Source organism: Silene latifolia, chromosome X, assembly GCF_048544455.1.
Source record: "Silene latifolia isolate original U9 population chromosome X, ASM4854445v1, whole genome shotgun sequence".
Lineage (NCBI taxonomy): Eukaryota > Viridiplantae > Streptophyta > Magnoliopsida > Caryophyllales > Caryophyllaceae > Silene > Silene latifolia.
In genome coordinates this window covers 26,010,547-26,082,635 of record NC_133537.1, presented here as the reverse complement: position 1 = coordinate 26,082,635, position 72,089 = coordinate 26,010,547, and the positions used below count along the sequence as shown (strand labels likewise).

Here is a 72,089-nt window from a genome sequence, read left to right as displayed (position 1 = left end):
ATTTTAGTGACGAAAATCGCTGACACAGAGTCCTGACGGACTGTCCATCACGAAATGGAAATACTGATGGATTTTCCGTTAGTACGGCCTATTACTGACGGATTTTCGCCGTCAGTATCCCGCGTTTTCGTAGTAGTGCCACTTACCAATGAGCCTTAACAAGACCTTCTACAATAAGTAAGGGCGTTACCATCTCGGTTGCCCGAGGTAAGTATATCAAATAAATAATAACAAAACGTTTTATTATATGTTTCTTACAGGTTATACACATAACAAAAGATTACAACTCTGAAACAGCTGAAGGACTACTAAGCATAAGTTACAGCGGCCACAAGCTAGACAACGTGATGACTCGATTCCCCCTTCACGCCCCGCAATCAATATATCAACCAGCACCTGCTATACCAACTGCTCACCATCCCCGAATGGATCACCATAGTTTTGAAACACAACAGGGTCAGTCAACTGTATAACCAAGATAAGAATACACGATACAAACAATGCAACCAATTCAATTACAATATCAATCTCCCACTCCATTAACAATCAATAACTGACTACACACTGAAATGTGTAGCCCTGCCAAATTACCCATTGCAACAGGTAATCCTCACTGCCAGCGAAGGACCGCAGCCATGCCCACCTAAGCCCCGCTCATCGCAACGAGCGCATAACCCAGGTCCATTAATGTGCACATTCCCTTGTGACGGGAACCACAAGGAGCGAATCAAGGGCGTAAAGCCATTCCCGATGATGACTCCACTTAGCCGAGGACGCACCTCGAGAACCACAACAAACCAAACAACCAAACCAAATCATCCAAAATATCACGATTACAACAATAATAGTAATCATGCCAATACATCAACCATCATCATCTTATATCCAATTAATCAGACAACTGAGTATCGAAAATCCTACCTTTTCGCTATTTCATGAGAGTGCGTCCATCATACAAGCTAAGCAAGACTCCACATCGAATCCTACAAGTAGCAACCGAATCCTATCAGTAAGCTATTCAAGATCTACTGAAAGATGACAACTAATCACAAACTTACCTTGAGACGCTGACCGATGCCGACGACGGCGACAACCCGACTCGATGACTTCATGCATTGCCCAACTCCCTTCCCGGATTAGTGTTCAAGGCCACCCTAGATGTATAGAGTGAGATGAGAGAAGAGAGAGAGAGAGAGAGAGAGAGAGAGAGAGAGAGAGAGAGAGAGAGAGAGATAAATTAGGTTTAGGAAATGAGAAAAGGAACTGTCGAAAATGATTTTCGTTTGAGACTCCTCGTTTTATAATAATGCGCTGACTGAAGAGGTACTCGGTCGAGTATGGACATACTCGGCCGAGTACGCCCCACTCGGTCGAGTATCTTAACTACTCGGTCGAGTGGCCCCGGCTAGGTCGAGTAACGAGTTACATTAGTAAACTAATCTCTCCCCTCTCCCTTGTTAATGCTCTCCCTTGGTCAAAAGTTCCATCAACGGGTCCCTAATAGGGCGGGTATTATAGTTTCCACCTAAGCCCCGCTCATCGCAACGAGCACCCACATCATTAATGTGCATATCCCCCTTGTGATGTGAGCCACAAGAGGCGAACATGGGATTGGAACCATCTCCCGAAAATGGTCCCATCTCAATAATACCAATCTTAATATAAATAACCAATATCAATCCAATTCAACATGTTAATCAATCAATCAATTACCGCAATCTTAAATTCATTACACAATCGACTGAGTAGGAAAACCCTACCTTATTAGCAAATCTGAAATCACAAACCACAGCGGAAGTTAGAATTGTTCCTCTACGAACTCGTCACCTAAAAATAGTCACAAAAATACTTTATCACAATCATACCAATTAACCCTTTTTCCCCAATTAGTCAATTAGGGCAAACCCTAAAGGACAACATAGACTAATTAACAAAGTACTAGTGACTTACCAACGAAAACGATATGGAAAAGACGGATTGAAGACTCACGATCAATCAATTAGCCTTTGGAGTTATGATATATGACTTATTTACACCTTATTTCCCTCTTTCTTTTACGCATTCCGGCTCATAACGAGTCGGTTTCGTGTGCCTTTCCTTGCATTTGTGCCCGATCCCCGTACTTGTCATTTTGTGTATCCTTTTTTAGGAACCGAGTCGAGTATGAAGGAATTGGGGCAAGAAAGGCATTCTAATGCCTTTACATGAAGAAAAGGGAGATGAAGGATTATGAGGACAATCCTCTGCCGGCAGGCCGGCAGCCGGCCCACCGGCAGGGGATGTTGCTATGAGGAGAAAAAGGAGGAAACAAGCTGAGGAGATGTTCTCTGCGCGGCGGCGAGCTGGCAACCCCACCTACAGGAACACAAGTCCATACTTAGAAAATTTCAAGAAGTTTTTTGGCCAAAGTTCAAGCAACGCTTGCTGCACAGCCTGAGGTGGCCGTGAAATGGTCAACCGGCAGAGGGTACCTGACATGAAGAAATGGAAGAAAATCTCAAGAAGAGGAATTCTCTGCCGGCAGGCCGGCCCACCGGCAGGGGATTACGCAACCTTCATTTTTTCTCAGTTTTTGAAAGAACGCGCTGCCGGCATAGGAGGCCGGCAGCCGGCCCACCGGCACAGGGACACGCAGCACGACTTTTGGGCTTTTTCATTCTTTCCTCCCTTAATCAATGATAGCCTATAAATACCCCCTTCTTAAACCCGTTTGCACACAACCCTAGATCTGAGAAACATTCCATATTTATTGTAATACCTCCTTAATCAAGTTCTAATCTTTCAATAATTATTATTAATATTTAGCAAGAATTAGTTAGTTCTAGTAATAGTCAATTGTTTACACTTGTTTGTTGAAGTTTGTATTGGGGATTTTGAAGGGTTTTCCTTCTTATTAATCAATCAAGCATTCATCTTTCCTTTTGTTGGTATAATTCCTCTCCTTTATTTTACTTGTTTATCATTTGTTTACATTTTCCTTGTCTTTTGATATTGCTATAACATTCATCATGTCTCCTCCTTGTGTTGTTTGCTTTTCTTCTCTATTTAGCATAATTTCCCTTAACATGAGTGAGTAGATTCCTTCTAGGGTTTAGGGGGAGTCTTTATGGAATTTATGGGCATGATTCTTTGAATATTTTGGTCTTTGGTGAATTGCTTATCCTTCCTATTCATGCATTCAAGGTGTTTGTTGATTTGCTCAAGTGAAAGCTTTTGCCTTTCTTTCATTATTGCTTAATTCTCCCTTGAATGAAAGTTTGTGGGGGTCTTGATGTTTGTTTAGGAGAGGTGTGATACTAAATGAGAATTAGTAGCCACCTTTAAGATAGCCAAGACATTGGTTCTACATCTTAGGTTAATCTCTCACCATTGACCCTTTTTGATCTTCATGTTTGCCCCTAAACCATATTGATAACCCCGAAAGCCCTAGCTTTTAATTAACCGTATTCATTATCATCAACTTGTTTGTCCTTTGCTCTAGTGATTAAAACCAAAACCCCTTCTTTTAATTTTGATTAAACTTGACTCTTAATCGAACTTTGTAGCAACCCCCGCCGTCCTTGAGTTCGACCCCGACTAAATACTACGCTTTTTCGGGTTTTACAAATAGTTTTGGTGTAGGAAGTAGACGACAAATTTCCTATTATCAAATGGCGCCGTTGCCGGGGATGGCGTTAGGTTATGCTTAGTTTTATTTAGAGTCTTTGCTTTAATCTTGTCTCAATTGTTAGTTTGTTTTAGTAGTTGATTGTTGTTTGTAGAGTGTGTGTGATTTTTGCCTTTCCCTAGTGTGTAAAAACACTAGGAGACTTACGATTTGTTAAGTGTATGCCTAGAAGGAATCACCAAGCTCTTCTATTCAACTCCGACCCCGAAAGGCTTTTTAGAACCTTGAGGACTAGGACTCTTGAAAGAGTAAGGAATAATTCCACACAAGCAAACATTGATCAACCAAACTCACACATCCCACAAAATTTTGATACAACAACTACGATTCAACCAAATACCACAATTGAGACTTTAGTAGAGAACCCCTTTCATAACTTCCTTAATTACAATAGTCCACCTCAAACACCACCACATCAAGAACCAAACCACCCACCACAAATGGCTCTTAGAGATCACAACCGGCCTAACCATAATGATTCATGTAATCCCATCAATTTTGGCACCTTGGCCCCAAACAACTTTGAAATGCATCCCGCCCAAGTCGGGTTAGTTGAGAAGGACTTGTTTGGAGGTCATATTGAGGAGGATGCCCATGCTCATCTCCGGAAGTTTAAGAGGAAAGTTTCAATGATGAAGAAGAATGGGGTGTCCGAAGACACCTTGAGAATGATGTTGTTTCCGTTTTCATTGACGGGCAAAGCGGACCGGTGGTTGAACATCCACCCACCGGATACTTTCACTACTTGGGATGACTTAGCCCAAGCATTTATGGCCAAGTACTACCCTTCCTCAAAGACCGCGATGCTCCGCAACGAGATCCATACGTTCCAACAAGAGGATGGGGAGTCCTTAGGTGAGGCTTGGGACCGTTATCAAGATTTGATAGCAAGTTGCCCCCATCATGGAATACCGGAATGGTACATTACTCAAACATTCTTCCAAACTTTACTACCAAGAACTAAGGAGATGGTAAATGCCTCCGCAGGGGGAGGTTTTGACCACTTGAGTGATGAAGAGGGCACGGCATTGATCAAGAAAATGGTAGACTCGGAGGCAAACTATGGTTCTAGAGGGAACATGCTACGAAGGAACGGGAAATTTCCTAAGGAAAATGCCTCCAACTCCGAGACAAATGCCAAGCTCGACTTGCTCACAAAGCAATTTGAGAAGTTTTCAAAGAATCAAGTGAACCAAGCCGCGACCTCATATGGGCCGCCCATGGAAGAAGTTGCTCAAGTCGCGAGTTGTGAACTTTGTGGAGGAAGTGGTCATACACATGACTTGTGTGGCAACAATTACAATGGTGCCTATGAAGAAAATGCTCAAGAGGTGAACGCTTTTCAAAGCTACAACAACAATCCTAGACCACCAAGGCCTCCTTACAACAACCCAAACACCTACAATCCAAATACCAATTTCTACCACCCCGGGTTAAGGAACCACCCCAACTTTAGTTACAAAAGCACCAATGTTCAAAACCCCCAACATCTCCAACCACAAACCCAAACCAATCCACCCGGTTTTGCTCAACCAAGGGGAATTCTCCCAAACCCAAGAAATAATTTTGGACATCAAAACCAATGGTCAAGCAACAATCTACCCCAAAACTATGGCAACCAACAACAAGGGCACCAAGAGTTTGGTGGAAACCAAAGCAACCAAGGGTTTTACCAAGGGAATCAAGTAAATCAAGCAAATCAAGGATTTGGGCAAGGGTATGTTCAAGGGTCTCACGAACAAGGTCAAGGATCAAACTTCAACAACTATGGTCCGAGAGATAACTTCCAAGTGGAGCAAAACAACAACCAAGGTCCCAATGCTAGATATGACTATGGGTTCCCTTTACCCATAGCCAACCAACCTCATCAAGAACCCCAAGGTGAGCTCTCTCAAGTGGAGCTTTTGAAGATGATTAAGAACATGCAACTTCAACATAGCCAAGAGATAGCTAATTTTGCAAAAGCTACTCAACAAGAACAAGCAAACTTGAGAGCTACATTTCTTAAGGACATGAGGGAAATGGAATCTAGGATGGCTTCTCATGCTATGGCTAACCCTCAAAGGCCGCCCGGTGGTTTGTTGGCTCAAGGACAAAGCTCCAAAGATGCCTCAAATAGCCACCATGCTCATGCGGTAGTGCTAAGGAGTGGTTTAAAGCTTGAGGACCCTTACAAAGACCTTGAGTTGGAAGTTGATGAAGATCCCAAGGGGAATGAGGTAGAAATGGATGATGAAGAGGAAAGCTCACCCATTGAGGCTTCGGGTAAAGCTAATGAAGACAAGAAAGGAAAGAAAGCTTGTGAAGATTTGACTAGAAGAGGAATTCAAGTGGACAAGGATGTTGATGGATATGTGGAAGACCTCCCTTATGAGGAGGAAGCTATTGAAGAAATACCTTTGCAACATTCTAAAAAGGTAACAAAAAGTTCGGCTCCTCCAAAGGTATCTTCCAATTCCCAACTTGTTTCTAAAATTCCTTACCCTTCAAGAGCCATAAAGAGTAGGGAAAACCTCAAGTATGCCAAATTTTGTGATATGCTTGAGAAACTTGAGGTTACCCTACCCTTTACAGAGGTGATAATGAACATGCCAACCTACTCAAAATTTTTAAAAGACATTTTGACAAGGAAAAGAGTCTTGGGTGACCAAGAAATAGTGGCTATGGAAGAAGCATGTAGTGCTCATATCCTTAACAAGTTGCCCACTAAACTTGGTGACCCGGGAAGCTTTTCCATTCCTTGTGTAGTTGGCGGTGTTCCTATCTCAAGAGCTCTTTGTGACTTGGGAGCAAGTATTAGTGTTATTCCTTTGAAGGTTGCAAAAAGGATTGGCATTCAAAACTTGGCTCCCACTACCATGACTCTCCAATTAGCGGATAGGTCCGTCAAACGCCCTATGGGGGTGCTTGAGGACGTGCCCGTCAAGGTTGGAAAGTTTTTGATTCCCACCGATTTTGTTGTCCTTGATATTCCGGAGGATAGCCACACTCCCATCATCCTAGGTAGGCCATTTTTGGCTACCGGAGGAGTACTCATTGATGTGAAGAATGGGCGGCTAACCTTCCAAATTGAGGGCAACAAAATCGAATTTAACTTGCCAAATTTGATGAAAGGTCCAAGTGTAGAAAGATTGAGCACAATCGAGGTAATTGATGAAGTAGTGCACGAAGTAGCCCGTGAAGAGGCGGAGATGGAAGAGGTTTTTCAAATCTCTTTGCATGATGAGGCAATGAAAGAGGATCACGAAGTTGATGAGGAACTATTAAAGAAAGTGGAGGGCTTTCTCCCTCCAAAGGTACAACTCAAACCCTTGCCTCCCTCACTCAAATATGCTTTCCTTGATGAGGGAGAGGCCTATCCGGTGATCGTTAATGCTAACCTAAGTGAGTCCCAAGAAAAGAAGCTTTTGGAAATCTTGAAAACTCATAGAGGAGCACTTGGGTATAGCATTGATGACATCAAAGGTTTAAGTCCGAGTTTGTGCATGCATAGAATAGTTTTGGAAGAGGGGAGTCAACCCAAGGTTGACGGTCTTAGGAGGATTAACCCAAAGATGGCCGAGGTGGTGAAAAATGAAGTGTTGAAACTCCTAGAGGCCGGTATTATATACCAAATTACCGATAGCAAATGGGTTAGTCCGGTCCACGTGGTACCCAAAAAGGGGGGGATACAAATGGTTGAACAAGAGGATGGCACCACCCTACCCACTAGACCCGTGACCGGGTGGCGAATGTGTATTGACTACCGCAAGCTCAATGCCGCCACCCTCAAAGACCACTTCCCAATTCCCTTCATTGACCAAATGCTAGAAAGGCTCGCGGGCCATGCATATTATTGCTTCTTAGACGGTTATTCCGGGTTTTTCCAAATTCCCATCCACCCGGATGACCAAGAGAAGACGACCTTCACTTGTCCAATAGGGGTCTATGCCTACCGTAGGATGCCATTCGGGCTTTGTAATGCGCCCGGCACCTTTCAAAGGTGCATGATGGCAATATTTTCCGATTTCCTTGAAAAAAGCATGGAAGTCTTCATGGACGACTTTAGTGTCCATGGAGACTCGTTTGAGCTTGGTCTCGAGAACTTGGCTTGTGTGTTGAAACGGTGTGAGGAGCATAACCTCGTCCTTAATTGGGAAAAGTGCCATTTCATGGTTGAGGAAGGGGTTGTCCTCGGTCACATCGTTTCAAGGAGGGGTATTGAGGTCGATGGGGCCAAAGTTGCGGTCATAGAAAACTTGTCACCCCCTTCCAATGTTAAGGGAGTGAGAAGTTTTCTAGGCCATGCCGGGTTTTATCGGCGTTTTATCAAGGATTTTTCAAAAATAGCAAAGCCCCTAACCTCATTACTCCTTAAGGATTCCCCCTTTGTGTTTGATGATTCTTGCCTTGAAGCTTTTAATAGGTTGAAGAGAGCATTGGTCACGGCGCCGATAATCCGGTCTCCGGATTGGAATCTTCCCTTTGAGATAATGTGTGATGCTTCGGACTTCGCGGTTGGTGCGGTACTTGGGCAAGTTGTGGATAAGAAGCATCATGTGATATATTACACAAGCAAGACTCTTGATCAAACTCAATGTGGATATGCTACTACCGAAAAGGAAATATTGGCAATTGTTCATGCCGTGGAGAAATTTCGGCAATACCTTGTTGGGTCTAAGGTGGTGGTTTACTCCGATCACACCGCCTTGCGACAATTGATGGTGAAGAAAGATGCAAAGCCCCGACTCTTGAGATGGGTCCTTCTTCTTCAAGAATTTGATTTAGAGATTAAGGATAAGGCCGGTTCAAAAAATGTTGTAGCCGACCACTTATCTAGATTGACCGTTGAAGACCATGGCATACAAGACAAGAGTGGACCCATCAATGAGTGGTTGCGGGATGATGGACTCATGGAAGTTACCGCCAAAACCCCTTGGTTTGCGGATCTTGCAAACTACATTGTGAGTGGTTTCCTACCGGATGAAATGGAACCAAGAGAAAGGCGGAAGTTGAGAAATGATGCTAGGAGATACTTTTGGAATGATCCCCACTTGTTCCGCAAGTGTGGGGATGGAATGTTCCGGAGATGTGTTTCAAGAGAGGAGGGCTTGGAGATTGTTGACCGAGTTCACAATTCCGCCTATGGAGGACACTTGGCCACCTCTAGAACAATTGCCAAGATCCTCCAAGGTGGGTTTTATTGGCCCTCCATGTTCAAAGACATTCACTACTTGGTTAAATCTTGTGATGCTTGCCAAAGGGTTGGGAACATTGGGAAGAGAAGTGAGATGCCCTTGACTAACATATTGGAGATTGAGCTTTTTGATTGTTGGGGCATAGACTTCATGGGACCCTTTCCCAACTCTTGTGGAAATGAATACATCTTGGTTGCGGTGGACTATGTATCCAAATGGATTGAAGCGGTTGCCTCCCCGGCCAATGATAGCAAGGTTGTGATGAAGCTTTTCAAAGGCACGATTTTTCCAAGGTTCGGAACCCCAAGAGTAGTCATAAGTGATGGCGGGTCTCATTTCCGCAAAAGTACCTTCAAAGCTCTACTTGAATCACATGGAGTGCGGCACAAAACCGCACTTGCCTACCACCCTCAAACTAGTGGGCAAGTGGAGGTTTCTAACCGCCAAATTAAAGCCATTTTGGAGAAAGTCACCAACAAGAGCCGAAAAGATTGGTCCCAAAAGCTCCCGGATGTCTTATGGGCATTGAGAACCGCCTTCAAGACACCCCTTGGCACCACCCCGTATAAGCTTGTGTACGGGAAAGCTTGCCATTTGCCGGCGGAGTTGGAGCACAAAGCTTGGTGGGCTCTTAAAGAGATGAATTTTGACTTCGATGCCGCCGGAGAAGTGCGCTTTCTCCAAATGAATGAGCTTGAGGAATTGAGATTGGAGGCTTATGAGAGCTCCAAAATCTACAAAGACCAAACGAAGAAATGGCATGATGCCAAGATCATGAAGAAAGAGGTAAGTGTTGGAGACCTTGTTCTCCTTTTTAACTCCAAAATCAAGGTGTTTCCGGGCAAGCTCAAATCACGATGGTCCGGACCCTTTAAAGTGATGAAAGTATTTCCTTATGGTGCTTTCGAGCTATGGAGTGAAGAAGGGGGAACTTTTAGGGTCAATGGGCAAAGAATCAAGCGATACTATGACGGTGATAGCAAAGGTCCTATTGAAGTGCTCTATCTCGGGGAACCCCTCCCCGAGGAGAGGGAAAGTTGAAATTCTCGAAAGTGAATTGGTTTGGTGGTGTTCCACAAGAACCACCATTTGTAAATAGCATGCATGTAGATAAAGTTTGAGATAGTTTGGATTGGACATTCTTGACGAAGTTGAATTTGGGGGTGGGACCCCTAGCCTCGCCCGAGATCCCGACACGAGTCGTCGGTTTGAAAGTTGAAAACTCGAAAAATGGGCAAGGATAGGACTTGGAAGTTTATTGTTGAGCATTGGAGGAAAAACAAGTTGAAATTGAAGTGATGTAACCCTCTGCTGTAGGTGGACCGGCAGCAGCCGTGCCCTCCACCGGTAGCGCGTTGAAATTTTTTGATAAAAATTTGAAGAAATTAAGTTGAAGAGAATCCCCTGCCGGCAGGCCGGCAGCCGGCCCACCGGCAGGGAGATCCATACTTGTTGAAAATGTTGAAAAGTTGAAGGAGGAGAATCCTCTACCGGCAGGCCGGCAGCCGGCCCACCGGTAGAGAATCGCATGCTGTGCCAAAAATGAAGGAAGCATTGAGAGGAGGATTCCCTACCGGCGGGGGCAAGCCCACCGGTAGAGGATCTCTTACATTGGTGAAAGTTGGGAAATTGAAGAAGAAGGAATCCCCTGCCGGCAGGCCGGCAGCCGGCTCACCGGTAGGGGAATCACTGAGCATCAAAAAGGGAGTATAGGGGAATTCTCTGCCGGTGGACCGGCAGCCGGTGCCCTCCACCGGCAGCGCGTTGAATTTATTCTGAAGAAGATCGAATCCCCTACCGGCAGGCCGGCTGCCGGTCGACCAGCCGGCAGGGGAACTCTTTTGACGCACAAAACAAACCCGACGTCCCCTTTTTCCCATTATAATCTTCATCCCCTTCTTCAATTTTCCCCCTTTTCTCCCTCTTACCTCACTCCATTACCATCAAACTCACCCAAATCACCATCAATCAACCTCCTCCTCACTTCAATCTCCTTCATTCCTTCCCTTCTTCCCCTTTTACCCTTCCTTTCTTCATCAAGAATGGCTAACAAGCGGACTCGGTCAGAAATGGCGGAAGCTCAACGGCTTTTGGTCGAGGCGGCGGCGAGTGACACTAACCCGGATCCCGACTTCCCGGATGTTGAGTTCGTCACACAAGAGCAAAAAGGTAAATTTATCTTGTTCAAAAATCGCCCCTTAACCCCGACTAAATTCATTTGTAGACCGGCCATGAGAAATATGGGATTAGACAACGAAACCTTTGAATTGTTTAAGGGTGTTGGTATGAAAGGCTTGTATGATTTGCATGAGGAAACTTATCCCCGCCTCACATGGGAATTCCTTAGTAGTTTCCGTCTTGATAAGCACCGACAAACCCGTATGGTCGAGCAAATACACTTCCGGTTGATGAACCGTGATCATTCCTTGTCCCTAGGAAGGCTTTGCCGAATTTTCGGCCTTAACAACCCCCCAAAATTCAAGGCACCCGAGACCGCTCACTTTTCTCGGGTGTGGAAAGCCATTTCGGGCTTAGATGACCAAACCGGCGTGAAAAGGCCGGAAATTGCGTGCCACAATGCCCCCATTCGCATTTGGCATCGATTTGTGGGAGGTTCTATTTTTGCGACTCATGAGCCATGGGTTTTTCGGGTTACCGAATTGGAGATTTTGGGGTCTTACTTACTCACCACCCCGGCCCCCTATGAAATCAATGTGGGTCACCATTTGGCCCTCCACTTGCAATCACTTTCTTAATCACCGGGGCAAAAAGTCCCTCTTCATGTGGGTGGGATAATAACCCGAATTGCTAAGAACCTTGACCGCCCGGTGAACTTGAACAACATGAGGTGGATCCGGGGGGAGACCTACATCACCAAGCAATGGTTAACGAAAAACCTAGAGTGGATCAAGGTCAATCCTTTTGATGGAATCGAGTATTGGCAAGTTCAAAAGAAGAATTCCGTCCCAATTCCCAATGCCTCCAAATTCAAAATCAAGCCCGGTGAGGAGTCCTACCTCCTTGAGATTGAGGAAGAGCCCGATGAGACCCGACCTCCCCCGACCAACCCCATCACCTATGGTCGTGACAACCGGAGGGAAACTCCATCCTCCCTCCACTACTCCATGCCCTCATTCCGCCCACCTTCCACCTTCCAACCTCATCCTTGGGAGGGTAATTTTGGTGAAGGATCCTCAAGCAACATCCCTCCTCCCCCGCCTCCTATGCATGCCGATTTGGTCACCTTCATGAGTGACATGCGGTTGGGTTTGGAAACCGCCGCTCGTGAGAGGCGGGGCATTGAACAAAGGTTGGATCGGATATACTATGACACCTCCGTGGGTAAATTTCCGATTTATGATGATTATATGAGGAGGAACTACGAGCACCCCCAACATCTCCACCCCTCCTACTACCTTGAGCCGGATGGTGGTTACCACAAGGATGCGCGGTTTGTCTACGCCGACATCAATATCCGGCCGCATTACTTTGCCGCCCCGGTTTTTCCCCCTCCCGCTTCTCAAGAGGAGGGGCATGATGCTCAATGGTTCGGGGGTACACCCTCCATTTTCTCCAACCCCGAGGTTGGGAGTGCCTCCGGGACGGCCTCCGGCGGCTTCATTGCGACCGGCGGGGATTTCGGCGATTCCACCGCCCTCATGAACACCGACGACTTCCTTAGAGAGTCCGCGTTTGGAGCGGTGGACGGAGATGACAATGATGATGATAATGATAATAATGATGATGATGATGACGGGGACCTTGAGTCTTAGGCGGCCTCGCGTTGGCCTACCTTTCCTCCCTTTTCAATCCAAAGCCTTCGGCATGCTCCCCATATTCAATCCAAATGACAAGTATGTACCCCAACAATCCAAACTTCTCATTCATATTTAAATTTTGTATGCATTTAGTTAGAAATTCATATAATTGCATTCATATAGGATTGCATTAGATTTCAATTTGTAATATATTGTCACATTTAGTAATTGCATTCACTTAGGATAACTTGCATTGTCATTTAAATTTTGCATATAGAATAGAGCATGCATTGCATTTTCAAAACAAAAACCAACTAAAAAATTGAAAAATGACTAAAATCACCAAAAACATGTTATTTTCTTTCACTCAATTGCCCTCCCATGTAAATGAATAAGTGTGGGGAGGGCCTAAAAAAAAAAAGAAAAAACATGCATTTTAATTTCCAAAAATCAAAAATACCAAAAACATGTTATTTTTATTTTCAAAAATTAAAAAAAAAACCACCAAAAATATGTTGTTTATTTTTTTTTATTTTTCCTATTCTCTCCCTATACTTTGTTCCATTGAGGACAATGTAAATTTCAAGTGTGGGGAGGGAAATATCCACTTTGTGAATATTTGTTTGCACCTTTAAATTTGATAAAAATTCAAAAAATGCCTAAAAATTGAAAAATTTCAAAAATCACCAAAAATATTGCATTGTATATATATGTTTGTCTAACAAGTGGCGCAGGCACATACGGGACATTTGAGGCATTAGGAGACTAGAAGACCGCTCGGTTTAATCTTTCCTATCTCTTTCTCCTTTACTATTCTTTTCCTTTATATTGTTGGATATATGGAGGAGGATGGGCTATGTTGATGAGGATGTTCCATTTTGGAACTTGGTGTGTGTTGCTTACGTGCTGCTAGGTTTAGACAATTGTTGCATGTTTATTTATGTTGCTAGTACTTAGAAATGCATTTCGTATCTTGTGAATATGTGTTTGTTGCTTTATTTACCCTTTGCATCAAGTTTGTACATAAATGTGGTCTAGGAAGGGAGCATGATACCTCAATGATGATATCGTCTTGGCCACGTCTTTCCCCTCCTATTGGCTTGCACCTTGTGACATCCTCGTTATATACGGGAAATGAGGCTAGACCGGAGAGTTTTGACCACCTTGTGAGACCATAGACCGTAGACTAGGCCTAGATTTCGACCTAGCTACTCAAATGTGAGGATTAGAGCCTCCTAGGGTCGGTGCATTCTTACCCGACCCCCACTTAGGATTGTGAGTAGGCTCCTTACGTGGCATGTCACATCACGACGCACAAGCATGGCGTCCTTTCCTTTTAGACCATGAGATGTTCATTTATATGCATATTTTGAAACAACAAGTTGCATTTCGATTTTTGAGCCTCACATTGCCAAATAAGCCTAATTTTTCGACCCTTTAGACTAGGACCGATTTTGTTCACCCCTTTGAGCCTTGACCGTTCATTTGATACCTACGATACTAACTACAACCCAAAAACAACCGACCTTGATCAAGAAAGTTGTCTATGAGTTTTGGTAGTATGAAGAAAGGGATTTGAATCTTGGTTTAGTGGATGTGCACAATCCACTTGAGTCGGAATGATGGCTTAGTTTGGTTTGCTTTGAATGAAGAGGTTTTGAAAAAGAAAAAAAAAAAGAGAAAAGAAAAAAAAGAAAAAAAAAATGTAATGAAAAAGAAAAAAAATGCGTTGCACTTATACTTTGTTTGTTGAGAAAAAGCCGAGCAACACTCCTTATGCATCATTAAAGGGGTAGAAAAAGGTGTTGCAAAATAAAGGGGAAATGATGTTTTTCCAAATGAGTCGGATTTTCAAATTTTTGTGTGATTTAGGCAACTAATATCATGTTCTTTTTGATTCATTCATTTGTTGTGATAAGTTGGGAAGAAAGGGAAATTTTGACAACTACTTGATCTTAAACTCCAAATGATCCATAACGGTGCTTGCACCAACCCTGTTTCGACCCATCGCCTAACCCCATTACAACCCTTGTTTCTTTTATGCATATTTTCCTTTTTTGCATCTCATTAATGGTCTTGTAGGAGAAGATTCCATGTTAGATTGCGGGCATGTCTCACGAGTCGAGTAGATGAGTGATTTTGGTTACTTTTTGCACAAAAATCACCCGTTCCAAAAACAAAATGAGAGATTAGTGAAAACCGTGAGGAAGTCGGTAGTCTTGGTCCCCTTAGTCATGGGTCAATTTGGTTGAATCTTGAGTGTGTCATGTGATTCTCGAAGGTTAGGCTTTGTTTCCCCCTTTCTCGCCTTTGAATTTGTTTCCTAGGCATTTGGTTGTCAAATTGCGGATGCTTGAGCCACCATTAGGGCATTGACACCCCGCCGAGACTTTGAGACGGTATCTCCCGACCAAAACCTTTAATCGTTCAAAGTAAAACGGCCGCTTAGATGAGGAAAGCGGTTTGATTTTTGTGATGCATCATATATGTTGACTTGTGCTTAATTGAATGTTTGCATCAAAAATTTTGTAGCAAGACCCAACTTGCCTTGCAATAGGGCACTCTTCCCTCATGAGTGTCAAATTGTGAGTTGAAGGGGCGTTGAGTGCGCTAATACTCGATCGGCTTAAGTAGTAGTTTAGTTGAGTGATGCTTATATTGTGCACTCACTCTCCATGTCCATTTTAGTAGGGACTTGTGCATTGATTTTGGACTTACTCGAGGACGAGTAAGGTTTAAGTGTGGGGAGGTTGATATATGACTTATTTACACCTTATTTCCCTCTTTCTTTTACGCATTCCGGCTCATAACGAGTCGGTTTCGTGTGCCTTTCCTTGCATTTATGCCCGATCCCCGTACTTGTCATTTTGTGTATCCTTTTGTAGGAACCGAGTCGAGTATGGAGGAATTGGGGCAAGAAAGGCACTCTAATGCCTTTACATGAAGAAAAGGGAGATGAAGGATTATGAGGACAATCCTCTGCGCGGGAAAGCCGAACCGCCCACCGGCAGGGGATGTTGCTATGAGGAGAAAAAGGAGGAAACAAGCTGAGGAGATGTTCTATGCCGGCAGGCCGGCAGCTGGCCCACCGGCAGGGAACACAAGTCCATACTTAGAAAATTTCTGAAGAAGTTTTTTGGCCAAAGTTCAAGCAACGCTACGCCTGCATGGTAGGCCGGAGCCGGTCAACCGGCAGAGGGTACCTGACATGAAGAAATGGAAGAAAATCTCAAGAAGAGGAATTCTCTGCCGGCAGGCCGGCAGCCGGCCCACCGGCAGAGGATTACGCAACCTTCATTTTTTCTCAGTTTTTGAAAGAACGCGCTGCCGGCATAGGAGGCCGGCAGCCGGCCCACCGGCACAGGGACACGCAGCACGACTTTTGGGCTTTTTCATTCTTTCCTCCCTTAATCAATGATAGCCTATAAATACCCCCTCCTTAAACCCTTTTGCACACAACCCTAGATCTAAGAAACATTCCATATTTATTGTAATACCTCCTTAATCAAGTTCTAATCTTTCAATAATTATTATTAATATTTAGCAAGAATTAGTTAGTTCTAGTAATAGTCAATTGTTTACACTTGTTTGTTGAAGTTTGTATTGGGGATTTTGAAGGGTTTTCCTTCTTATTAATCAATCAAGCATTCATCTTTCCTTTTGTTGGTATAATTCCTCTCCTTTCTTTTACTTGTTTATCATTTGTTTACATTTTCCTTGTCTTTTGATATTGCTATAACATTCATCATGTCTCCTCCTTGTGTTGTTTGCTTTTCTTCTCTATTTAGCATAATTTCCCTTAACATGAGTGAGTAGATTCCTTCTAGGGTTTAGGGGGAGTCTTTATGGAATTTATGGGCATGATTCTTTGAATATTTTGGTCTTTGGTGAATTGCTTATCCTTCCTATTCATGCACTCAAGGTGTTTGTTGATTTGCTCAAGTGAAAGCTTTTGCCTTTCTTTCATTATTGCTTAATTCTCCCTTGAATGAAAGTTTGTGGGGGTCTTGATGTTTGTTTAGGAGAGGTGTGATACTAAATGAGAATTAGTAGCCACCTTTAAGATAGCCAAGACATTGGTTCTACATCTTAGGTTAATCTCTCACCATTGACCCTTTTTGATCTTCATGTTTGCCCCTAAACCATATTGATAACCCCGAAAGCCCTAGCTTTTAATTAACCGTATTCATTATCATCAACTTGTTTGTCCTTTGCTCTAGTGATTAAAACCAAAACCCCTTCTTTTAATTTTGATTAAACTTGACTCTTAATCGAACTTTGTAGCAACCCCCGCCGTCCTTGAGTTAGACCCCGACTAAATACTACGCTTTTTCGGGTTTTACAAATAGTTTTGGTGTAGGAAGTAGACGACAAATTTCCTATTATCAAGTTATTAGGGTGATTAGAGAGGTGATAAGCGTTGTTAGGTTTTGTAAAAGTGATTTGTAAACAAATAACTTGTAATTTATTATCTCTAGTCACCTTAATCAAAACCGCGGAAATTAATCCTGCCAGACCGGGTACTCGGCCGAGTAACTCACTACTCGGCCGAGTGCTCCCGGGCAGTAGCCTGACTAGAAGTCACACGACCACTTACTCGGTCGAGTTCCACTTACTCGACCGAGTGACTGAGAACCAGAAATCTGTGGTATTACATTGTTATTGTGCGACAATTTGATTTAAATTGTGTTGTTTGGGAAGGGAAGCACAAGGGAAAATTTGATTTAATGAAATTTAAATTTTATAATTGTATGCTAAATAACAAGTCTTATTAGTTTTTAGTCTAAGATCGGACTGGGCTAAAAAATTTGTTTTCGATCTTGGTCCTGGTATGTTCACTATAGGTCTTATGTCTCGAAGGTTAGGCCCAGTGCTGTGGTAAATGTTGAGGAGTATACTTGTTTCGGGACTTTTAATATTTATCTTAAGGCAACTATGGTAATTATTGCGGTACTCCGACTGTAACACTCCCTTCTTACCCGGACAAGGCAATCGCGAGATGTTACCATCTCGGTTTCCTGAGTAAGTGAACCGGAACTACAATTAAGTAAAATTTTAAATAAATAACATGTTTAATGAAATACATAACGAATAAATAAATACAAGTCAAAACTTCTACAACCATGCTAAGGAAATCTACATCTACTATCTTGTGAAACTCGACTCGACTCCAAAGTCCGTGCTTGGCCCGCGTCCCACTCAATACGACAACTAAACCTGTACTCAAACTCCTCCCCCCCATATAACCGGAAATATCACATGGTTCATCACAGGCCACCCCAACTAAAGCAGGCGACAGCTACACACAATCAACACACGTCAGTTTCAATAATACAAATGCTCAAGACACGATAGATGTATATAAATATGTAACACATTAATGAAGTACACAAGACACCACTCTCCATCCACCGCAACTCCAAAACCACCTCACCGTACTAGGAACACGTCCACGATACCAACAACCCGGTGACGACACCGTCTGTAACACCCCCATATACCAAGGTGCCTTACCAAGGACCACCCTAGCATATAAAGGTGCTACCATCTCAGTTACCCAAGGTAAGTATATCAATAGTGACCATCAAAGAACAATTATTAAAGTATAAAGTTTAACATATTACAAGTCTCCAAAAACCAAACCAAAGTATAATAAAATGTAAACATCTACAGCAAACTCGTGACAGCGGAAGCTAAGACTCTAGATGATGACACTCTCATCCTTGATCCCGCAGCTAGCATAAGCTCATCACCTGTCAATATCTACTCACCATCCCCGAATGATCACCGCAGTTTTATTTAACATAACGGGGTCAGTTCACTGAATAATCAAGATAAGGAATCACAAAAACAACGAATAAAATCCAATCCAATTGCAATACCATCCTCCAAACTCCATTCGTAACCAGTAACTGACTACACATCGAAGTGTATAGTCCTGCCGGGTTTCCATCGCAACAGGAGACTCACACCGCCAGTGGGGGGACCGCAGCCTTGTCCACCTAAGCCCCGCTCATCGCAACGAGCGAATAACCCATGTCCATTAATGTGCACATCCCCCTTGTGACGGAACTGAAAGACCATAACCCCAAATTAGACCTCTCTAATTAGGTTATCAAAATTTCTTTATTTTAGAAATCTTTGGATCTATGCATTATGCATGTAATATATGAGCATTAAAATATAAAAGAAGAGGAAAAATAATTTCCTTACATTGAGTATGGTAATATGGGCACAACTAAGATCACCATCTTAGTTGTTCTTGAGCTATTCAATATATGGCAAGATCCTCCATAAATCCAAGCTTCCAAAGAGAAAGCCTCCTCTCAAATTGCACCCAAGAACTTACCCAAAACCTTACAAATATTAACTAGATATATAGTAAGATTACCCTTGAAAAACATACTAACACTTAGTAAAAAATATTAGATTTATGATACTAACACTTAGTATTTTATTTCTAATTTTAGGGGATTTTTAGAGAGAGGAACACTATTTTCCACATGCAAAAGTTGAGTGGAAAAAATGAACAACACAAGATGAGCGTTAATAGAGGGACGGCGGTTGGATGGGGAGAGAAGGAGTGTTTTTATTTTGCTTTTTTATACACCCAATAAACATGAGTATGGGTTAGAACAAAATGGAATTGGGAAGACCAAATCTTGAAAAGAGAAAAAGCATGCATGAGTAAAACAAGGTTCTCTCTTTTTTTCTTCTATTTGACCGTGTAACATGGTCCTTATAAGGGTCCATTTCGATTTTACAATTTATCTCACAAATCGATATAAATCTTCCGTCTTAAGCATCTTTTATGATAAAAACGTTTCCCAATTATTTCCGTCTTAAAAACACTCCGTAAATATGTATGTACATCTACACAAATATTTACGTACTAATACTAATCACATTAGTCAATTAGTACTAATTTAACAATTAACTGCTTAATCATTAATTCCCGTCTCAAATAATTTATTATTTAATTATCGCATAACTAAATAATAATTTCCGCGCCTCAAGTTCACAACTCGATATCTCTCTAAATTATTATAATCGACTAACTATTTAGTCAATTTATCAAGGGACTAATTAAACTTTATCACATACAATTAATTAGCTTTCGTGTTGGGGCTCGTTCCTTTAAATGTGACTGAAAGGGATCAGCTAAACACCGCCGTCTCACGATAGTAACGTCAAATCCTAGTTGGCCAACCGTTACCGATATACGTTGATCAGCTGACTAGTATTGCCAATGAATATCCAATGCATATTCCTTAATGAGATTTAATTGTGATCACGCACTATTGTGAAGGACAACTACTCCAACATGAACCATAAGGGGCGAATCAAGGGCGTGAAGCCATTCCCGATGATGACTACACTCAGCCGAAGGCGCACCTCGAGAACCATAGACAGACAAACAACCAGGCCAAACATCCAAGAATGATAATTTCAATAACAATACTAATCATGTCAGTATATCAATCAACATCGTCTTAAATCAATTAAACAAGCAACTGAGTAGGGAAACTCTACCTTATAATAAATCCGAAATCACAAGCAAACAGCGGAAGATAGAACTGTTCCTCTACGAATCCTTCGCCTAGCATAAACACAAGCATACCCTATGTCACAATCATACCAACAACCCCCCTTTTCTCCCCAAACTAACAATTAGGGCAAAACCCTAAAAGACAACATACTAACTGGTTACAAAGCACTAGAGACTTACCAACGAAATCGGCACAAAAGACGGAGATGTAGACTAACGATCGATCAAATAGCCTTTGGAGTGATTAGGGTGATTAGAGAGATGATGAACGTCGTTAGGTTTTGTAAAAGTGATTTGTAAACTGTTAAAATGTAATTTTAATCTCTAATCACCTTAATCGAAACCGCGGAAATTAATCCCGTCAGACCGGATACTCGGTCGAGTACTTGGGGTGCTCGACCGAGTACAACCTACTCGGCCGAGTGTTCCCGGACAGTAGCCTGATCAGATAACACACGACACCCTACTCGGTCGAGTTCCCCCTATTCGGCCGAGTAGACTAGACTCATAAAATCGTGGTATTACAGTCTTCCCTCCTTAAAACGAACTTTGTCCCTGAAGTTCGTACCATACCTAAACTAACAACTACCCAAAGGTACCAACAACACTAGCTATGACCAACAAAACAACCCCACTATAGATCAAAGATACTAACAACATAACCATCTCGACCTCAAACTAACTCAAAACATGCATGCGACCATCTCTTAATCCGGTCCAAAATCTCATAAGGACCAATGAAATTTTGACTCAACTTCCCTCACTTACCAAACCTCATCACTCCTCGAATAGGTGACACTTTCAAGAGAACCTTGTCACCTACCGCAAACTCAATGTCTCTATGATGCAAGTCCGCGTAACTCTTTTACCTATCTTGAGCTGCTTTCATCTTCTGGGGAATCAAGTGTACTTGCTCAATCATGTCTTGCACCATCTGTGGCCCCAAAACCACAGCCTCAGCAAAATCATCCCAACACAGCGGACTCCTGCACTTCCTGCCATAAAAAGCCTCAAAGGGTGCCATTCTAATGTTAGAGTGATAGCTGTTATTGTATGAAAACTCGATCAAGTCCAGCTTATCCTCCCAACTTCCACCAAATTCCATAGCGCAAGCTCGTAACATGTCCTCTAGAGTTTTGATAGTCCTTTTATTCTGACCATCTGTCACAGGATGAAATGTTGTAATCATCTTTAAGGTAGTTCCCACCAATTCCTGCAACTCTTGCCAAAACCGTTATATGAACCTCGCATCTCGATCCGACACTATATCCTTTGGCACCCCATGTAACCAAACCACATGCTTCATGTACTCCAAAGCTAGCTGAATCTTAGTCCAAATATCTTTCATTGGAATAAAGTGAGTTGACTTTGTTAAACGGTCGACGATAACCCAAATCATATTGTTACTTTGCTGAGTCCTTGGTAACCCCACTATAAAGTCCATAGAGATCGACTCCCATTTCCATTCCGGCACCTCAAGTGACTGAATCTTACCTTGTGGTCTCCATTGTTCTCCCTTTACTCTTTGTCAAGTTAAACACCTAGCCACAAACTCGACAACATCTTTCTTCATATTAGGCTACCAAAACGTCTTCTTTAAATCCGTATAAAGCTTGTCACCACCCGGATGTACGAAATAAGGAGTGCAATGTGCCTCCGTCATGATCAACTTTTTCAAGTCCACATCACTAGGTACACCATCTCCCATCAAAAGGAAAACTCTCATATATGTGGATAGAAAACCTCAAAACTGTGCCACTCTCAACCCTTGACTTCCACTCTTGAATCTTGGGATCAAGTTCTTGTTTCCTCTTTATGTCATCATACAAGTCAGGTTCGATAGTCAAGTCACCGATGGCATCACTCTTTCGAATCATATGGACCCATATCTTAGTCATCTCATCCCCCAGCCTTATCAAAGACATGGTAGTGCATAAGGAATGCACTCTCTTCCTGCTCAAGGCATCCGCTACCACATTAGCCTTCCCCTCATGATAGATGATCTCCATATCGTAGTCTTCAATCAACTCCATCCATTGCCTCTGACGCATGTTCAACTCTTTCTGCGTATAGATGTACTTCAAGCTCTTATGATCCGAAAACACTTTAAAGGTCGCCCCATAGAGATACTGCCCCCAATTCCAAATCGAGACTAGGATATTTCTCCTCGTACGGTTTTAGTTGCCTCGAAGCATAAGCGGTTACTTTCCCATTCTGCATCAGGACACAACCTAACCCATTCTTTGAAGCATCAGTATATACCTCCAAGTTCTCACTTCCCTCAGGTAGAGCTAGAACGAGAGCTGTGGTTAAACACTCCTTCAAAGTTTGGAACGCCGTTTCAAAACTCTCATCCCAACGAAATCTGGTCTCTTTCCTCATCAAAGCTGTCATTGGCCTAGCAATCTTAGAGAAATCTTTCACAAACCTCCTGTAGTGGCCAACTAAACCCAAGAAACTCTGAATCTTAGCAACATTCTTCGGTGCTTCCTAGTTTGACACTGCCTCGATCTTGCTAGGATCAACAGACACTCCATCTCTCGAGATCACATGGCCCAGAAAAGCTAATTTTTCTAACCAAAACTTGCACTTAGATAGCTTAGCATACAACTGATTATCTCGCAAAGTCTGCAGTACTAACCTTAAGTGCTCCTCGTGCTCCTCCTTAGTCTTAGAGTAGATCAAGATGTCATCAATGAAGACGACCACAAACCTATCTAAGAACGGGCTGAAGATTCGGTTCATAAGATCCATGAATACCACTGGTGCATTAGTCAACCCAAAAGGCATCACCACATACTCATAGTGACCAAACCGCGACCGAAAAGCTGTCTTTGGAATATCCCCATCTTCTATACTCAACGGGTGATAACCCGACCTCAAATCAATCTTAGAAAATACTCCTGCACCACTCAGCTGATAAAAAAGATCATCAATCCTTGGCAAAGGATACCTGTTCTTCACGGTGACATGGTTTAACTTAATATGGTCGATATAGGCCTCATACTCCCGTCTTTATTTTTCACAAACAAAACTGGTGCACCCCAAGGTGATACGCTAGGCTGAATGTACCCCTTGTCTAGCAACTCATTCAGTTGCTTCTTCAACTCTTCCAACTCTTTAGGTCTCATCTGGTACGGTGCTTTAGATATAGGTCATGTCCCCGGTTTGAGTTCAACACTAAAGTCGATGTCTCTCTTAGGAGGTAACCCCGGTATCTCATCTGGAAAAATATCACCAAACTCCCAAACCACTGGTATGCCAGATGTTGATGGCTCCTCTACTCACATATCCCTCACATAACAAAGGATTAAAGGACACTTCTTCCACAAACATGACTTTAAAGTCATTACTGCAATCAACTTCATCTTAGGCTTTACTACGAAACCCCTATATAACACTTTGACTCCCTTAGGCCCTTTTAAAGACACTCTCTTTTGTCAAAAATCTATCTTAGCCTCATACTTGGTCAACCAGTCCATCCGAACTATCACCTCAAACCCATCCATATGAAACTTTAACAGGTTGACCGGTAAGTCTACTTGCCCAACCATCATGGACACCCCTCTATATAACTTAGAACATGACACTGACTCTCCCAAAGGAATAAACACGTTATCTTTTACCGACTCATATTCTCCCAAACTCATAGCTAAGGCATGACTCCTAGACACAAAAGAGTGGGTTGCCCCTTAATCAAACAGAACAAAAGACGGCGTGTTATGAACAAGGAAAGTACCAGTAACAACATGAGCATCATCCTCAGCTTCCTGCTTGCCCATCATAAAAAGCTTCCCGCTATTCTTCTGGCCTCCTCCCTGGACCGTAGTTGCTGATGTGGTAGGCTTGGCAGCCGAGTTCTACGTCACACTGTTGTTTGGACGCTGGTAGGACCCTCCATTATTGCGGTTGTAGCCGCCATTGTTGTTACTTTGACCTCCTTGGTTGTTCCACGACCCAGTTGGCCTATTACTAGCCAAACTCTAACTTGGAGCATGTGAAAAGTTCCCTTGGTATGACCTCGGAAAACCCCCTCCTCCTCTTGCAGCACTCGTACACTCATACAACCATACCTCTTGTGACCCGTACCACCGCCGTTGAAACATGTAAGATTGGAGTTATCACTAGTACTCCGGCAGCCTCCTCTTCCCCAAGTTCGAGATCCCCCTCCATAGTTAGAGCCTCCAGAAAAGGTCTTAGCTTGATTATAGTTGCTCCTCTTGTGGCCCGACTGATTGTTATCCTCACTCTCAGCCTTCCTCTTTTCAACACCTTTTTCCTTAGTCTCCTTAGCCAAGTCCACTAGTCTCTCAGCGTGTCTCGCCCTTGCATAAACCTCTTTCAGATCCGTGAGTACGCCAGCTGGTAGCCTATCCATGATCCTCGGTGCTAACCTATTCTCAAAACGAAGAGCCAACCTCCGTTGACTTAGTTGCATATCCTCCGCGTAACGCGATAGCTCGATGAACCGGTGATAGTACTCGGTGACAGTCATACTATAATCCATATAAAAGGAATTAAACTCGGCTCTCAACTTATGGCGAATGTGCTCCAGCACAAAGTGATCTCTCATGGCACTCTTGAATCCCACCCATGGGATAACATTCTGACCTAATTTCATGTAGTAAGCACGTGCCTCTTCCCTCTTATCCTGCCACCAAACTCCGGCCTCACCCCTTAGATAGAACGCAGCCTGCTCTACCATCATCCCTTCCTAACACTTAACTACCTCTAACACACTCTCCATGGCCATCTCCCGATGCCAATTATCAAGCAGCTTTGGCTCACCAGTGCCCTCATAAGTAGTGGGATTGAAGCGAGAAATGGTGGTGCTCAGCCGGGATGCATCCACCGATTTCTCTTCCCCTTTCCCCACGTTCTTGAGTGCCTTCATGAGCGCGTCTTGCTGCTCAATCATTCTGGAAACCTCATCCAGAGTCATCCCTGATGCCTGAATGTACGCGGCTGATCTCTTTGGCGGCATTTTGAGCTGATATAACCAAGGTAAACGTAAGCACATAGCCTACGACTCAAAATAAACAAAACACCCGCCAAAGAAGTACTCGGCCGAGTACCTGGAAGTACTCAGTCGAGTACGGACTACTCGGTCAAGTACTGAGACTACTCGGCCGAGTATCCTACTCCAGTAGATGACGTCCAAAACACATAAAGCTTACTCGACCGAGTACACAAAGAACTCGGTCGTGTACGCCCCCCACTCGGTCGAGTGCCCCTCTTACTCGGGCGAGTGGTCATGACCAGTAGCTACTATTTAAAATCTACGTACCCTCACTCGATCGAGTGCCTGGCTACTCGACAGAGTATCCCCTACTCGGTCGAGTACCCGCCCTGCTCGGCCGAATCATGCCAAACGATCTACCCTTCAACTTAAAACGCATGTATTCATACATGTATTACTTCGTAAACATGTTATATCAACCAAAAGCCAAGTAATAACATTCTACATGCTTCATATCAGCCACAATACTCTCTATTATGCAGCCATATACTTTCAATTCGTCCAACAAGCTCCCAAGAACATATATAACCCACGTAACAACTCCTAAGACACTCTATAGTGACCGGCTCAGAGTTGTAAGGGCCAAGATGCGGCTTTAGGACGTCTCCAAAGCATTTTTAGTAGCTCCATAGGTTCATTTTAATTAGACACCCTATGTTAATTTTGTTCATTGGTTTTAGGTTCCAAAATCGCCGCTCTGATACCACTTTGTAACACCCCCATATACCAAGGTGTCTTACCAAGGACCACCCTAGCATATAAATGTGCTACCATCTCGGTTACCCGAGGTAAGTATATCAATAGTGACCATCAAGGAACAATTATTAAAGTATAATGTTTAGCTTATTACAAGTCTCCAAAAACCAAACCAAGGTATAATAAAATGTAAACATCTACAATTGAAAACTATCTAAAAACTCGTGACAGCGGAAGCTAAGACTCTAGGTGATGACACTCATATCCTTGATTCCGCAGCTAGCATAAGCTCATTACCTGTCAATATCTACTCACCATCCCCGAATGGATCACCACAGTTTTATAAAACATAAACGGGGTCAGTTCACTGAATAATCAAAATAAAGAATCACAAAAACAACCAATCCAATCCAATCCAATTGCAGTACCATCCTCCAAACTCCATTCGTAACCAGTAACTGACTACACACATAAGTATGTAGCCCTGTCAGGTTCCCATCACAACAGGAGACCCACATCGCCAGTAGGGGACCACAGCCTTGCCCGCCTAAGCCACGCTCATTGCAACGAGCGAATAACCCATGTCTATTAATTTGCACATCACCCTTGTGACGGGAACCACAAGGGGCGAATCAAGGGCATGAAACCATTCCCGATGATGACTCCACTCAACCAAGGTTGCACCTCGAGAACCATAGACAAACAAACAACCAACCCAAACATCCAAGAATGACAATTTCAATTTCAATACTAATCATGCCAGTACATCAATCAACATCATTTTAAATCAATTAAACATGCAACGGAGTAGGGAAACCCTACCTTATAATGTATCCGAAATCACAAGCAAACACTGGAAGCTAGAACTGTTCCTCTACGAATCCTTCACCTAGCATAAACACAATCATACCCTATGTCACAATCATACCAAAAACCCCCCTTTCCCCCCCAAACTAACAATTAGGGCAAAACCCTAAAAGACAACATACTAACTGATTACAAAGCACTAGAGACTTACCAACGAAATCGGCACAAAAGACGGAGATGTAGACTCACGATCGATCAAATAGCCTTTGGAGTGATTAGGGTGATTAGAGAGATGGTGAAGGTTGTTAGGTTTTTTAAAAGTGATTTGTAAACGGTTAAAATGTAATTTATAATCTCTAATCTAATTAATCAAAACCGTGGAAATTAATCCTGTCAGACCAGATACTCGGTCAAGTACATGGGGTACTTGGCTGAGTACGACCTACTCGGCCGAGTATCTCACTACTCGGCCGAGTGTTCTGGGCAGTAGCCTCACCAGAAAACACACGACACCCTACTCGACCGAGTTTCCTGATGAGTCATAATTATATACATATTTATGCCTCCCCTTAATTACTTTTGATATGGTTTTTGTGCTAGTTTATATCATTTATATGCCTTTTATGTTAGAATGTCGATACTTCCGCTTTTTTATGTTTAATGCAGGAATCATGCATTTGAGGAGCAAAGGAATGAAATGGACATCGCGGAGTAGGCATGAAGGAATACACAAAGCATGACACGGGAATTCATGAGAATAAAGGAAGAGCTTCTTATTACTAGTGCCTACTTTAAAGAGCTATATCTCGAGTTCTACAACTGATATCCAAGTGATTCTAACTGGAGGTGAAAGCTTATCTTCTTAGCTTTCCAACGCCATGAAAATCGCTTGTTTCCGACAAGTAACGAAGAAATGGCGGTCGTTTGAAGTTCAGTGCGCGAAGTAGGAACTTAGGTTTCTCGATCAACTGCGGCCAGGCTCGATCACGGAACTTGTGTACTCGATCAACTGCAGCCAGGCTCAATCGAGGAACCAACCTAATCAATTAAGCTAATTAAAATATGCAATGTCGAGAGTTGGGGTTCCTGAACTTTGGTGCCTCGATCAACTAGGGCTGGGCTCGATCGAGGAACTTGGTGACTCGATCGAGTATATTGGGGCTTGATCGAGGAACCACTTGGTTCTAGAATATTCCGCAATTTTCCTTAAGTCGGTTATGTTTTGCTATAAATACCAAAACTCGTACCCTAGTTTATTTACGCTTTTATTTTCCGTAGTTTCGTATAGCTACCTTAGAAAAACTCTCTCAAATACTTAGTTTAGTTTAATTATTGTTCTTATTTCCGGATTTAGCTATTTACGGTATTGTTCTTAATCTTTCCTCGTTAATTATTAATTCAGTTCATGCTATTATTTCTTTGTTCTTATTTGTTGCCTTTGATTATGTCTTCATCAATTATTGTTGTTATTGTTATCATCGTGAGTAGCTAAGTTTATCATCTCGGGTGAAAGGGGATCTAGGTTGTTAGAAAAGGGGTTATTATGAATTGATTGTTAAATCGTTTTCTATTGTTGTTTAATTATTGTTTTACATCTAATTAATTGATTACTGATCAGAATTGATTAATTTAGTCTTGCATAAACTAGGATTTTCACCGATCGGGTTAAGATTAATATAGGCCACGATAATAGAATAAAGATAATTTAATGATAGCGATAGCATGTTAAATTAGATCTAAAAGAAATATTGAATCGGCTGATCATATGACTTTCAACAATATAAATTGCTCAATCAATGAATTAAATCTTATCCTTTGATGACGACCTAGTGAACCCGATCTCTAGATTCTCTTAATATTATTGTTATCCATCTTTATTTAATTTGCTATTAGTTGTTAGAAATCAAACCAATCAAAACCCCATAACTTGTTACCTTTAAGACGGATTTAAATATAAACAAACTAGATAATCACCGCCTCCCTGTAGATTTGACCCTGACTTACCGCTAGCTATTTTTTTAGTAGTAGTATAGGATTTATTTTGATTAAGGCCTAACGACTGAAAACAATCTTATCAAATTTGGCGCCGTTGTCGGGGAGGCAACAATTTTTCTGTTTTTTTTTTTTGTTATTTTTGTCTTTTGTCTCAGGGAGCATCAGTTCCTTGAGACAGTTTTATCTTTTCTTGTTGTTTTCATGTATGCCCAGGTCTAACAGGTTAGAGATTATACCTTTTGATCCCGAGCCAGAAAAGCCTTTTCGCTACAGACGAAAATTTCAAAGAGAATTAAGTCAAGTGGAAGACTTGAGTACACTTGACTACGAGCGGTATACTTTTGCAGACGATTCATCCTTAGAAGAGGATACACTTATTTCTGCAGCTGTGACTTCTAAAACACCAAAGATGCATACATAAGCAAGTCACTTCGAACCCACGATTGCTTCCATTCCAAAAGGCTTCAACCTCCCTACTACTGATAAAGGAACTTTTGAGATCAAGCCTTCTTACATAAGTTTGGTAGAGAGGAATATGTTTGGAGGAAAGGCTGGAGAGAACCCCGCAAGGCACATGGAGAAGTTTGTCACTTATTGTTGCTCTATTCCTTTAACAGCTGGAGTAACTCAAGATCAGGTGAAACAAACTCTCTTCTCTTTCTCTTTGAGAGATTATGCAGCTAAGTGGTTGAGGGACTTAGACATGAAGACCGACGCAGTTACTAATTGGACTTCTCTAACTCTTGCATTCTACAAGAGGTATTTTCCACCACAAAAAACTAATGCATTGAGAAGTTAGATTACAATTTTAAGCAAGGTCCTACTGAGGATTTTAATGAAGCTTGGATATGGTTCAAGAGACTAGTACGGTCCGTTCCTCACCATGGATTTGAGATTTGGTTCCTTTGCAACCAGTTTTACAATGGGTTGTATAATGATCATAGAGCCTTGCTTGATTCAGCTACTAATGGGAGATTCCAAGATAATACTAATGACGGTAATGCTTGAAAGTTGATTGATCAAATAGCTACTCATACAGCCGAGTATGGTAACCCCAGAGGAAGTAAGAGAGGAAGTGGGTCATAAAGTGCGGTCGCTGAACAGTTGGAGGCCATACTTGCTCAAATAGCAGAATTAAAGACTACTCAGTCTTTGAGAAAGCAAGAAACAGTTCATATGGTTCAACAAGAAGTGTCCTGCGAGAGATGCAGGATAGACGGCCATACTGCGGCCAAGTGTATGAGTACCATTGAGCAAGTGCATGCCTTCCAATCTTTAAAACAAGGTACTCCATATATATTCTAACTTCTTCCCAGAAATGAGTCAGAATGCCTATGCTTAAGCTCCTCAACAAAATACTTATGTTATTCCTCCAAATCGTGGTAACCAACCACAAGGAGGTTATCAAAGGCCAAATCAAGGAGGTTTTCAACAAATACAACCTCCTCCTCAAGCTCCAAGTAGTGAAGTGTCGGAGTTAAAAGCTCTCTTACATCAAACTTTGATGATGTAACAAAAGCAAATGGCTCAAATCTACGAACTCATGGCTCACAACAAGATGTTGGATACTCAAGTTGCTCAAATGGCGGCTCAAAATCCATCAAAACAGTGTGACATAATTATGTTGGTAAACTACTTAAATTCTGTTGAACCATTATGTTGGTAAACTACTTAAATTCCGAGGTCTATAGAGCTTCCTAGGCCAGGAACATCAATAAACTGGTCTCATTGTCAATTAGGCTTGAGTGTGGTTTCTCCTTGTGGAATATGTAATATCAAACTGCATAAGTGTGATATTGATTTCTTGATACTTTTATTGCTTTAATATGATTAAATACATGTGGATAGGCGGTTCTTACCATTCAAATAAGCCACACATTATCCTTTTTTAGCACATTTGAACCCTTGTAGCCATTTCATATCCTAATATCATAAGCTACAATCCAAGAATTTGCCTACCTTTTTGGGACAGTCGCAGTTGCTTGTTTATCATATCTATTTTGCTATAATGGTTGGGTTGGGACTTATTATTGTCATGTGGGTATAGCAAAGTACTTTTAGCAATTGTGTTGCATCCTTGTGTTGGAAAAAGAAAAATATGAAGTAAAAGAAAAAGAAAAAGAGAAAAAAGAGAGAGAGAAAAAATCGAGAAAAAAGAATTGAAAAAGAGAAAGAAAAGCAAAAAAAAAATGATTGCTTCATTTGGTTTTGTCAACGATCAAGAAGTTGGTTATTGGAGTCTAATGCATATTTGGAGAGTGCTTCATTTGCTCTCATGTGTTATAAAGTTAAGATCATTTCTCTAAGTTGGGTTCATTTATTATCAAAGATTTGGTTTTTGTTTTGGTTTAGCGCTGCGACTACCGTCTTAGCTCCACATATCCATAACGTGTTTTGGCACAAACCATTTCTATCCCTTTAACCCATTTAACACCCTTATTGTCCTTGGTACATGTACTTTTGTCTACATATGGTGATTGCATATTAGTTGGGGAAATCTCTATCACATTAGATTGCATGCATGCTTCATAAGTCGAGTGAGTGTTTCTACTTCTTTATATTCTTCACTTATAACTCATCCTTACATACTTATGAGTGCGTGAGTGAATCCGCGAGAATCCGACTCATTTGTCTTGCAAGATCAAAAGGTATTTGGCATTTGTCTATAGTATGGTGACTTGAGACTTGAGCTGCGTTTCCTATTTCCCGTACCTTTGAATTTGTTTTATTGGTACACTTTGGGCATTGCTTTGTTACAAATATGTTTAGCTTGGGATTTGTATGAATTAAACATTAGTTCTGAGTTGTTTATTTGCCATTTGTATGTTTGTCTTATGTAATGTGTGATGCTTTGCTTGAGGACAAGCAAAGAGATGGTTTGGGGGAGTTTCATGAGTCATAATTATATACATATTTATGCCTCCCCTTAATTACTTTTGATACGGTTTTCGTGCTAGTTTATATCATTTACATGCCTTTTATGTTAGAATGTCGATACTTCCGTTTTTTTATCTTTAATGCAGGAATGATACATTTGAGGAGAAAAGGAATGAAATGGGCATCGCGGAGTAGGCATGAAGGAATACACAAAGCATGGCACGGGAATTCATGAGAATAAAGGAAGAGCTTCTTATTATTAGTGCCTACTTTGAAGAGCCATATCTCGAGTTCTACAACTGATATCCAAGTGATACTTCTGCTTTTTTATCTTTATCTTCTTAGCTTTCCAACGCCGTGAAAATTGCTTGTTTCCGACAAGTACCGAAGAAATGGCGTCCGTTTGAAGTTTAGTGCGCGAAGCAGGAACTTAGGTTCCTTGATCAAGTGCAGCCAGGCTCGATCAAGGAACTTGTGTACTCGATCAACTGCAGCCAGGCTCGATCGAGGAACCAACCTAATCAATTAAGCTAATTAAAATATGTAATGTCGAGAGTTGGGGTTCCTGAACTTTGGTGCCTCGATCAACTAAGGTTGGGCTTGATCGAGGAACTTGTTACCTTTAAGACGGATTTAAATATAAACAAACTAGATAATCACCGCCTCCCTGTGGATTCGACCCTGACTTACCGCTAGCTATTTTGTTAGTATAGGATTTATTTTGATTAAGGCCTAACGACTGAAAACAACCTTATCATTCCCCCCTATTCGGTCGAGTAAACTAGACTCATAAAACCGTGGTATTACACCGTCCATCAAACAGCCGGACCGCAGCCCGTAAAATAGGTATTCAGAACATGTCCTTGGTACCGAGCTCGGGCGCTAGCCAGACCCCTATCAGGCATCATGACACCACAGGATCCCTTCCATACTCAAGTCATAAACGTGTACGTTCCTCTTAGGATGAGAAACCCAAGAGGCGACCCAAACGTAATACGGTTTTCCAAACCGCCTTACGTCTCCTCAACAACCGCATATCACACCACCACATCTCCGCCATCAATCTCAAACATCCCCAACAATCACGAATATGCAATATACAATACAATATGCCATTATGTGAGTCATCGTAAGACACTCCCAAATATGTCCTGAATAACGTTTCCTCAAATACTCCGACTCTGTAAGTCACTATATCTCAATATCATGCTATAATGCATTTCCGACAATAACACGAGACTCACAATAATCCCAAATATCATGATATGATGCAACACTATCTCTATCATGGAAGCAATGACAATGGACATATAAACAAGCATATATATTATCAAAATCGAGTAGGAAAATCCTACCTTTTAGCATACTCTATAAGCAACTCGAAACAAGCAAGATCCTTCATAAAACTGTCACATCCTACACAAATAACATAATAACTATCACAACACATCATATCCTCTTTTATAATATAAAACCCCTTATTATAGCCATTTCATTAATCATAATACTACTAATAATTACTAATTAACAACTCCCATAAAAACCCCCAAATTCTAGGGGTTGAGTCAACATAAAAATGAAAGAAAAAGGATAAGCAATTACTTACGAATGTAAAGAAATGAGAAAGTGTGGAGCTTGACACAAGGTCTTCCATGAATAAGGTTGTTGGGGGATGTTTAGAGGATTTGGGTGGTTAGAAAGTGTAGGAGGTGTCTGAGGGTTTCAAAAATGAAAAAAAAAGCTGAAGATAGAGCATATAAAGGAAGGCCAAACACACGAGCCTACACGCGAGTTTTTGGGTCTGGAGACGTACACTCAGTCGAGTGTACAAAGACACTCGGTCGACTGCACCAACCACTCGACTGAGTGACACACAAGCAGGGACTGGGTTTAAGCCCATAGGGCACTCGATCACATGGCTCGGTCGAGTACTCTGTGGAGTAAAACGGTGTGGTGGTTCATAATCAGCCCAAAACCGGCCTCAAATGGATAACAAAAATAGCAACGAAAGCAACAAAACTCAAGACCGTTACAAATGACTTAAAAGCAAGATAAAAAGAGACCTAAAATCGAGCTAAGGATAGGACAGTCCCGTAAATCGCTTGGCTTGTCCTTGCCTTAGCATGAGCAAACGAGAAAGGGAGGAAGAACCACGACCAAAAACAAGCCCTCTAACAAACGACATAAAGCATTATAGATTCTGGATTATTAGAAGAAACAAATTAAAAAAACGTCGTCTTACCAATAAACCTGCTCATTCTCCCATCACAAATCCCCATAGGAATAACCGGAGCTTCTGTTCTACTAGCAACCATCACATCAGCTTCTCCACGACGAATGTGATTTGCAACAGCATAAAAGTAGTAATTTGAGGTGGCACAAGTAGTCGAGATAGAATAGTTTGGACCCATTAAACCAAGGTCAATGGCAAGCAAGTCAGAAGCCATGTCTGTAATAGAATACAAAATGAAAAAAAGGAGAAATTCTCCTGTGTCCTTTGTCAATCAAAGCTTCAACAACATCAAAGTAGGCCGTCATCCCACCCATCCCAATTCCCACAAGCACTCCTGTTCTTTTTATGTCCACCTGCAAGTTTGTATAAACTATTGTATTGCGAAACATGATTAAGACCCAGAGAGGGTAACAAAGTAATCATAATCACTACCTAGTAATAAAAAAGATCGATCAGCCTGTCTAGTTTCGAGTTTCTTGTAAACTGCAACATGCAAAAAAACTTGAGAACCAATCGATCAGCCTGTCTAGTTTTGATTAACTTTGCAGGAAAAAAAATCAAATAAAAACTGATGCTCACAGTTGAGAATCGCCATTGGTGGAGCCATTAGAAGATACATTCTGACCATCATTTTGCGGTTCCCCGTCATAGTTGCTTGGTCCAACCCCGACACTCGCCTGAGATCTCACTATCTTGAAGACTAACCTCAGCCTCCTTGTTTTCCTTTGTCTCACTACAGACAAATAGTTTAATTAGACCATTAAAATACCAAAATAAAAAAATTGCACATATAATTGACATATATCGATTCAGGAAACTGTATATATATATGATAAATATCATGGTATTACTACCGGATACACATCGTATTACTACCGGATACGCAATTCGAATTGTGTATCTAGCACTAATACTATGTGTATCCGAGCTGCTATTTTGTGTATCCACTATCTAAAGATCAACTAAGACAACCCACCCTGCCACCAACACTACCACAACCACACCCACCTCTAGCACCACCACCACCATCCCTGAACTAACCCCACAAGCAGCCTCGTTCCTGCCATCACAGTCGGAATCAGAGGTGCGCCGACCACAAGATCCACCGATTCACGAAGTAAGATTTCAAGAAAGTAATTGCACCATCGATTTTCCACATTTATATTTATTTTCCACCAGTTGTTTATTTGCTTCTGGTCCAACCTTGTCTCCTCCGCTAGTGCTACCTTCTGTGATTCCTGTCATACCATCAGCCGATAACACATGAGTAAGATCAAGTGCAGAAATATGGATCTTATAAATGTCGAGCATAGAGCAAGGGAAAATCCATATACTCCGTATGTCACATATTGCTCGAGTAGAAGAATGATATTAGGATGGTCAGCCACAATTCGACAGGAATGATATTATCATATATCTAACCCTTGTACCCAGCCATAAGCAACGCTCTTTGGGGGTAGTGGGTAAGCTTGCTCGAAGTATTCATGCCAATGATTATTTTTTTATTTTGTGAACTCAAAAAGAGGCAAATCATGGAATTGTGTCTCTTTAAATATTGTCTTAGATCTCTTTTCTGCAATAGTATTACAAATACAAAATATGTCATTTTGGCCTGTCATAGATATAGTGAAACGTCAAAGCTCTGAATTTCGGAATCAAAATAATGAATATTATTACCATTAACTAGCTAGATACATACCTCTAGCTAGCTAGATACATTTCTTTAGGTTGCTAGATATATACCTCTAGATAACTAGATACACGCCTCTAAATTGCTAGATACTTACCGTTAACTAGCTAGATATATTTCTTTAAGTTTGTAGATACATTTATCTATCTAACTAGGTACACTCTTTTAACTTGCTAGATACACTTCGTTATGCTTGACATCTCACCTTCAATGCTTAATGCTTCCAAAAGTGGAAATAACAATACCCAAAAACAACCAAGAACTGGGTACATAACTAAATTCCAAAATGCAAATATTTCAATATCACATCACACCTCAACAAATGTAATATTAAAATAAAATCCAACAACACAAAACAACAAAAAACCAAAAACAAAAGGCTATCACCTTATCAAAGATAAAAGTCCAATCAATTTGCTTATTAGCAATTAACTGAGCAGCAGAAACCTCTCTTCTAATCTCATTACAAGTAATAAAAACCGTCGTCTGAAGTCGCTTTTCGTCATCATTCAAAGGCCTACAATTCAAACCCCAAACAACATTCCATCAGAAACTCGAAACGATCAACTTAACAATCAAATTCAATAAATCAAATTAATTACAGCAGCTCACCTGTACCTCACAATAACCTGAACATTAACACCTTTCTCGACGTGAATGGACGACGAAAGTTAGCTGGAGCGGCTGGAGCGGCTCGTCGTGGAATTTAAGTGATAAATGAAACTCCAGGATGGCAGTCGTCCGCGCCTAATTTTTGTGCGTGGATGGGATAAAGAGAGTTCAAATGGTGTTCGACCAAAAATGCGCCGCCGGTCTTGATGAGCAGATGGCGGTGACGACTTGTAGTCGGAGCTCCGGTGGTCGGCGGCGAGAGTATGTTGTGTGGTTGAGTGGAGATAGAGTGAGATGGCAGATGGGTGCTTAAAACTTGAAAGTGACGGGGTATAATGTGTTGATATAAGTTTGACTTTGCTTATTAATTAGTGACTATTTTAAGTTAGTTCGTACGGTTCGTACCGAACTCTAGTTCGTACGGGATCTCGCCCCTATATATATATATATATATATATATATATATATATATATATATATATAGAGAGAGAGAGAGAGAGAGAGAGAGAGAGAGAGAGAGAGAGAGAGAAGATCCGGTGAATTTGCCACTTTTCGTGGGTTACCCCCGCGCATATATACAATTGACCTAACAAAACCAATTGATCAAAAAAATTCATCGATAAAAAAACAACACGTCTCTCTCTCTCTCTCTCTCTCTCTCTCTCTCTCTCTCTCTCTCTCTTTCTCTCCTCCTCTCTCTTTCTACTTTCTTACCAAAAATACCAGCTACATACTATGTTACGATCAAAAATCGCACAAAAAATCGTCAAAGTTGATACAAAAATCCATCGATTATTCGCATTTTTTTTGCAATTCACAAATTTACACAAAATTCATTCACTATTTCGATTAATTCAATTAAAACTATCAATTTTTTCATTAATTAATATTCAAACTTCTGAAAACCCTAACTGTTGAAATCGAAATGAAGGTATGAATATTTCTTAAGATTTCTTATTTAATACTCGAATCACTGCAGTATTTGAATCAAATAATGAATTCTAATATGATTTATGTGTGTTTTTTGTAATCAAAACGAAGGTATGAATATCATTTACGATTTCATAGCTAATAATCGAATAACTTCAGTGATTTTCGTAGCTATTGGAGTCAAATAACTGTATGTGTTCTGATTCTACTCCGTTAGTATGCTTGTTTATCATACCGTTGACATTTGATTGATGATTTATTATCATAATCCTGCAAAATTGTTGGTAATCTAGATTAGCACATCAATTATTTGTTAAAAGGTCTAGTTGAATTTAGAAACCCAGTTATTGTAATGAAGAAACGTGGTTATTTAATAGTTATTGAAATTCAGAAACTCAGTTATTGTAATGTAGAAACTCGGTTATTGTAATGTACAAACTCAGTTATTGTAACGTACTAACTCTGATATTTATAGTTATTGTAATATAAAAACTCGATTATTGTACTGTAAAAATCTGGTATTTGTAGTTATTGTAATGTAGAAACTCAATTATTGTAATGAATAAATTGTGTTATTGTAAAACTCAAAAATATTCAAATTTCTTGTTCACTCGTTAGTTGTTTAAAGTTAGTTATAATTATTTTATAATCCAGTTGTTGTAATATATTTACCGAGTTATTCTATATGATGTTCTTACAAAATGCAGTTGTTGTAACATTACATCTCGATTATTGTATTACTTTAACTCAATTATTGTATTATTAAACCACAGTTATTGTATCTTTGAGTTACTTCTTGGATGTATATAATATCCAATGAAATAATTCATTATTTTTGGTGATTTACAGGTTGAATCACGATGAAAACGGACAATAGACGTCCAGTGGAATAATTGATGTATATACTTGGTCATTTAATAGTTAACTCAGTTGTTTATTGAGAACAATGTTCTCTGATATTTACAATTATTCCAATGTAGAAACTCAGTTATTGTAATGTAGAAACTGAATTATTGTAATGCAAAACACTAGTATTTGTAGTTATTGTAATGTAAAAACTCAGATATTGTAATGAGTAACTCATGTTATTGTATGGAGATGAAACTCAAATATAGTCAACTTTCTATCGATTTTTTATTTTCATCTTGTTTAATTGAATAAGTGGCTATTTCATTATAACAACGTTAAAAAAAATGACTTGCTTTCATTATATAACTATTTTGTCTCCATCAGATTACACTTAAGCATCTCAAACAAACTATGCATCTTCATCATTACATCTAAGCGTCTCAAACAGTACATCGTGTTATTGTATTGAGATGAAACTCATTTATATTGAAATTTCTATCTTGTAATATAAAACTCTGGTATTTGCAGTTATTGTATATAGAAACTCAGTTATTATAATGAGTAAATCGTTTATTATATTGAGATGAAGCTCACTAAAAGAAATAAAAACAAAAAAGAGCGTAAGTTGAAAATAACTATGCAACTGAAATACAGTAACCACCTATAAGTATTGAGATACCATAAAAACACAATAAAATAACTGGAAAGATTAGAGAAATAAAAACATAGTTTGTAGAATAGAATAACTACGCAAAATGAAATACAATAATCCAACTAATACATTGAAATAACTGAACTAACACAGTACAATAACTGGCTATCTCAAAGAAAAGTAAAAAAAAAGTGTCTCTGATCTTCTAATTTTAAGGTGTCCTCTTCATCAGCTACGGACACCGAATCAGATTCTAACTTCCCTCAAGATCCCGATCATGATGCTCTCTGTCAAGAGCATCTTTTGCATAATTCTTTTTATGTCAATCAAGGGTCATATCTCTTTGCACGGGCTGAAGTCTGGAAGTCCTGCTGCTATTCCATTACCATGTTCTTTACGGGCTTCAAATGAAGAAGAAGATCCTCAGATTGGTCTTAATTTTGCTTTGTCTAAGAAAACACAAATCTCAGTTTTAAATGCTTATAATGACGAAAATTGACAGTTGACGCTCTGAGAACAATTAAGTTCATCATAATACCAACCATCTCAAGCCATATTGAGATCCTGTCCAATTTCCGCTTTATCATCGACGGAAAGATCTTCCCCTCATATGTGAGCATGTGATACATGGTAAAAAAAAATCCCAATTCATTATCGTTCATCTGCTTTGTTTTTCATTCAAAATTAACATCAACAATTTTGAATGTAGAAACGACAATCCCTTCTTTTGTTGTTTTCCTTGTTTCCAAAAAGTCACATAAGCAATCAACCTACCACACGGACAAACAATAACCCGGTTAAATTAGCACTAAAGAGGACATAACAGATTATATCCCAAGACAATGAACAAGAAGTAACTATAAAATACAATAACTGAGTTTCAATAATAGAATAATTCAGTTAAAGTAATACAATAACTGTTATTAAACAGATTATATACTAACACAACAAAACAAGAAGTACAAGATAAAATAAATGAGTTTGAACAATACAATAACTTGATTAAAGTAATAAAATAATCGAGATGTAATGCAACATTAAATCCCTATATTACAATAACAACATCAATATATTACAATAACGAATAATTTCAACAAACACATTATCTTCATTGTAACAAAAGCACAACGAAATCACCAAAAACCAGAAAGAGCAACATCAAAATTCAAAATCAGGTACAAAAATGCAAAATACAATTACGAAACCCTAGAATGATGCGAAAACAATAGAAAATGTTAATTAACAACAAAAACACGACAAATTGAACTACATAATGAAAATGACTGAATAAATTGAAGAATAGACACACAAAAGACTAGAAATTCAAGCAAAGAAAAATAAAAATGAAGTTAAAAAAAAAGTACTATAAGAGGAAACGATTACCTGATTGCAAAAACTGAAGATAAAGACGAAGTAGATCTACTGAGCGCGAAGAACAAGCACGAAATCACTCTGAAAACTGAGAGAAATTGAAGATGAAGAGAACGTAACAATAGAAATTGATTATCGGAGGTTTGATTTTTTTGTTCTGGCTTTTTAGAGGAAGGAGGAGGAGAGAGAGAGAGAGAGAGAGTGATTTTTCTAATAATGAGGGAGATTGAGAGAAAAGTGGGTTTTTATAGCTTGAGTAAGATTTAATCTCAGCCATTCATCTTAGATTAGATCAATGGTCCAGATTTAGAGGGGTAACTCACCAAACATGACCCAACTCATAGCACCGTTGGAAAGCGTGGTAGAGTGAACCATCTTCTTCTTTCTTCGAGTTATAGGAGTCCCCCAGCAAACAGGGATCCTATATATATATATATATATATATATATATATATATATAGAGAGAGAGAGAGAGAGAGAGAGATGAGTTCTAATGAGTCCAACATGTGTCATTGAATCCATAAGTCTCTCTAAGGGCCATTGGATGGACTCAATGGATGGTTGAGATGAATTTGATTAAGGGCTATTAAAAAGAAAAGGTAAAAAATGTGGATGGTTGGATTGAGATGGGTGGTTGAGATTGAAAATTACCAAAAAAAATTACCACTAATCAATTTTCTATACACTAATTAATTTTTCTTTCTCTCTCTAGCCCCTAATTAATCAGTTTTGAGTTTCAGATTTCAGAAGTGTAAATGTAATGTTGTATGAGTTTTACAAGTGTAAATGTGATGTTTTACGAGTGTAAATGTAACATTTTAAGAGTGTGAATTTGATTTTTTGTGACGGAAATTTTGAATTTATATAATTTTAACATTTTACAAGTATAAATGTGATGTTTTACGAGTGTAAATGTAACATTTTTAGAGTGTAAATTTGATTTTTTGTGACGGAAATTTTTAATTTATATAATTTTAACATTTTACAAGTGTAAATTTGATGTTTTACGAGTGTAAATGTAACATTTTAAGAGTGTAAATTTGTTTTTTTTGTGACGGAAATTTTGAATTTTTATAATTTTAACATTTTACAAGTATAAATGTGATGTTTTACGAGTGTAAATGTAACATTTTAAGAGTGTAAATTTGATTTTTTGTGACCGAAACTTTGAATTTATAAAATTTTAACATATTACAAGTGTAAATTTGATGTTTTACGAGTGTAAATATAACATTTTAAGAGTGTAAATTTGATTTTTTATGACGGAAATTTTGAATTTTTATAATTTTGACATATTACAAGTGTAAATTTGATGTTTTACGAGTGTAAATGTAACATTTTAAGAGTGTAAATTTGATTTTTTGTGACGAAAATTTTGAATTTTTATAATTTTAACATTTAACGAGTGTAAATTTGATGTTTTACGAGTGTAACTGTAATATTTTACGAGTGTAAATTTGATTTTTTGTGACGGAAAATTTGAATTTATAAAATTTTAACATTTTACGAGTGTAACTTTGATGTTTTGCGAGTGTAAATGTAGTACTTTAAGAGTGTAAATTTGATTTTTTAGGCAATTTTCTACAATTTGAATTTATATCATCTTAACATGTTACCGAGTGTAAATGTGGTGTTTTACGAGTGTAAATGTAGTTTTTTAAGTGTAAATTTGAAGGTTTTAGAGTGTAACTTTGATCCTTTGAGTGTGACTTTGGTCCTTTATAAGTGTAACTTTGGTCCTTTACGAGTAAAACTTTAGTCCGACTACCAAAAAACACCTCCACCGTCGTCCTCCACCACCAACTCATATCCACAAAAAATATGAGTGCAAATCTATAGAATTGAGTGTAAATGTACAGATATACGAGTGTAAATGTAAAAACTATTAGTGTAAATGTAAAGAAATATGAGTATAAATGTAAAGAAATACGAGTGTAAATGTAAATAAATACGAGTGTAAATCTGAAAAATGCGTGTAAATGTAAAGAAATATGAGTGTAAATGTAAAGAAATACGAGTGTAAATATGAAAAATGCATGTAAATGTAAAGAAATATGAGTGTAAATGTAAAGAAATTCGAGTGTAAATGTAAAGAAATATGAGTATAATAAATATATTTATTAGATCTACGAAAAAAAATCATGATAATACGATTTTTTTTCAAAAATCTACTATATATTTATTAGATCTACGAATGTAAATTTGAAAAATGAATATAACTTTAATAAAATACAAGTGTGTTTTTTTAGATTTACACTTGTAAATCTGAGAAATGACACCAACACCACCACCGTCCTCTTTCACCAACCCACACAAAATGATATTTGTGAGATCTCGAAAAAAACAAAAAAACAGTCCAACAAGACCAGATCTAATCATAAATCTAAAAAAAATATATAACAAAACGATTTTTTATAAGACGAGATTTGAAAAAATATAAAACAAGACGATATTTGAAAAAAAGACGGATTTGTGAAAAAATAAAAACAACAAACTCCAATCTGAATAAAAAAAAAGCAAAATATAAATAAAAAAACAAACACCAAGAATAACTTATACTCGTATTAAATAAGAACAAAAAAAATTGAAACGCAAGACATCAAACACAGACGACACACACACAAACAAATAAAAAAACAAGCACAAAAATCCGACGTATGTTAGAGGAGAGAGAGGCGGCGGCAACGAGAGTGAAGGCGACAGCAAAGAGAAAGAGGCGGCAGAGGAGAGACGTGGGTCGGGTTGTTGTTGCAGATCTGAAAAATGAGAAAGAAGGAAGGTGACGGAAAAAGGAGGAAGAAGGAAGGTGGTGGCGCGTGGTGATGTGCGGCGGAGAATGGTGGTTGTGTAAGGGTGTTGGGGCAGCGAGGTTTTTCTGGGGGAAGGAGGTGGTGGTCGTGGGTGAAGGACGGCATGTGTGGTGGTCGGGATGGAGGTCAGGGTTGATGTTTTACATGTTACATGTGTGGTGGTGGTGAGTGGGAGGAAGGAGAGGGGAGTATGTGTTAGTGGTGGTCAGGTGGTGAGGAGAAGAAGGGCGAGAGAAGGGTGGTCAGGGTGGTGGCAGATCTGGCGGGTCGGTTGCAGAGGGCGGTGATAGGTCCGCGACAAGAAAGGGTGGTGGGGCTGGAGCTGGCGGGGTGGCGTCGTGGTGGGTGTGGTTAGGGAGGTGGTCGTCGGAGGGGCATGGGTGGTCGTCGGAGTGGGTGGGTGAGTGAGGATGAGAGGAGATTTATTTTTGGGTAGTTTTTATTTTTTTGGTTTTTAGAGAGATGAGAGGAATGATAATTTTATGAGATGAAAGAGAAGTGAGTGGAAAAAGAAGGTTTATATAGTGAAATTAGATGTTTGATTAGTGATGGTAGTGAGGGAAAGTAATTAATTAGTAACAATCCCATCTTTTTTGCACTAATCCCTTGTTTTTCCTCTTCAATCTCAGCCCTCCATCCTATCCTTTTAAGGGTCCTAAAGAGGACTTATGGACTCAATGAAAAAGGGTGTACTCATTAGATCTCATATATATATATATATATATATATATATATATATATATATATATATATATATATATATATAGAGAGAGAGAGAGAGAGAGAGAGAGAGAGAGAGAGGCAGGATCCGGTGAGTTTGCCACTTTTCGTGAGTTACCCCCGCATATATATACAATTGATGTAACAAATATACCTACTCACACAAAATATTTCATCGCACTGCTTGTCTACTTTTTTTCTCCTTTCTCTCTCTTTACAAACACAACAAATTCATCAATTCAATCAAAATCATCCAGATTCATCAACAAATTCATCAATTCTTCCAATTTTTTTTTGTAATTTCAATCGTCTACACCAAATTCATTCACAAATTTAATTATTTTAATTGATACGATCAATTTTTTCTCCAATTAATGAAGAAATTTCGGAAAAACCCTAATATATCAAATCAAATCCGATTTTTGTGTTTAATTTCCCGTGAATTTAAGTAAAAGCAGGATGAGAATAACAAACACTCGTTAGATTTCTGTCTTTTTGCGAATTCATGATTAATAACATTACTAAAGAACAAATTCAACAGAAAATTTGTTGATTACAACAAATTCTGATAAGATTTCATTACTTTTGGTAATTTGCAGGTGGAATGACGATGATGAACATGGATAATTGACGCTCCATGGAATAATTGACGTCGTGTAATAGAATAACTGATGTTGTATGATAGAATAATTACGTTACTATAATAAAATAACTTGTTTATTGATAATAATGTTCTCCGGTATGTATAGTTATTTTAATGTAGAAACTCAGTTATTGTAATGTAGGAACTCAGTTATTGTAATGTAGAAACTCAATTATTGTAATGTAGAAACTCAGGTATTGTAATGTAGAAACTCTGGTATTTGTAATTATTGTAATGCGAAAACTCTGTTATTGTAATGAATGAAGTCAGTTATTCTATATGTGATTCAGTTATTCACTCGTGAGTTATAGTTATTTTACAATCCACTTATTTTACAATCCAGTTACTTCTTGGGTGTTCTGTTAAGTTATATTCTGCTTTTCGGTGATTTGCGGGTTGAGTCACGATATACGCGTATAGGTGACGTTCAATGGAAAAATTGATGTACATACTTGGTCATTTTTTATTAGCTTTCATCTTGTTTAACTGATTAACTTAGTTATTGTAATGTAGAGAAACTCAGTTATTGTAATATAGAAAATCTGATATTTGTAGTTATTCCAATGTAGAAACTCAATTATTGTAATGTAGAAACTCAGTTATTATAATGTAAAACTTTGGTATTTGTAATTATTGTAATGCAGAAGCTTGGTTATTGTAATGAGTAAATCGTGTTATTGTATTGAGATGAAACTCAAATATAATCAAATTTCTATCTTGTGTTTGTTTTCATGTTGTTTAATTGAATAACTAGTTATTTTCATTCAATCAATAATTAAGATTGGTTAATGTAATAGCAAAATTAGAAAAATGAAATAATAATATATATAACAAGGTTAAAAAAAATCACTTACTTTCATTATCTAACTTTCCAACACATTACATTTAAACATCTCCAATAATTTATAACTAAGCATCAGTAACATTACATCTAAGCGTTTCAAATAATACATCAAACAGTGGTAATATCACAAATATTACATATATTTATCGATATACTACGTCTAAAAGTGTTTCTTCCAACGACAATCGCGTCTTGTCGTTGTTTTCACCATTTTTCCACCAGTATTTCTTCCCGGTGAGAACCATATTTTGCCTATTGATGAGGGCTGAATCTGCAGAAAACAAAAGCTCACTGAAAGATCTAAAAGCAAAAAAATGGGGTAAGTTATAAATAATTATGAAATAAGTAAGTTAAAACAATACAATAACTAAGTTTGAATAATAGAATAACTCGGTTAAAGCTATACAATAACTACTATTAACAAAATATATTCTAACATATATAGCAAACAAGAAATAACTAGAAAATACAATAACTGAATTAGAATAATACAATAACTCGGTTAAAGTATACAATAACTATTATTTACAGATTAACACAATAAACAAGGAATAACTACAAAATACAATAACTGAGTTTGAATAATACAATAACTCGGTCAAAGCAATACAATAACTAACACCAACAGAAAAAATTCGACAGTTTGATGCTTGAGACATCTTGATTGTTGTACAAAGTGAGTTTCTTACTTTTTGAAGTCTCAAACAGTGAGACAGACTAAATATCATACATAAGTACAAACGAAAATACAACGAATCAACGAAAATGAAGCGGATAATAAATAAGAACGATAATGAAAAGTGAAAACGCACAAATCAGATCTAGAAAAACAAAATTACTACTTACCTATAGTGAAATTGAAGAGAAATACTAAGATGAAGCGAAAGCGACAACGAATCTCCCTAATGGATGACAAATTTGAATGAGGATGATGAAGATTGAGGATGAAGATTGAGTTTGTAGCCTGCAATTTGAAGGAATTTGATGAAGATTGAATTCGACAAGGTTGAACGATGTCGTCGTCGTCGTTCTTCTTTTTTTTTTTTTTTTTTTTTTGTTCTGGCTTTTTAGGGGGAAAAGAAGAGAGAGTGTGTGATTTTACTAATAATGAGGGATATGAAGAGAAAAGTGAGTATTTATAGGTTAAGCAAGATTTAATCTTAGCCATCCATCTTAGATTAGATTAATGGTTCAGATTCAGAGGGGTAACTCACCAAAAAAACCAAACTCATATGATCCTATATATATAAATATATATATATATATATATATATATATATATATATATATATATATATATATATATATATACTCTACTATAGAGTGGAGATCTAATGAGTCCATTACATCCTTTGAGTCCTTAAGTCCTTATAAGGACCTTTAGATGGACAACATTTAAGGTTGAGATTGTTTACAAAATATAGGCCAAAACAAAAAGGGAAAAGCTTAGATAGGAGAGAGGAGAACATTTCCTGATAATTGTTCTTCCCAATTGTTGTACTGACGGACAAATGATATATCCTCTGTACTATGTTTACACTCCCAACTTACTTCCTTTCTTGACACACTTCTTCTCCACTTCTTCATCCATTTTCTATCTACTATTCTTCTCTCTAAACATGGGTTTTTTCTATTGAACGCGCAAAATTCACCTAAAATTCTTTCTAAAACTTGCAAATCATCGCAGCCATGCAGATAATAGACGGCATCAATGGTATTTCTTCATTTTATTTATTGTTTTCAGTCACCTTTTAATATTTTCAGTTGAATAAAATGGATGAAAGTCATGGTATAATCTGCATGTCATGGTATTTGTTCATTTTAGTTATTATTTACAGCCACCGTTTTCATATTTTCAGTTGAATCTTTGTGAATGTGTTCATTACTTTTCAAAATTAATGCTGGGTTTTAAATGAAGATAAGATTTTAGTTTTGAGTATCGATTTTTGATTGTTATAGTTTTCAACGCAGTGTGCTAAACAAGTTAGCATTCTGACAACATTTACACTTACGTTGGACATTTACACTTTCAGATCATCACATTTACACTGCCCTTATCTTAACATTTACATTTACACTGGCACTTGCAATTGTTTTAAAGTTTACCTTCACCATTTTCACATGAAGATTGTACAAATAATATCACTGTTGCTTTTTTGAAATTGCTCCAGTTTTGATTGTTCCAGTTTTCAGTTCTGATTATTTTTCAAGATCAAAATTGTAAGTATTAGACTATACAAATTAAAGGACATCACAATCATAAATTCAAATGTGACATCATTTAAAAAATTGATAATTGCTCATTTACACTTCACATCTATTGACATTTACACTGATATTGCTCATTTACACTTTTACACCATCACACTTACACTACATTTCTGATGACATTTACACTTACACTTTTGGACGTTTACATTTACATTTACACTTTGGGGACATCACACTTACACTACATTTCTGATGACATTTACACTTACACTGTCCTTATCTTAACATTTACATTTACACTGACACTTGCAATTGATTTAAAGTTTACCTTCACCATTTTCACATGAAGATTGTACAAATAATATCACTGTTACTTTTTTGAAATTGTTCCAGTTTTGATTGTTCCAGTTTTCAGTTCCGATTATTTTTCAAGATCAAAATTGTAAGTATTAGACTATGCAAATTAAAGGACATCACAATCAGAAATTCAAATGTGACATCATTTAAAAAATTGATAATTGCTCATTTACACTTCACATCTATTGACATTTACACTGATATTGCTCATTTACACTTTTACACCATCACACTTACACTACATTTCTGATGACATTTACACTTACACTTTTAGACGTTTACATTTACATTTACACTTTGGGGACATCACAATTTGGACATTTACACATCCACGTATCACACTTACACAACATATATGAAACATTTACACTTGCATTTGACATTTACACTTTTAGAACATCACACTTACACTACATTTCTGATGACATTTACACTTACACTTGTGGACGTTTACATTTACACTTACACTTTGGGGACATAACAATTTGGACATTTACACATCTACGTATCACACTTACACATCATATATGAAACACTTACACTTGCATTTGACATTTACAGTTTGATTCCCTTTACATTTACACTTTGCTTTGCTTTACATTTATACTTACACTTCATATCTGATGATATTTACATTTACACTTCATAGCTGTTACATTTACACTACCTTTTTTACATTTACACTCTGTGAACTGTATTAACAAGTCCTATTTACAGATTCACTTAACAAAAATGGAGTGTAGCCTGACAGGCAGGAATTGTGCAGGGAGGTTGAAAAGAGGTTTACACCGTACATCGGGCAGGAGTTTAGGGGGATAGAGGACGCGGTAACATTTTATAAGATATACACCATTGCTTGTGGGTTTGATGTGCGTAGGTACACAACGAAAAAAATGGCGTGGCGGAGAGATCAAGTCAAAGCTTGTTGTTTGCAATCGAGAAGGTTTCGTTCGCAAGGCGCCGAGTAAAGATCATAGTGACGGACTAGTTGGGGAGAATTCACAGAGGATATTCAGAGTCACTAGAGTGGGGTGTAAAGCGGGGATAAGACTATATATATGAAGAATGGTTTTCTATTAATTGACCGAGAGTCACAATCACGAGCTTATCTCACTTAAGGACAGAGAGTTCCAGAAATTGTCGCGCAACATAACAGATTATCACAAGACGATAATCGTTTCGAACTCAAGGGTTAGTAATATATCATCACTGTCAATACTAATTCAATAAATCCATTCACGTTATATAAATATATATATGTATATATATATATATATATATATATATATATATATATATATATATATATATATATATATATATATATATATATATATATATATATATATCATATCTGTTATTGATTGACAGCTGAAGATATGAGCAACAAAGACCTACAAAATCTGCAAAGAACAGGTGAATGGATTCAAAAACAATGGAGCAAGCTTAAATGATTTTAAGAACTTCCATAGGGATGTTAAATGTTTCATTCACGAACGTGATGGTCAGTTGTCCGTAGACCATTTTAATGAAATGACTGAAACAAGAATAAGTTTCTACTTTGACTACGATCTTGACGATGATGGCAGCCTACGTAGGGCTATATGGGCGGACGGTACTGCCCGAGAGAATTACAAAATTTTTGGTGATGCGGTGTCATTCGACCCAATTTATTCCACAAATAAGTATTCTATGGTATTCACACCATTCACAGGTGTGGATCACCATAAACAATCAGTGACGTTCTATGGGGCTCTAATTGCAAGGGAAGATTATGAGTCATTTAATTGGGTTTTCAGCCGGTTTTTACAAGCAATAGGGAGTAAGGAACCCGAGTACATAATTACAGATTAGGACCCAGGTATTATCAAATATGTCCCTCTTGTTTTCAAGACAGCGCGCCATCGGTTCTGTATGTGGCATATAATGAACAAAATGCCCAGTAAGTTTGGTGTCTCTAGGAGTGATTATAATGACTTCATGTGTAAACTTAATGAAATTATATGGGACGATGAGCTAGAATTCGATGCTATCTGGGAGCAAATTATTGAAGAGCATGGTGTTGGCGCCAATGATTGGTTTGCGGATACGTATGCTATAAGGGGACAATGGGTGATGACGCATTGCAGAGACTTGAAGATGGCGTCTATTATGAGGACGACTCAAAGATCAGAGAGCGAAAATAGCTTTTTTAAGAGGTTTGAGCATAAGTCAGAAACATTGGTTGAGTTTTGGATGCGTTTTGAGAGCGCTATGGACCAACAAAGACATACACAAAAGCAGCTTGACAACAGTGATAAGCACTCGTCCACAAAGACGTCAACACATCTGGCGTTAGAGAGTCATGCTGCAAAGGTGTACACCTATTCAGCTTTCTACACCTTCAAGGAAGAGGCCATCTACTCAATTGATACATGTAGAATCGGAGGTTTCACTGAGAGAGCCGAGCTAGAGGTAACTATTGTCAAAGATTCGTCCAGGGGGAAGAATTTTGAAGTTGCATATAGTCCAGGTAATTTAATTTACACTTTCCATATAAGATTTACACTTTCCATAATATGACATTTACACTTTCCATATCATCACATTTACACTTTCTATAACATAACATTTACACTTTCCATAATATGACATTTACACTTTCCATGATATGACATTTACACTTTCCATAATATGACATTTATACTTACATGATAGCCTTAACTGATGAACTAGGTACACGTAAAGCAAGCTGCAGTTGTACGATGTTTGAAAGAACCGGCATCCTATGCCGCCATATAATATGGATTTTTTCAGCAAATGGGATGAAGACTATACCAGACGATTATGTTGTAAATAGATGGACGAAAGAGTATCTTCGATTAAGGATGTTCAATTGTAATGGTGAAGGGACAGACAACATGGAAGTCATCGATGAAAAACAAATTGCAATGTCAATAATGTGGTCAGAGGTTCATCAGGTTGTAGGGCTCCTTCGAGGCAAAGGTGTGACTGATGTTGAAAGCTTTTCCGCTATAATTAGGGGATTTAAGGACACGCTGTCACCATTAGGAGAAGTGTTGAATAAAAATCAACAAATGGAGAAATTTCAAAATTGTACGGCCAGTGAGGTAGTGACGATATTGCCACCAAAGAATTCGAAAAACAAGGGTAGCGGAAAACGAATGTTGTCAGCCAAAACAAAAGCACTGGCGTTGGATAGAAAACCCAAACGCAAGTGTAAGAATTGCAAGAGAATGACAAATTACGACAAGAGAAACTGCCTTAACCCCTTCTCAGCACACACACCATTGTGCGAGGGGTTGTCTGACCCAGAAGAGGATGAAGGAGAGGAGGAGGAAGAGCTGGAATCAGAACAAGAATAGATGTCACAGCAGTGATAATGTAGCTTTTGTATTTTGAATGTGTAACTTTAAACTTTGATATGCTATAATTGGAACGAGGGATTAGGAATTGGTCTCATGGCAGTGTCACTTTGAACTGCAGTTAGTGTAACTTTGAGTAACACCAACGTTAGAGTTACACTGTCATAAAACCAAAATGTCTCTGTTTTATTGGATTGCCAAACATTGTGTTACTTGAACTTATTTGGATTGCGTATGTTATTTCAAGTAACAATTACACTTGTGATTAAATCAAGTCTAACCCTACCTTACAGATTCAATGAAACTTTCAGTGTAAACTGTGATGATATGGATAGTGTAAATATGATTAAATAGGAAGTGTAAATGTGATCACATTGACACATTTACACTTTCAGTGTGTTAACATTTACACTTTCCATCTCACCACATTTACACTTTCAAAAGCACTTCCATGTGAATGACACACTTACACTTTGAATTTCGTCACATTTACACTTTGACTGTCCCAATTTATGCTTTCAGTAACACTTTCATCTAAATGAAACTAAAATTCAATTTCAGTGTGTTAACATTTACACTTTCAGTGTGTTGACAGTTACACTTCCCCTCTCATCACATTTACACTTTGGATATCCCAATTAACGCTTTCAATAACACTTTCATCTGAATGAAACTAAAATTTAATTCAATTGATTGACAATTATCATAACAACTGCCTGACATGTCCACAAAATACAGATAGCATTACATACATTAGTTTCAACATTGCTAATCAAAATACGAATAGTCAAGAACAACAAAAAAACCAAAATAATATGTCCACAAATGGTTTACTTTTTCGGCAAAACATTCTTCATTTTGCGCTTCTTTTTTAACTTCCCCCATAATTCATCTTTTCCAGCGATAAACCCATCTAACTTCGCTTCGAAAACGTCTCTGTTGATGTTTATGTCAGCTAGTATAAGGGTCGCCACCAACTCGACTACCAAGTACCGTCGATTCCTCTTCCTCTCTAAGTCTGGATGCTCAAAAGGTTGACCCTCGTACATCAGCATATACATCATACAGAAAATCCCTGATTCTGTTATGTTTGGGAGGGGTATTTGGCACCTGAACGGGATTTGGCGATGCTCAAAGCTAGTAATCTGGTATTCCCTGTCGACGGTTCTGGCATCCAAATAATCGCTAATAGCTGATGCCTGCCATGAAAGCACGTAAAATTAAATAAACAATATATTGTTCATCCTATTCGAAAGTGATTTATTGGCATCAAACTTACAACTTGACGAGTAACTCTGCACATTTCAGACTGCTCCCAGTTGGGATGAGGTTGGCAGTCAAGGAGATCGACCGTTTGCGCTCCGAAATTTATACATATGCATGCAAAGTGCCCACCAATGTTGACAAGTATGAAGATAAACTCAGCATTCAGGTTGGAAGTTTTATTACAGTCCTGGATGAAGGTATCCCAAATTAGGTACAGCCGATCATTGATGACATTAGACTGTGAACCTGCTTCACGTATTTCCAACAGCTGCATGATACACTCCTGTTCACAGAAGTGAGTGAGACTACATAATAACCAGGAAAATAATGTATGACGTTTAGGCTTTGGGGGGCGTAACATATGACATAGCCCAAAGAAGGCCATCCTAGATAGTAAGTAATCAGCGGACTCCAAGTGGTTCAGCAACACAACCCAGGAGTCAATCACAACAGGCGACATTACAACCTCAGGAAGTATGAACATGATGTCTGACCGGCGTAGCGCTGCATGCATACTGAACCAAGATATTGATTCGCTGCAATGAAACACATGTATAGTAATCAATTAAATATAGAAATTGATTAAAAATTCAATATCGTAATTAATTGAACACGTTATAACAATTTGAGAGATACTAACGAATTTTCAAAGTTGTGGTCATCTAACAAGCAATAGTCCACCGCATGCTTTCGACGCGATCTAACACCCCTGACCAAAGTTTGATTATTCCGTAAGAAGGTAGAGACAACAAGAGTCTGAGTACCAGCAGCCCCACAATCCAGTGAGCATCCCAGACCATCCCCCCCGGACCGAGGGCGGCTCCTTACGACAGACATTACTACTACAAAAAACGTTTTAGACATCGGACTTTTTCACTAATAGACATCAGATTCTCACCCGATGTTAAGTTGAGTGATGTCCATATAAGACTAATAGACATCAGACTTAATTCTGATGTCTATTCGACCAATAGACATCAGATTTTCAAAAATCTGATGTCTATACAACGTATGGACATCAGATATTTTAAAGGTCTGATGTCTATTTCACACCATAGACATCAAATATCTGAAAAATGTGATGTCTATAGTAAAACATAGACATCAGAGTTTTGTAAAAATTTGATGTCCTATAAATATATTCTTTATAAAAAAATATTATGCCATTGTTGTCAAAGATGAGCACATGATCCCAAATGCAAGGTAATTCCATAATTAACAACAAAAATCGTCATACACCGATTATACAAAGTCAATTATTAAAAGATCTATACCCTAAACTTATAACATGACTTGATCTTAAAAAGGAAAAAAATAGGCCGAAGAGGCAAGACTACTTGCCACCACCAAATTAACTTCTTGACAACCGAGATCCGCTCATCTCTAATTGCACACATGTGGAACCCTATCTCCCGTTACACACATGTGGAACATGCATAAATAGATTCACTGTCATTAGAGAAGTTGAGATCCTAAGTAAGTCACCAATAAGAAGGCATAATCAACATTAATACGTCACAATTGTGGGTAAACAAACTCAAGAATAAATACATCAAACAAAAATGGCTAAGATGAATTGTCACCCAAAATCAGAGAAGTGATGAAAACTTATGATTCACCGATAAACCCACAGAGAAATTAAGCCAAATAAAATGAGGAACTTACATAATCATAGTAGAAGCGACATTAAACTGATGCTTTCGCCTGTGTGACCTCCTGGATAACCTATACCCTTTAGCAGCCAGGACTCAAAAACTCCTAAAATAAAACTGTTAAACTAGAAAGAGAATCAAGATCAGGAATATGAGGTTGATAATCATTCAGCAGTCATATACAAAGCAACTTTTCAGCACTCAAGCCAACCAGCCGGTAATTTTCATCTGCCTTCTTAACTTTGGTAGCACTGCAAAATCAGAATTCATCACTATCATATCTCATCGTACAGAAAGAAAGAGTAAGCATTCTATAAAGGCCGGAAAAGGAAAGTAAAAGAAACAGGGATATCAATTGAAGGTTACTAAAGAGAAATTGTTTTTTCCAAATCAAATCAAGCACTAAACTCTAAGTCTACGTTTCAATACTAAAATGTCATTATTGCACGTTTTAATGGAAAAGACACCAAAACAAAAGCATGGTTGGACCAAACTAGACATTGAAAAAATTAAAAGTACCTGGCTCATGTTTAGTTTACTGCCTGTCAAATAATGAACATATAGAACAACACAAACCAACCATACGAGTCATATCCTCATTAGCATATCCTTCACTTTCACATCTGTTGAAATATGAGTATTGCTGTCAGTAAAAACACTGCCACGAGTACAAGATAACTGAAAAATGAACCTAAGATTAAACAACCTTCGTCATATTTCCTGTGAACAATGAACTTGCTCCTCACGAGTACAAATAACTGAACAATTGTGTATGTCGAAATTAAAGACAAAATAACATAATATATATCCCGTATCTCGAAATTAAAGACGTGTTGGTTGTCTGTAACACGTACCGGTCAACCAGGACCAAAGTTGATGCTAGGACCTCCTGTAACCTCAACTGCAACAACTTCAGCTATCCAAACAAATTTCAGAAGATGAGTTAGTTTAACAAGGCTCACTTGCATAGTTGCATGCACCTAACATCTACGTGACTGTGTATGTAGTAAATCTTCATAATGATGGTAAAAGCACGCTCACTCCAGCTAGTCATTTTATTTTATTCAATCATATAATAAAATCAAAGAACGAGACTGAAATTTAAAATGACAAGAAATTCACATGATAAAGATACGCATATGTAACCTTGGGAAATTTGGCCTTCACTGGTTCTAAGACAAATAAAGACGCCACAAATTATGTCATACAACGATGTTACACAATATCAGCTATCATTAATTAATTGAATTAACTCACCACATTCATTAATAGCATGGATGAATCCATTGTTTGGAGGGTTGTCTAGCTCATTCCTAATTGAACCATTTGCACCTCCCGTTTTCGTTCTTGCATCATACGTACCTGCGAATCTGCAACACTCCAACCATGATTAAAAACTTCATTATACTACTCATTTTTTTTGTATTGTACAACTTTATAAATATGGAGTATAATATAAGTATATAAATACGTAATGAAAATCAGTTCACTTTTATTAAATAACTATCATTACTCTCCATTTCGTTGTTGTCACATTTCGATTCATTGAATAACTATCGCTCCACACCTGTGAACAATGAACTTGCTCCTTACGAGTACAAGATAACATAATATATATCCCGTATGTCGGAATTAAAGATAAGTGAACTCTTATATTATCACAGTCCAAAATCAATCAAGCAGGGAAACAATCGAAAAAGCTAAATAGACAAACAATTGATGATTATTCTTGTAAATGAGACAAATCAAGCAACTGATTTGCAGTTCACAAGCAGATGAGATATCATATAAGGTTCACCCAAATTCATCAAAATTAGGGTTTAACTTTCCCCCAAAATTCAGCAATTTCTTCAAATCACAATCAAATAATAAAGCACAAGATAGAATTAATGTACTAATAAATAAAATCAGTAACAAAAATCAACAAAGAAATTAAAAAAATGAGATGGAGAAGAAATGAACCTAGTGAAAATAGAGAGACGCCATTATGCGACTAACGACGATGGCGACTTTGCGGCTGGCGGCATTACAGAGTGAGCAGTTACCGGAGTTCGAATGGTGGATTATGGTGGACGCGAATGTGAGGAGTGATGGAGGTTTGAGGAGTAGTGCTACTGAAGGAGTTTAGAGTGACAGGTAAGAGGAGTTAGGTTAATATGTGAGTAATGTGATTAGGGGGTAGTTTTAAACCAATTTTGGGCGAATTTAATAGACATCAGATTTTAGAATGTCTGATGTTTATCAAACGTGAATTTAAATAGACATCAGTTATTTAAAAAGGCGGATGTTTATTGAATTGTATATACATCGGTGTTTTTCAAAACTCTGATGTCTAAATATTAGACATCGGTGTTTTAAAAACTCTAATGTCTATATAGTGATGTCCATGGCATGTTTTGTAGTAGTGCATGGGTTGGCTTCCTGAATACTGCACGGATGCAGGTATGACGACAGGGCTGCTTTCCGCCCGTATAACTACAGGTTTGACCATAGGGTTTCCTTCTACACGTTTAGGGGGTGGGTTTGCGGTACGGGACCGCTTACTGTAAGTAATCTCTTCCTCATCGTCCAGATTCCGCTTCTGTGCAGCATACGAGCCCGAATTCAAAACTTGAGCATACTTTTCCTTGAATTGGGATATCCTTTGCCGAACGTCTTCCCTCACTTTGTTATGGTCACTCAGGATGAGGATCGACACCACTTCAGCCCGGATGAGGTTGATAACGTCCATCTCCCCTAGGGCGCAGTCAAAAGGTTTCCCACAGAAAAGCAACATGTGTATAATCATGTAAACCCCACAGTCAAACCTCGAATAACCCCTACCTTGCCATTTAAATTCTACATTGACAAAATTAAACCCGGCAACCTTTAAACCTTTGGCAATCCCTTTAGACTCCAGAAACTTGCCCATTAAATCACAGTGTAAAGGTATTTAAAAAAATAGTCAATTTAGAAACAATATTTACATTTCCAGAATACATATACACTAAAGGTAATTTAGATATGCTGTTTATAGTTATTACCGCAATACGCGCAATTCCAAAATATGGAAGCTTTTCAAAATCATCATCGTAACGACGGTTGTCAAGATACTCTATCTGCTCAGATGCGAAGTTTATGCATGCACAGCTGTAATGATCATTATTGCCAGATAAGACCGGGATGAAGATGTTGGAGTATGTGTCCTCGACAATAATGCGATCACATGTTTAAATCTCATATTAAGAATACTAAAGGGAAAGTAACATTTTATTGTCAACTGATCCACATTAATCGGTAATGATTGGCTGACTAGAGTTTGATATTACTGTCGTGTGACGGTGGTGATCAGTTGATCCCTTAAGGTCATACCTCTAGGGAAACATTCTTAATTGACTAATTAATTAATTGTATGACGATACAAGTTAATTAATTCCTTAAATTTGAACAAATAATTTTGTGAGAAATAATACGTATCTTATTGTAATTCGATTAAATGAGATTCGTACTAAGTAATTAAATTGTTTTATTACTTAAGGTTTATTTATTGTTTATGAAACAATTAAATTAAAAGAATGAATTGTTTATTATAAATACAAGTAGTTATGATTTAAAATTCTATGACCCATTTTAAGTTATTGTAATTGTGAATTACTAAGTTAATTTTGTATGTGATTTATTTCATTTATATAATGATTTTTAATTTGTTAAAAATGCATTATTTAAACTACATGTCTAGAAACATGTCCAATTTGTCACACAATACAAATTAACAAATTGACAAAGTTAAAATGGATCCATATTACATACATGAACCGTGTAAAATGGGAGAGAAAGGAGGATTTGTGTTTTGTTATTTTAATTAGTGGGTAACATCATGATTACCTACTAATGATATGCATGCAAACCTAAACTCTTGAGAAGAGTAACTAGCAAAGTTATTGGGCACTCTTGCCTTCCTAACCACCCGGCCACCCTAATCAATTAGAGGAGTTTTTCTCTTGTAAAATGATTCATTCATTCATATAAGTTTCTTACATGAATAAGAACTCATCTCTCTAGTTTTTGGTTGTTAAACAAAAACTATAAACTCTCACAAAAATCTCTAATATTATTTACATAATACTAGAATTAGTATACAAATAATATTAGTATTTTTAAGGACACAAATATTAATTTCTAGTAACCAAATTAATATTTGTATTAAGAAGGATTTTTTTGGTACAATCCTTGAGGAATAGATCTTGCAATTAGATCTAAGGTTTTTGGGGCATTTGGATTATTCTTAAGAAGACTAACTTGGTAGGAGACCAATTTAGTATAAACCATTTTCGGCCTCCTTGTAAGAATAACTAAATTCTTCTTTTTTACTCTAATAGTTATGCATGCATAAGTTCCTTTAAGTTTTATGACTAAACTTATAAACACTTAGATATTAGAGGAGTCTAATAAGAGATATATGAATCTTTCAATTGGTATCAGAGCAAGAGTTGTTGCATGCATAATCGGTTTTGTTTTTCCGAGTTAATATGTTAACATATAAAACTTAAAATTTGTGATTTATGAAGATAAATGCCACGAAAATTTTGCATGTTAAAATTTCTGGTCCTAAATTGATTTTAGGTCATTTTGATGGTTTATGGTAATTTATTTCTCTTTAAAATGATTATTAGTATTTTAATTACATTTTAGTGAGTAAACTGACAAATAAAATGCTAAAAATAGTTAGACTATGGTTCTGACCTTGAAATATTTACATGACCTCACATGAATATTTTAAAAGTTGTATGTAAAATTTCATATAAAATGGTTTTATATAGCATGATTTATGAGTTTTACATGTTAAAAGTCGATTAAATAGAGGTATTTATGTTAAAAATGGTTAGACTTTGTTCCTGCCCATAAAAATTTAGTATGTTGTCACATGTAATATTTACACACTGTATGTAAAGTTTTAGATCAAATGATTTAATTTTGCATGATGTATGATTTTTTAGATATAAAAATCGAATAAATAGTGACTATTTTGGCAAAAATAGCTAAAATAAATTTTATGGCATGAAATTTTTTCTCAATGTTGTATATATGATATGAAATTTAGATATAAAGTTTCATGTTATTTTTCGTATGATTCTAATGGTTATTAATTTTTATGGGATATAAATTGATAAATAGCAACTTTAATAGTCATTAAAATTAAAATTCGCCTTTTGGGCTTAAAATTTGTCATTTCCAGGTTTTAGAAACTTGTTAAAAATATTTAAAATTTTAATTTTGATTTATTGCATAATTTTATGTTTAATTTGGAATTAAAGGGTTAAAATTATGTTTTATTTGTGAAATAAACTAAAATAATTTAAAGGGAAAATTTTATTAAAAAGTTGGGATGTTGGGAATTTTCCAGAATATACAAAATTATGATTTTAAATTTTTCGATTTTTTATGACTTTTTGGGAATTATTTCCTTATTATTATGAATAATAGTGATTAAAGAGCAATTGTATAATATCAAGTTGAATTATTGTCAAATGTTTAGTGAAGACTAAATTTTGAGTTCTAAGAAGGTTAGGATAATTAACCTAGACATAGATTTGATTTATGTAATATTATGTGATTTTAAAAGGTTAATTGTCACACTAACCCGTAAAACCGGAACGAATATACGATGTGACCTTAAATAGGGCGATTTGGCTCTTCACATGGCATGTTTTATACATATATTAATGCTACATTTTAGTATGATTGTCATATATTTTTTTATATATTTTTTGTATTATGTAATTTGTACTTAGTATGGCCTTTGTTTAATTGGTATTTCCCGAAATGAATGGGGATATCAATTCGGTTGTAATTAATATGATCTCGTATCTCTTTTATTTTATTTAGTTTTATTTTATTTTATATTGTATAAAGTAGAATAGCTATGTAATTTATTTATTCCGGAGTTCCTTGAAGACGGTGATATTCAAGAAGGCGGTCCAACAAAGACGGTGTTGCCTTGGAGTGCGTGCCAAATGAAGTTCAAGGGACCAAAGGAGTTGGTTTCCGAATTTGTAAATAGTTTATTTGATTTACTATTTTAGGAAGGCCATACTAGGATTTTATCTTTATGCTTTGCATTTGTTTTATATGTTTGCATGCATAGCCAAATCGCCATAACTACACATGCATATTTATTTATCGAGTCATCGACCTTGTCAATTAAAATTATCGTAGTTCATTGCTTTAGTTCACTTAAAACGTGATAGATAATAATTTGACAAGACCTCTCACTAAATAATAATTGAGAATTAACCTTCCCAAATAGTAGAAACCATGAATCCCAATTTCATAAGTAAGTAGGCTCGGCTCACCGTGGTGCTAAACTTGTTACGTTGGGTAAGTGGGTAGTAAAATGTTATTACATCGAAATTTGGATTGAGCTCAACGGAAGTATTCGTGACCGTAGTCGCATGTGTTTCGGGCTAAAGATAAATATTAGAGTAATTTTATCGACCTAGAGTTCTAGAAGTAGAATCGATTAAAGAGTTAATCCACCGAGTTATATTGATAAGGGATGAATCGGCTCACCGTGCCCGAATTGATATAAATTTGGATCTCGGGATCATTTTTAATAGTTGGGTAGAGGTCACTATATAAATGCTTAAAACTTGTTTAAAATGTTTACAAGTATTATCAAAACAATAGATGTTTATTAATTCATTCACTTTTATTTTGTAGTCAAATTTGTTTTCTCAATTGCAATGGCAACTCCAAATTCAAACGCAACCACTAGCTCGAACACTCTCACCAATGTTTCATGGCTCCGATCCTTCATGGATCGTTGTAAATTAGAAAAGAATGGGTCTAATTTCGCCGATTGGGACGCACAACTTCGCTTGGCCGTGGAGGGTGACGATAAGATTCGTTACCTTACCGAGGCTTCTCCCGCCGCACCTACCGCTAGGTCTACTCCCGCTGCTAGGCAAGCCTATGAGACTTACCAAAAAGAGTCGACCACGATCAAAATTGTGTTGATCTTCTCAATGGAGGCCGAACTCCAAAGGAGTGCTATAAAGATTAGCACCGCCTATGAGATCTATACGAAGCTTGTGACCATGTTTTCACAAGCTCCGAGGATCATTCAATATGAAGCGCCTTCCGCATTCTTTGATCTCAACATTAAGGAGGGCCAAAACGTTAGCCTTCATGTGCTCAAGTTGATGGAGCATGTTGAGACCTTAAAAATGCAAAAGGTAGAGATTCCCGAAGAACTCATCATTGATCGAATTCTTCATTCCTTAAACAAGGTTATGGCATATGTTCAATTCAGGGTGAATTTTAATATGCAAAACTTGAAAGTGTCCCTTGATGAATTGCACAAAATGCTTGTGCAAGCCGAGAGGGACATGAGGCTAAATGCTAGCACCACCAAGGACCAAGGATGTGCTCAACATTAATCAAAAGAGCAAAGGGAATTTCAAGAAAGGTGGTCACAAGAGAAAGAAGCAAGCTCCTTACAAGAACAAAGGAAAAGCTTGTGAAGCTAGCTCCTCTAAGCCCAAAAAGGGTGCCCCATCCGGGGATAAATGCCACTATTGTAATGGTGTTGGGCATTGGAAAAGAAATTGTCCTAAGTACCTTGGCGATATCAAAGCTGGAAAAGTTATTCCAGTAGGTAAATTACTATCCCTATCTTTTTGTTTCAATCTCAACTTTGGTATTTTGATACAAGTTGTGATATTTACCTCTTTTTATTGTAATTAGGGCATCCAAGCAAGGACAAGGGCAAAGAAAAGTAAGCCTAGAAGATCTTAAGGGAAGCTAGATGTAGCCGCCCATGATGCTAGATCGGTGGATGCTTGGCTTTATTTTATTTTGTCTTTAGTTTTATGTTGAATTTTTAGAACTATTTTGATTTCCTCGTTCGACTTGGAAATTTGTTTGTTTCTTTAAACAATGGTTGTATTTTAAATATTGGTGACTTGGTTTGCAACCCAAGTCACTTACTTTATTGTATCGTTTGTTCTAAAATTAATCATCATTCACTACTTGCTTCGAGAAACATTAAGATTTTATCAACTTAAATTGATCTAATAGACAATTATAATGATTGAATCATTATATGTCCATGAGCTATGAATTCGATTCTCCTCATGCCATTGTGACTAAAGTCACAATTTACTTATGTAAGATCAATTATGAAGTTATGATTGAGTTGTTGAACTCACACAAGGGAACGTTGCTAACCTTATTTGATACCCTATCAAAATTTAAATCACCTAGTCCATTTTATCCTTTGACTATGTCTCGTTTAAATCACCATTAGGTTGATATGTACTACGTTTTCCCTCCTTCTCCATCACTATTAAGTTGTTTTGTGGCTCAAAGCTATCTTTGGAGAAAAAGGGCATTTTTCCTAAAGATAGAGTGGGAGTGAATTTAGCCACAAACTCTTCGTATAAAGGAGACCAAAAGAAGACGTTCTTGAGGAAACTACGTGAGGAGACCAAAAGAAGATGTTCTTGAGGGAACGACGTAAGGAGACCAAAAGAATATGTTCTTAAGGGAACTACGCGAGGAGACCAAAAGAAGATGTTCTTGGATTGTAAGATTTTGATCGATGGAGGGATATAACTAGAGATTTTAAAATTCGACATTTTACTTAAGAGCCTTATGAAACTAAAATGGCATCTATACAAGTAAATGGATTTATTTGGGATTGTTGAGACCAATCCAGAGTAAATGGAAATTTATGATTAAGAGTTGCATAGAGAGAAAGCTGAGTTAATTGTTAGCTATGCTAAAGACTCAAAATCATTGCTATACTTCATTATGGAAATAAGTAAGTTATTAAGACCACTTCCCAAAATGGGTATTTTGAAAGGGATATGTGAATGACATATATGGTTTTAACTAACACTTAGAAAAGCAATGATTATTTCAATTCATAAAATGCTTCAAATGAGTTGTCAAAAACGAAACATGTGGAATTGAGTGGGGGTCAGTGACAGTCGTGTGTAGACATGAAGTTTAGTGGGATAAATCATCCTTCATGAATTGCATGACACATTACTCATTGGGAATGATGAGCATATACTGTCTTTTATAAAGAAGTGTTTAGGTTTTCAATTCTGGATGATATTGGACATCATGTGAATCTATTAAAACATGGGATGTTGGATTGGCACTTAGATAGGTATCTTATGTTGATAATGATCCTTCATCTTAAAAAAAATCAACCAGTTAAGTAGGTTATTCATGTCGATGAATATGGAATCACCATGATAGAGTCATGGTTATTTACCGAACCTAAGAACTATTGTCTACATGAATTGATTGCTAATGTTTTCGCCATTAGTATAGTCATGTAATGCCATTATGCACATGTCCCAAATGAATTAAGTGCTTGGAGCATGATAAGTGTGTAGATACCCGTATCCGTCGATATTGGAATTTATAGAGAACCCGACAAACACCCGATGATGATAGGACACATGTATTCTTTAGTTGTCATTGTCATTATTTGGAGCTCGTTTTACGATGTAGAATGGGTGTCGTCGATGAAGTATTTTATTAATTTAAATGATATTTAAATTAATGTTTTTTTTAGTGAGTTCATTTTATTAATTTAAATGATATTTAAATTAAAGCCTTTTAAGGTGATTTCAATTTAATTTATTTTATTTTGAATTTTATTTTCCCAAGTTTATTTTATTGAAAATAAAATAAATATTTGATTTGAAAAATCATTTTTATGAGTATTTTTGATTTGAAAAGTCATTTATTTTAATTTGTTAATTGATTTGAAAAATCGATTTTAAAAGCGAAGAAAACTCGTTTTTTAAGCATGTGTTTTTGAGCTCGTTTTTAGCTCGGTTTTTGAGCCCGTTTCCTTTGCGAATTGGCACGAATATCGAGTACACTAACCCACCTAGACCAATACCCATCCACCCTTGTTCGAACCCCCCATACCACAGCCCAAATCCTCGTCCCAAACCCCTCACAAGCAGCCCGCATAAACCGAGCCCCCCCCCCTGTTTTGCGAGCCAATTCCCGAGCCCAAACCCGCTCCAAACACTACCAAGACCCGTACCCATTAACCCTAACCCATACCCTAGTATCCTACTCATATTATCCTAGCTTAATCACCAAGAAAACCCCCCTCAAACCCTCACAAAAACGGCTGGACAGCAGCCATCCGTGAGCAAGCCCGATTGCTCCTTCCTCCCTTTTAACCTATTTTAACTCCTTATAAATACGACCCCTTCACCATACATTCATTCCTCTAAGTTCTCCATACATCCAACCATCACCCACAAGCTTTAAACCTCAGAAACAAACCCTAAACATCCTCCAAAAACCCTAAACAAAACCGACACACAAACTGGAACTGTTTGTGTGTCCTCTTCGAAAACCCTTTCGTTCCTCCATCAAACCTTCATAAAAACTCGAGTTTCTTGCTCCTAATTAACCACATAACATCCATCTACACATTAGACAAAGAATTACGAGCCAAATTGCCCTTGAGAGTACACGAAATCCCTCGAAAAACAGAGTGAAATAACACTCTGTTTTCGCGGTTTCTTCTTGTCTGTCCAGTTCTGTTTGTGCTCGTTTTTCGTGCCCAATAACCCAAAACGAGCAGGGGTTGCTTTAAGATCCTTGTTCTCCTCTCTTTCTAGTTTCCAAAACATCTTTTAAATCGAATTTTCGTCGTGAAACGAGGGAGATATCACTGTTTGAAAATCGTTGTCCAGAAAGTTTCCAAAACGCGTGTTTGCTTTATCCTTCGTCGACGACGGCCTCTCGAGATAAAATCTACCATCGATTACGACCCAAGACGGTGTCAACGATACATGTAGGTTGAGGGTGCATCAAATCCTCCTCTTCTCCCTTTTATTTCGTTTGTTTTATGCTCGTTTTTTATTGTCTTTTTTTGTTTGTTTTTTCGTTTGTTTATCGATTGTTTTAAATTAACTATGAAACTAGTTAGTTCGAGTATGAGTTAAAGTACCACCATGAACACCCGCGTTGACTTGAGATGGGAAAAGAAACCGCTACTTCTGTCGGTCGTACACCCCCGTCTCATTTACATATCCTCGTGTTCAAGGTAGGGCATAAATAAAACGATTGTCTAACTTCGTTCTTCGCTTTCGACCCCCTTATTGTTTCGGCCAAATCGACATACCCTAGGACCCGTTGTATGTTAGTTTAACCTCTGATTGTTAACCTATGACGTATTTAGATGACATTAAATTAATCTAATAACCTAATTAGACACATTAGGGTGCATCGACATAGCTTTTAAAATCAACTAATAATTCTGTAAATAATTGAACGCATCTTTCTTATCACTTGATTTCTCGCTAGCATAGGAGTGCGTGATTAGCACCTTCCTATTAACACTCGACGAGTAAGCGTTAATCTTATGATATCTGACCTAATTGGACCCTTTAGGCCGTGTGAAACACACTTTGCGCGACAATCAATCAACATCGTTTTTTACTCGTTTTCTAACTTGTTTCCTATCCCTTTTCGCAATCATTCGATCTAACCAATGAACCTAACTTAGGAACTAGGTTGACCTGGTTTGGGCCGTGAGTTGGCCGTGTGTTTTGTCTTTCTTATTTCGTTTCTCTTTCCTTGTTTGTCATTCGTTCTTTGTTTGTTTTGTAGCTTGTAATTCATAGTTGGTTTATCGAGTTGTAATCTTTCAAGTTTGTTTTCTTTTATCGAGTCAAATGATTGCTAAAAACCTTAGTCTTGTTTGGTTAGACGGTTGTTCCCCAATGTTTGTAGAAGCGTAGTAAACCGCATGTTGTCTAAAGCAACATGGCCCGGTTTATGCTAATGCATGCTTTGGTGCGTAGCCCTATGTCTAATTCGATGAGATTAAGCGCGAGCACTCATTACGAGGAGTGACCCAAGGCCGTGGGTCATGTGAGCCGTGGGCCACCCCTCATGTGCACGGTTTTCAAGGCCAAACGGCCGTGTGTGTTGTCATGTATTGCGTCGTATGTAGCATTTGTATTTAGATCGAGTTGTATCTTTAATTTGTTGTTGTGTCGGCATGAAATGCCTGGTTTGTAATAGGTAGATCCCAACGGCTCCCCCATTCCCCCTAAGCCTTGTTTGTTTGCTTTACATGTTGTTAGATCAATCAACCCACATGCTAAATTACAACTTTGACAAAGTTAGTTTAGTTGCATCTAAAACGACATAGAAATTGTTGTCACATGATAGGGTTAAAACAACGTTTGCATTTCATACATCGTAGTAGCTATGACCTTGTTTGAAATCCGACACTTGACTTAGTAGAGGCCGTTATCGACGGGCGGGGTTGGGTGTCCTTATGGGCTTCCCAACACGTACCCTCACCCCTTACTCAAGATCTATGGTTTGCGGATCCGTCTAAATACCATTGGATTACGAGAGTCATTCTAATCGAGTGATATAGGGTACAAGTCTTTATCTTTAATCACTCGTAGTCGATGGGCTTTATGCTTTTCGATGAAAGGTGTAAAGTTGACTTGAACGGTTCCAAGTTCCCAAAAAACTTGGTGGCGACTCTAATTTGTCTTAATTCGATTCGAAAGAACCTCGAGTCGATTATGCCGGGTGTGGATCCCTCGGACGCAGCTTCCCGAGGGCCTTGTCCACGCTTTGGCGACTCACTGGGAAAAGAGGACTAGTTACACTGTGTTTCTAGGGTCTTTTCCTCCGAGGTGAAACTTGAAAAGAAAGTGTTGGAAAGTAAAACATTACTCATAGTGCTACGATTCATGCATAAACCCTTAAGGACTTGCCCGGGCCGTCCCAGCGTTTCTTCGTGATGCGTGGGGGGCGACGTCCCACTATGCCGGGAAGCTGCACATTGCTCGCTTCCACTTCGCCTCGCGTGGTTCTTGATGGTGGGGACGATCTTCTAGGTACTTTACCTTAAGACACCTTGCTCTATAAGACCGCAAAAGGATGGAGGGCATAGACCTTCTTGTAGAAGACTTGCCGAGACTTAGAGATGTCTAGGAGCATACATCCTTATAACATGAGAATGACAATGTGCAATTTGTTTTCCCAAGTCTTTTTTTTTCGAAAATTCCCATGTCCTTTTCAAAACCGAACTTTTGAACAACTTACTTTCAAACTCGCATGGTTTTAAAAACGCGGAATGCTGCCCAAATAGGACTAGAATTTTCGGCCCAAAAATGAGCTTTTATAGCCGGCATGCTGCCCATTTCAAATCTCATTTTCAAATCAATCCTTCGTTTTTTCCAAATCCGATCCAAAATGTTTCTCGAACCTTAACCAAGCATGAAATGCGTCGAGTCGTGTCCGGGTCATGGCCGTGTTAGGCCAGGCGTTTTCTCGTTCTAAGAGTCTAGAACACGACCTTGTTGGGTCACCCAAGCTCACCTCTTGGGCTTTGAGTCATGTTGGTCGACCTTTTGGTCTAGGATAGTCCACAAAAAACGTCCAAGCTAGGCCCTTATGGACGTTTCACACGAACCCATGGGCTATGTTAGCCCAATCACGGGTTTAGTCACACCAAGTCCAGTTTAGAATCGAGTTATGACAGTTTGAGTCATGTCGTTTTGTCGAGTCTAAAGTGAACCGATGTCTAAATCAAACCGTGAGTCGAACCCTTGTTTAATCAATCTCAAGTCGAGTCTTTGTTTGAGTCAAGTTGGGGTCGTGTCCTTAAGTGTGCAGGGGCTCTTACTTTAAATATTGACTCAGTACGGGGTTTTCTTGTAGAAAGGCCGCCAAAAACCCGACGTCAAGCAATGGAAGATGCTGTTAACAAGCTTACTGAGGCCGTGAACCTCATGATGACCCGAATGGATGCGATCGAATCTAAGTTGGTTGAAGATTCCTCTTCATCTACCCCACCTCTGACTGATTTGGAGAAACGGTTCAAGTTCATTGAGGACCGTTTGAAGCTCTCCCAGGGGAAGAACATCCACTATGAGAATGCTAGGGCCTATGCCCCAGTTCAGGATAAGTTGCCCACGAACATGGTACTCACTGACATCCCAAAGTTCAAGGGCACCGAAGATCCGGTTCACCATGTTAAGGCCTATAAAGGGTACTTAGCACTGAAGGGAGTACCTGCTGATATGCTCTCTGAAATTTTCGCCCAATCTCTGGGAGAACACCCGAAGGCGTGGTTCTACAATCTTGACCTTAAGAACTTCCCCACTTTCGAAGATATTACGGTGGAGTTACTCAAGCACTATGCTGACAATGTTGAGATTCAAACCAACATAAGAACTTTGGAGGTTATGACACAAAAGGAGAAAGAGGGCTTTACTGAATTCCTCGCAAGATGGCGCGCTGAAAGCGTGAAGTTAGCTAAGAAGCCTGATGAAGTTGAAATGGTAGATAAGTTCGTAATGCTCTGAAATACCAAAATTTTGGTTCTTTCAAAGAATTGATAAGGATCGGGATAAAGGTAGAGGACGATGTCCGAATTCTTTGAAGCCGAGAAGCCAAAGGGATACCAAGGGGCTTCGTCATCTAAAGCAAAAGCGCCCGCAGCTCACTTTGTTGAAACTGTCAATCTCTTAGATGGACAGTCAAAAAGGCCTCCGCGCCAAGCTCCGAGGGTATTCACCGATATCGGGTGCACTTACGCCTATGCTCTCCAAAGGCTCATGGCCCAAGGAAAGTTGAAGCCCATTGGTCCAACTCCGGACCCTCCTGCTGATCAACAAGGCAAATGGTATAAACCGAATGCCTCATCGTGCCTTTCATCAAGGGAAGGGACACGATACTGAAAGGTGCTTTAGACTAAAGCACGAAATTCAAGATATGATTGAGAACGGAACGCTCCCAATCCCGGCCATAAAGCCCAACAACGTCACCAATCCATTTGGCGACCACACTAACTTTGTCTCTACCGAAGATAGTGTCGATTACTCTCACTTGATCCGCCCATGTTGTGACACCCTTGATATTTAGCGTTATCTAATTACTTAAATGCGTAATTTCTACAGAAAAACTGGTAGGATATGTTTGTAAATGGTTCAACTAGTCCAAAAACCTGCAATTTCAAAAATTTTCTAACTAAACCATTCACAACCAATTCCAACTCAAGAAGAGTGTCAGAAACCCTGCAACAACTGATAAACTAATTTACATACATAGCTTAAGACGCGGAAATATAAAGATACAACCCAAAAATAGAAAGGGAGACATATGTCCCTTCAAATTATATACAAACCAAAAGTGTAAAAGGTTTACTAATAAAATAGCCAAAACTAGGTCCAAGGTTCCTTGCTCACTAGCCGTCTGTGACCCCAACTAAGCATCATCAACCCGTCAATCGCATTTTATACAAACACGAAAGCCACAATTCAGTGGGGAGTAACTTCGAGTCCTCCCGATACGAATCGTCAAAATTAATGTAACATGTAATGTAACATGTAAACAATTTGATAAACCATTTACTTATCATGTATTCTAACAAATGACCCCTAAACCGACCAAACTAAACTATCATGTGAATCGGATAACAAATAGTAATCCAAACTTTATCAATCAGAACCGGCTTACATCTCACCTATTACAATTCATAAAATCACCATACAAGAAAGGGCAATATATCAAAGACAGGCATAAGTTCTTAGTACGGTCAATAGTCACTTTGTAACTCAAGTCTATACCACGAGGTAGGGAAGGTAATCGAACCGGTATCTTGGCTCGGCGGTTACTATTAAGAAAACATGGCCAAGAGACAACACAACCCTAGCCTAAAATCACAGAGACCTAGACATGCGGATACACACCACCGCACCCAAGACTCACAACTTTTTTTAAAACAACGTGAAGTGAGTACCCTAAGGACACCACCGAAGGGTCGGCTAGTACTTAAGCTGACCCCATACTATCAAAATTAGTACCTGAGGTCATGCCCCAACTTGGATAAACATCCACTAGTCAGGAACACAAAGGCTATCAAGCGGTGAACATATACTCGTCAGAGACTATAAAGACCTATCTATGATGAAGGCCGAAATACTCACCTAGGACCTAGTCACAACTAGTCCCAGCTTGAATATTTTAGCCCACACCACCCAAAACTCACCACATAAGTCAAGTAAGACACCCACTTAACCTTAAGAGGGCAAAAAGTCCTACTTACCAACATAAATTCTAACATTCTATCATGTGAAAGCTATATAAATGTCTATTTACAAAGATACAATCCCAACAGTTCCTCAATAAGTATTCAATACAAATTTCCAATCCTAGCAATTATAACAATATAAAAGGCTTTAGGGGAAACTAGGGCCATTTCTACAAAATAAGAAGCTATTAAAATTCAACTAACTAAATAAGAAGCTATTTAAATTCAATTAATTACACATGTGAAATAGAGATATAATAAATGGCCTAAAACAAGAAAAAGGCCGATTATCTAATTCATTCAACCGAATTTTTACCCGCAACCCCAGTCCCGCGGCAGTGTACGGGTCAAATTGCGGCCGACCAATCACTCAATTAACGACATCGCATCGATCCAAAGGGACTAAGGCTCGGTTTTAAGACAATCAACAAAGCATTACAATTATAGCTATAAAATTCATTTTGAGCCTATTAATTACAATTTCATTTTGTAAACTATCCTAACATGTGATAACTATTAATATAAGCACAATTTTTCCGTTAACATAATATTTGTTACTAGTATGCTTCAATTCAAATTACTACCCTTTTGTTACTTATACTATTCTAATATTAATTAACCCGGAAAGACCAAGATCGCACGAAAACCCGCGAAACAAGCACGGACCAACCCGGGCCAACCATGGGCTAGCCGTGGGCCTACCACGGGCCTGCCACGGCCTGTCGTCATTCTTTCTGCTGCCCATTTCTTAGGACCATTTCTCCTCTTTTTTTTTCATTTTTATACATTATAAGACCGTCTGAAAATTAATTAATCGTCCCCAATTCAATTTTGATAATTTAAACTACCAAAAGGCACAAATTAAGCTTGCATGCAACTAAGTTTAGCATGTGAAAAATTACTACCCAAACAAAAATTCACCAAACATACAAAAATCAAAAACATGTGACGATAATTCGTCGAGTAGCTCGAAATATGTTACCTTAAGCTAGAAAATGAGCAATTAATCCTCAAAACCGAAACCCTAACCACAACTAACCGCTATCCTCTACAATATACGAGTCCCCGAACTCGTCTTCCAATCTTTCACCTAATTAAACAATAAAAACACAAAAATTAAGCACAAAACCGAAATCACCGAAATTTGGTCTTAAAAGAACTTAATGAAAATTGAAATTAGAACATACTAAGTCGTAGATCGTGGCGAGGGGATTCCGGAAAGGTAAATTATGCGAAAAACGGACAAGAAACGAAGATTTTATGACGATTTTGAGCTTGAATGTGTATGAAAATGGGGTTTTGGTGTTTTTAGAGGATGAACACCAAAGATTTCAGAAAAATAAAAGGAAAGGGGAGGGGCTGTCACGCGTGAAAGAAGAAAGGAGGACAAAGTACGTGCGGGATTTTTAGTCGGGATTTTTAACGAGTCGGTTTTGACTCGTTTCAATAATAATTAAATCCGTAAGTCAAACGCAAATTCCGTCAAGTCCAAAGTCTTTAAACACGAGATTACAGTAAAATTGAGTATTCACATGACCCATTTCCAAATTCGTTTACCCAACGTTCAAACGAATTGTCATTTTCCCCCCGATACGCCCTTATTTCGAAATAAAAGATTTTACACGGTTTAAACTATTTTTAAACATTTCAAAACTATCAAAATAAATACTTTTCTTCAAAATATAATAAAATTATATTTCTTTGAATTATTTTTACTTTAAATACATTATTGTCAAATTTTACTTGATTAATTAATTATTTTCGAAATATATTAACGGTCCGAAATTTACGGGCGTTACAATCACCCCTCCTTTTAAAAAGTTTCGCCCTCGAAATTTAGAAGGAGAAATTATAGTTATAAGAAAATATAGGTATCTTTTCAATGAAACGGTGATACTCTTGTTGATCAGACAAGAACATCCATATTCATATCAAGATATAAAAATATTTCTACACCAATAAATGAGAAAATCCATTATTGGGACGTCTCCAACAACGAGATTTAACATTCACTAATGTTAAAACCATTGAAAATCATAAAAGCCTTTTCAACCTTTTAGTTTAAAATTCTATAGTAAGAATACTATCTTTACTAAATATGATTATACAAGGCTTAGAAACTCGGAACAAAAGTAAGAAAAACGAATACCTTACGGAAATAAATCAAAATTTCATTTTCAAATCCTTAAAAATAGGTTAGGTTTGCAGAAGTGACATAAACTTTCAAGAATGAATCGAAACTGGTAGC

The 72,089-nt window shown here is 38.3% G+C and overlaps 1 protein-coding gene and 1 non-coding gene across 2 annotated transcripts; one reads left to right on the top strand and one right to left on the bottom strand.

The window, feature by feature from the left end:
* Positions 1 to 4,470: 4,470 nt before the first annotated feature.
* Positions 4,471 to 4,577, bottom strand: LOC141624827 (small nucleolar RNA R71). Its single transcript, XR_012534630.1, has one exon. It is a non-coding gene; the product is annotated as a small nucleolar RNA R71 (small nucleolar RNA).
* Positions 4,578 to 49,403: 44,826 nt separating this feature from the next.
* On the top strand, positions 49,404 to 50,833 carry LOC141617082 (protein FAR-RED IMPAIRED RESPONSE 1-like). Its single transcript, XM_074434252.1, has 2 exons — positions 49,404 to 49,980; positions 50,166 to 50,833. Exons 1-2 carry the CDS (start codon positions 49,404 to 49,406, stop codon positions 50,831 to 50,833), a joined length of 1,245 nt encoding a protein of 414 aa, XP_074290353.1.
* Positions 50,834 to 72,089: the final 21,256 nt, after the last annotated feature.

Excerpts from the sequence above, each read along its gene's own strand:
- LOC141617082 (XM_074434252.1), top strand. The coding sequence starts at position 49,404 with ATGCCCAGTAAGTTTGGTGTCTCTAGGAGTGATTATAATGACTTCATG. Across the intron at positions 49,981-50,165 it reads TGAAGTTGCATATAGTCCAG|CCTTAACTGATGAACTAGGT; the intron begins GTAATTTAATTT and ends CTTACATGATAG.